Raw genomic sequence first — 58,101 nt, forward strand, 5'->3', positions numbered from 1 at the left:
ACAGTATCCCCTGGTATACCATTATATTAAAACACTACATTAAAGGTATTGGCAGTTTACATTACAATATGAAGATTTGCTCAGGGTATTCGTAAACAGCCCTTGAAGAAGCAAACAAGAATTATCAGGGGTGTGGTGTAACATTGGGATTAAGGTAGACCAGTTATGAACTCTATCATTAGGCCAACGTTGATGTGGTATTGGCAAGAGTACAAAGAAGACAGTGAGAGGGTATCAAGGGATTGTTTTTTTGTGCACAAACTTGGCAGTATTGGACAAACTGTCACATCATGGTTCAAGGAAGGCCACCAGAATATATTGTGTGGTAAAATGATGGATCTTTGTGTATGGGGATGTCCTGAGCTGAGTGTGGGTCCACAGTATAAGCTGGTCTCCCAAGGTCTATAGAAAATTGGAACTTAGATTTTGTCAGAGTGCATTCATGCAGTATGGAGTCATTGTTTTTTGCTTGGGAAATGACTAAATCTATGAACTACCAATGGATGTGAGCTACTATACTGACTCCATTTTGAGTCTGTTTCCTCTCCATTTGTCCATTAGGCCTTTCCCCATTCAGCTCTTTCTACTGGATCGGTTCCGGTGCTTCCTTTATATTGGAGCCAGTTAAGGTGCTAGTGACATCTGAAAAATTAGGTATGAACCTACTATAGTAGCCATCCAGCCCCACGACCTGGCCCTTTAGGTCTCTGGTCTCTCACAGCACCTACATTAATAGCCAGCCAGCCCCAAGGACTCTCTCATTTCCGTTTTGGTCTTTGGTCTCAAGTAAGCCACAATTCCTCTTTGCATGCCCACACCTGCCCATGGCCCAAGTGGAAGCCCAAATACAATTTTTTAGATTTTATAATGAAAGTAGTTGCATAGGTGGCAAAGTGATACAGTGGGTAACACTGGGCTCCCCATGTTCCCTGTGACTGACATTCCATCCAGGGTGTATCCCTGCTTCATTCCGACTGTTCCCAGGATGGGCTCTGGATGCATAGTGAAGTTGTCCATGATCAAGTTAAATGAACTAATTAGTGAATTTAGCCTTTTTTTTTTTTTTTGAGGAACTGCAGGCAGGATCTAAATAAAGAAACAGTTATTTTTTAAATGCAGAACTAAATAGTGTAATGCGTTAGCCCTGCATACATATTAGACACCTTTACATAACATTTAACACATCAAATCATGTTCTGTTTTTTTCTCTCTAAAGATATTTCTGGAAAACTGTAATAACCAACAAACTTATGGAGAAGAAACATCTATTGACATAATTGACAGATAAAAGTATGAAATACACACTAGAATATTGGAGTATTAAATGTTCATTAAAATATTTGTGTGTTTGTTTTTGATTAATTACATATGGTACTATACTTTGCTTTGATTAATATAACTTTGCAACTGCAAACTTCCAACTAACTGTGTTGAATTAAACTTGTTTCCTTTAGTAAAAGACTGTGGCTCAGGATCAGCACAGATGGAGTTAAGGCAGGTCAAAGGTGAGTAAATAATAATGCATGCAAGGGGGGAAAAAAGAAAGTTCTACAGTTTGTAAACTAATGTAACTAAACTAATTTACAGTTTGTAAACTAATGGATTATAATGTACATTGATGAAAAGAAATAAAATAGTTGAAAACATTAATCTAATTATTATAGCATTATATTGCATTTGCATTAATTCATAATGGTGTCACGAAGTAATACTTTCTCTTAATAAGTTATTTATTGGTTCATGGAATTCTAGTTATTTGCAGCCCTTGAACTTGGACAATTATTTTGTTTTTGTTATACACTGAAGAAGTATGTTTGTCATGTCCTTGGTAGAATATTCAAATGACCTTGACAAATTACCTTAGAAGATCTGAGGACAGTATATTTTCTGAAATAATAATGATATTACTATTGATTTAAAAATTCTCAACTTTCAGATTATTTTCTTGCATTTTTGAAAACACTGGGACTTGAACAGTATTACCCAAACAAGCTGACTCTGAGGTCTTTGTTGGAGATCAACAAAGCCAGTGTATCTGATGAAGAGGTTCACTCACTGCAACCAATACCATTGGCTTTCCTACCCAAGTTACTGATGGTTAATTCAAATTCAAGATCTTTAATATGTGTACCTGGTGAAAAAAATTAAACAGATGACTTGTTTGCTGAGCAGAGCTGTGATGCTACTGCTGGCTCAAATTTAGCCTATTACCCGAAGACACTTAAATTCAACATAGAAGCAAATACTCACATCTGCAAACTCAGTTGGAGATAGAAAAATAAGACACCAGCCGTGAGTGAGAAGAAGCAAGGTTCCAGATTTATTGGTTCCATTCCACCACACGAGATCCACACCGATGAGAATTCTCAGAAGTGATCTGACACCTGGAGCTGAGGCTCCTTTATTTATACAGTGTTCTGCACAAATAATACCATTATTTTTTTAGAAAGAGCTTATCAAAAATACCATTCTGTTTTAGAAAGGGCTTATCAAAATTACCAGTATGTTTTGGAAAGAGCCTTTCCCGAACACCATTAGGTTTAGAAGTGGTACAAGACAACACATTTCGGAGAGACCTTGGTCTCACGGTTATCTCGCGGGTGCAACGTGACTCAACTATCCTTATAAATGGCCTCTTGATTTTCTCTTAAAACTTAAGGCCTTTGTCTGTATTACTCCTGACTTTTCCTCGTGAGACAAGACTCTTCCCCACCTCCAAGTATATTATGAGTAAGTTTCTTTCACATTTTTCTATATTTCTGGTTTATAATTTATTTGTTCTACATTTCTGTTTCATATATGGTTATACTGCTTGCAAGTGTTTTACTGTACTCATACTTCATAATATCATTATATTATCCTTATAATATCTTAATACTCCTTTTATTATTCTTATAAAGTTAGTGTTCTTTTCTTTTATTTCTTTTATTAATGTTCTTATATATCCTTTTATTATTCTTATAAAGTTATAATGTTCTGCTTTCCTTCTGGCGGCACTCTGGCTGCACTCCTCAGCTCTTATATTTCACTGTGACTAATAAACCATAGTGTGTTAATCTTAAAGTGTGAATCCAACTCATCAATATCTGCCTAATACCGCTTTTGTGTGTCTAGGTGCCCGTCGTCATTTTTCCTTCTCTCCTTTACTGGAGGGGCTGGATTTGGATCTGAACACTTGCTATCAGCTCGCGCATCTCACTGCTGACATCACGGTGCTACTTGACGTTCTTTGCACCCCCTCTGGAAATGGAAATGTGGGGTCCCCCCCACTCAGATTCAGAATCCACCCCGCGAATGTGTGTATTGACGCCTCTACACAAACAGACACTCTGCCTGACCCTCCCTCCAGCTTTCAGTCTGAGGATGATGTCACCTTCTCTGATCTGGGCTCTGACCATTCTTCCCTCTTCTCACCTGCCAGTCCCGAGTACTCTCCTCATTACACCTCGGTCGGCTATCCCACGTTCCCAGGACCCCCCGTTTGTCACCCGTTTTCTCCCTACCGCTCCCCTCAGGATTATACTCCCACCAGTCCTGTGAATTTTCAATAAAATTACATGCTGTTCATACTTATTTTGTGAACCTCAATAAACTTACATGTTAATCATACTTGGTCTCCCTCGTGTTTATTTCATGCCATTTTTATCCACACCAATTCCCCCATCTGAGGCTATAAAGCCTCATAAATTACCTCAATTAAGCGGGTATCTGTGGAGAAACTGGTTCTACCGCACCCCATGGCCGTCCCCCGCTAGCTTGTTGGAGGATTACTCTAACGAAGCCATAATTCCTTCGATCATCCTCGTCATCAAATGGGTCCCTTACAGTAACCACTTCTACGCTACACTGATCAGGATAGGAGCTGAGGAGGGTTTGTAGACCCGGTGGGAGACGTGCTAGCGTTGTGCGCCCCGGGGCTTCATAGTAGATTGGCAGCTGGAGAATGGGCCTTAGGGCCCCCTACTTCTACTTTGTGCCGGACCCATGTAGATTTACCTAGCCATAACCCTTAACTTCTCCTGAGTTTCCCTAATTATTTATTACTACTACTGCCATCGCTAGTCTAAGTATGAGTGGCCACTACAGTAACTACTTGATTGGATCTACACGTCCCTATCTTTCTCAACTGGGCCTGTCAGCCCACAGTTTTGTATTTGTCGGGACCTGCAGAGTCTTGCTTCCCCCCAAAAAAACAAACCCCAACCCTTCGCAGTCAGGGGTGGACGAAAAAACCTCCTATGAGGAAAAATTCCCACCCTGCCAGCACTATATGCTCGACAGCACCATTATACTTTTCTCGTGCCTGATTGTGTCACACTTTGTTGCACATCACATGTCATATCCCATCACATATCACAAACATTTTATAACAATCGACTTGACAGTCTCTGTTGGCAGTACCTCTCTGTATGCTGGTTGTCTTCGGCTCAAGCACTTTACGTACTGTAGAGAACCACCATTTGGGGTGAGATTAGCCTAGCACTTACACCCAGGGTATGGATCATCACATCTTCTTCTCACCCCTCAGAGTTCAGTAGATCTGCAATACAGATGAACACATACAAAACACCAATAGGTCCTGTTTTTCTCGGATAGGCCCAGTTGACCACTACCTTATACAAACAGGTCCTTGTGCTCCCTTGCGCTGTCCTCATCAGTCCCGGCTCATGTCCTCGTAGACCCCCCCGGTCTCGCTGGTGTCACTGCTCATTGTCTCCCGTCGCATGGTCTCGATCACCACCCCCCGTTGAGGCAGTAACGCCTCACCCTTAACAATGTACTGGCCAGAAAAGGAGGCGGAGGACATCACCATCCGTCATGCGCAGGGGATCACACAGCAGGCCACCAGACCCAAAAGGAGAAGGAGGGCGAGCAGAGACACTCCCAAGTGGGTCAGGGCAGCAGTCCAATCTCCAGAAAGAAACCAGGAGAGCCACGGCGGGACGCAGAGGCTAGACCCAAAGCCGGAGTTAGCCGCTTGCTCCGCTTGGAGGGCCTGTAGTTGACCCAGGACCTTGGAGAGGGCTCCCTCGCTACCAGTGTGCAAAGGGATCGCAGCACAGCACTCGGGACCAATCATTGCACAGACACCCTCCTCAGGGGCACGCATCTGGTCCAGGACAAAACGGTTCTGAGCAGCCATAAGTGAGGTGGCATGGAGCTGACCACGGACCAGTCCGAAAGCACTCACCGAGTAGTTAATGAAGCGTTGCTCATTGTACCACATGTAATTAATCCAAGCCACGTTGCGGTTGATCTGCACGGCCGGGAGCAAAATAGACGCCACACCGCTGCCAACGGCCTCCATGGCTCTGTAGCAAGCTGGAACGCCAACGGGGGTGCCCCCAAAGTCAAGATGGATGGTCTCATCAGCGGCCCAGTCAGAATAGCTCGCTGCACCAGCGTCACGGACATACTGAGTCCACAGGACTGGCCGGATGACGGTTGGTCAGCCACCAGCAAAACACGGGTCTTACCGTCCAACCTAACCGGGGCGCAGCACCCCTCCCATTCCGGAGGCAAAGTCTGGTGTACACGTTGGCCCCCACAAAACCAGAAAACATTTGCAAGGGGAACAGTACCAGCACTAAGATCAGGTAGGGGAATCGTCACACTCTCAGAGCCGGCGGTGCATGGGGATGAATCACAGACGGAGAGGGTCTCAATTTGCAAATTGTTAGCGAACAGGGAGACATTACATCGGGCAGACACGTTCCCCACAGGATACACGCCAACAGAGGAGCAGAGGCAAATGGGAAAGAATAAGGGCAGAGACGGTTGAACGAGGACAAAAGTCGACACTTGAGTGGAAACAGGGCGAAACAGGCATGAGGAGCTTGCATTGTACATCCACGATGGGCCAAAGTCAACAGAAAGGGCCCCAAGAAGGGGCACACAGTAGGACACACAGTAGGACACAAAAAATCAACAGTATAGGGGGTGGTGAGGCATTCCGTGAGGTTCCCCATAGGCAGCATAAAATGGGGGGTGGGGCTACGATCATGACATACGAGACACGAGCGATCCGTCACAGATCGCGCAGTGTGGAACATGCATGCCAGATACATGTTACTCTGCTCCTCCGCAAGCGAGGTGTTATCGGTGGAGATTGAATAGCGTTGTAATTTCATTAAATTATGTGCAATAGGAGTTGACATTGGGGCAATAAGGAGGGGGTGGAGAGCCCGGGATGCGAAAGGTGAACCTGTACTATCATGGTAAGAACACGCCGTAGCCGAGCAAAGGAACGGTAGCCACAGGGGGCCAATAGTGGGCAGCTCAAAGGAGCACCTACTCGTCTGTGCCACACCAGTAATCCTAAGATGTCCCACGCGAATCTCCGCTGATCGAGCTCGGGAGAAAGTGAATGAGGCCAAATGGGGACTTCTGCCAATCAGGGACTCTTCATGGGCGAGTCTAAGGAGAGCTAACGCGCACATCGAGCTACGTGAACCCACATTTAAGCCAGGGGCAGTCCAGGACTGAACATGCCTAATACGGGGATAGGGGGCTGTGTGGGAAGTAGCAACCAACCGTGGGTGAAGCGTGCTATAGGAATCCAGGGTATTATTGAAGGTATGAATAGTCCTTCTGAACATCGGGTCGTAGAAAAAGAAAAAGAATGCTATTAGCCCTGCTGCAAAAATCACCCTACCCCCATATGCACAACTATTCTGCGGAGCCCGTGCCACCGGTCCCCTCCGGAACCATTGGTAGGGGAGTGTGCAAGGATTCATGCAGAGACTGAAGCTCAGGAGTAAGCTCAGGTAAGCTCAACTGTGCTTCAAGGGACTGCAGCGTATCCAAGTCAATTATGCTCAGAGGCAAAGCGGGGTCGTCAAGGTCCTGAGAGAGAGTAGCAAGCGTAGACAGAAAAGCCTCCTCCGATGGGGTTACAAATTCCTGTGGGCCGGTAGCTACGACACCCATCACTTCTACTCGGGGCGAGAGAACAAGGTCCATATCATAGTATGGAGTGGAGAGAAGCAGAGAGTCGGTTGGGCTACTGACATCAGACTGAGACAGTTTATCTAGTTTTTCAACAGCCCGCCGCTTAGTCTGGGCTCGAGTGCCGTAGGCAGGGCTCAGGGATGCATCCGAATCACTGTCACTATCAGTGAACACCACTGCCTCAGTGGGCTGCCTTGTACTGACTAGGCCTGAGGTCGAAGGTTGTTCATCGGTAGTGTCTTGCAGTAGCGGTCCCTTACCTGGTTCGGCTCAGCTGCAGTGGTTCAAGTGATACCAGTAATTCCTCCCCTCAACTTTCACAGCCGTGGGGGTTGCAGTGACCACGGTGAAGGGTCCTTCCCGTGGTCCCACGAGGGGGCTCTTCCTCTTGAAGATACGAATGTATACCTGGTCCCCGGGTGCCACTAGACGCACGTCCTCCCGTACCTCGTTCTCTCCATGGACTGCCTCACGAACCTGTGAATACAAATGTCTATGGATTTGGGTGAGGGTTCGCACATACTCCTGCATTTCGTCCTCCAATTGTGCCAAAGACGGCCCTGTGTATGGACCTTGGGTGAACGCCATGGGCATTGGGCGCCCAGTAAGCATTTCATGAAGAGTCAAGTGCGTCATAAGATTGGTCTGTGAACGCATCTTCATCAATGCCAGTGGTAAGGCTTGCACCCAGTTTAGGCGAGAGCTCTCGCATATTTTTGCCAGTTTACTTAGTAGGGTACCGTTCACACGTTCCACCATGCCTTGGGATTGAGGATGATATACACAACCTAGCTTATGATCTACCCCCAAGGCAGACGCAACATTGTTAATGATGTTATTCACAAAGTGGGTGCCGTTGTCCGAACTCAGAAAATCTGGACTACCGAACTGGGGAATGACCTCGCGACATAAAAATTTAGCCGCGGACATCGCGTCCTTCTTGGAAGTCGCAGTTGCCTCCACCCACCTGCTGAAGCGGTCTACTATTACTAGAATGTAGCGCTTCCCTTCTTTCCTGTTGTCTGCTCCCATGTCTACATAATCCATCGTTATGTGCCGGAAAGGTCCCATCGGCGGGGGAATAAGGGGGCAGTAAAGGGGGCAGGGATCCTAAGGGGGCAGTAAAGTTCTTTCGCACATTGTTCTTGATGCACACATCACATCTTTTCAACGCATAGTCCACCATACTGGCCAGAAATGGGGACCACCATTCCTGACGGATTTTTCAGATACTTTCGGCCCTATGGGCATGATCCAAGCCATGGGCTTCTTTGATCAAGAGTGGGAGGTAGCAGGCTGGGGCTATACACAACCCTTCTATGCTGCGCCACAACCCAGTACCCGCCTCTTTTTTCGCCCCCCGTTTTATCCACGCCGATATTTCGGCCACCCCTGCGGTGTTTTGCAGCTCCACTAAATGGGCCACATTGTCTTCCTGTGGATGCCGCAGCTGACTCTCCCCGGGCTGAGTTAGGGCCATCATCTGCACAGGCCCTATGGCAGCTTTCTTTGCTGCCTCATCTGCCAGTGTGTTTCCTTTAGTGATAAAGGAATCATCAGTCTTATGTGCCCTGGATTTCACTACAGCTAGTTTTGTGGGCAATGTCATAGCATATAGTAAATCTGAAATCGCTTCCCCGTGGGTCACGGCGGACCCATCTGCCTGCTGGAATCCCCTTTGAGCCCAGATTGGTCCAAACACATGGCAGACTCCATGAGCATAGGCCGAGTCCGTATACACAGTGCAACTATCATTACGGCCCAACTTACATGCAGCTGTCAAGGCCGTAGTTCAGCTAGCTGGGCCGAGCAGGGCTGGGGAAGGGGAACACTCATCACCACCTCAAACGTCACCGGGTTTCGTCGTGCTTCTACTACTGCCAACCCAGCCTTATTGCCCGTATCGGTACGATAACAGGAACCGTCCACAAAATACGTATGCTTAGCATTATCAGTAGGGCAGTTCTCCAAATCCGAACGTGCTTTCAAAAATTTCTCTGATTCCGCTACGCACTCATGGGGTACACCATCTATCGGGGTTACCAGCTTATCGGCCGGATTCACCGTGGGGCACCGTTCTATAGTGAGCTCCGGGGCTGACAGAATGGAGTCATACCCCGTTCGATGGGAGTTTGTTATCACAAAGGTCTGACTCGTTAGGAGTGCATGCAGTGCATGGGTCGTATATAATGTAACTGAGTGCCCCATGGTGATTGAGGACGCTTTCTGATATGCAAATGCGGCCGCTGCCAAAGATCGATAACAGGGTGGCATCCCCTTTTCTACGTTATCGAGAGCCGTGCTGTAATAGGCAATGGCCTGTTTCCCCATGCCTTGTTGCTGTTCAGTTAAGACGGCCGACGCGTACCCCTTTCTTTCAGATACATAGAGGTGAAACGGTTTGCTATAGTCTGGGTTAGCCAATGCGGGAGCGGTCATTAAGGCCGTTTTAATATCTGCGAGTGCGGCTAGAGCTTCAGGAGTCCAGACAAGGGGGGCATTTGGCTGTGATTGGTCTGCTGCCTTAATCATGTCCCATAACGGTTGAACCCTTAGTGCGAACTCACATATCCAAGGGCGACTGAACCCCGCCATTCCTAGAAACGCCAACATCTGCCGCACGGTGGTTGGCTGTGGGGCCTCGCGTATGGCCTCTACATGCTTTGGCGCTATAGTACGGCTTTCTCCCTCTAACACACGACCTAGGTATTCCACTTTTTGTCTACAAAATTGCAACTTTTCTTTACTTACTTTGTGGCCATTTTCGGCCAACATTCTTAGGACCTTTAGCAAGTCGTGCTGGCATTGTTCTTTGGACGCACTACAAATCAAAAGGTCATCGACATACTGCAAGATTGTGCTACGGCACTCCAGGGCTGAGAGGTCTTGAGCCAGTACCTGATTAAATATGGAAGGGCTTTCACAGTATCCTTGCGGAAGTCTAGTGTATGTGTACTGCCGTCCTTCATACGTGAAAGCAAACAAATGCTGTGAGTCTGGGTGCAGTGGCACGCTAAAAAATGCTGAGCATGACAGTATACCATTTGGTCCCTTCTGGAATGTTCGACAATAGGGTGTGTGGGTCTGGCACTACTGGTGTTTCAGGTATCACGACTTGGTTAATAGCACGCAAATCATGTACTAGCCTCCACTTCTCTGAGTCAGGTTTTCTAACTGGAAAAATGGGGGTATTGCACTGACTTCGAGTGGGGATTAGTACTCCGGCCTCTACCAATCCGTGTATTGTGGGCCTTATGCCTTCTCTAGCTTGCACTGACAACGGATACAGTTTCTGGTAGGGCAACCTTGCCTTCTCTTTTACCTTAATCTGAGCTAGGTCGGCAGATTTAACAAGCCCTACGTCGGTCGAATGTTTCGTCCATAGCTGTTCTGGAACAGTTTTCAGTTTTCCTCATTGTCCTGATCTTTTGCTGCCTTAACTGCCATTTGCGAACCACCTCGGTCCGTGCTCGTGCATATGCAGACATTAGTGGCCAAGGCAGTGTCAACTGCCGTTGTTGAGATTCGCACAAACTTTCCATCAGGCGACTTGTGCAAAGACGGATTGGTAGTTGGTTTCCACTCTTTTACTTCTTTCGTCTGCCTTATCATTGGCCCTACATCTTCCGGTTCAAGGCCTTTGGTGACAATGAGAGTGACATGGGGCGCCGTCCCTTCCAGCTGATACCAGTTTGTGATTATCTCTGGAAGCTTGGTCATAACCGCCACTCCCTGTGGGCTGCTTATTATATCCATGGTTTTAATGTCCATTACTTGTCCCTGTTCCATGTCTTCCCAAAGCTGAGCGTATTCCTGGTCTTGTCCACCATCATCATATTTAATAGTGCAATGTAAAGGTGCCTCCACCTCTGTGCAATCGGGCCACATGTACTGTAACCATGGTTTCCATTTCCAACCTCAACTCTGGCTGGGTCCCGGCTCCCCATAGGGGCCATACATGGGGCCACCTGGGGGTACTGGGGGTAGCGGTTGCCACTGAGGTGGCATTCCATAGCTCTCCGGTGCTCTCGGTCCAAGCACCTGGCCTCTTCTTTCGGCCCTATCCACGCGGTCTCCCCAAGTTGGTCGTGGGACGCGTGGACAATTTCTCCTGAAGTGGCTAGGGTCACCGCATCCCCAGCACCCTTCAACTGCCATATTTGGTCTTTGCAGAACTCGACCCTGTCCATATCCTTGTCCCCTCCCCCAGGCGGGTGGCGTCCCCGGGTACATGGGGGCCCTCATTTGATATATGTAATCCATCTGGGCGGGGAGCAACATAGTAGTTGTGTGTGGGACTTGCAGTTGCGGGTGGGCCTGGTATCCACTGGCCAGCAGCAAAGGGTCAGCCTGTGCTGAGGTTGCCGTTTGTGGATGGGGCACAATTAATGCCGCTTGTTTGATGTGTTCTTTCCTCCGTTCCTTCTCTTCCTGTTTAGTCCTGGTCAGTTCGACAAGCTGTGTTTTACAGAGTTGGCTCATTAGGGTTTCAGTGGCATCTTTAGCTTCTTTTTTCAGCTTTCTGTGTTGCTCCACATGATGGGTCACATGTGCCAGAAATGAAGCCCATTCCATTGCATTGAGCCCCACCACTTCCTTTAACTTCTGCTGCACCTCCCCAGGGAGAGCCTTCTTCAGCAGCAGTTTGAACAGTCCCACACTTGCCACCGAATCGTCCCATTTGGCACCCGTTTCATCCCTCCATTTGTCTTGAAACTCTTGTATGAAGGTTATCACGTTCTCTTCGTCTTTCAGTTTTATATTTTCGAGCTTCCCAGGGTCCATTTTAGCCGGAAACATGCTCCTCACTGCGTCCCATATTTCTTGTCGGTACAGGCCAAACGGGATGGCGTCGGCCTTGGGGTCGTCTATGAAATCCCTGTGTTCTGCCATATCGAAAATCTCTTCAGCCCGTCCCTTGCCCACTGTTTGGCAGAAAATGGCTTTGATATCGCCAATCGCCAGGTGCTGTCCTGATGTTTTTTCCTTGAACTGTGTAATCCATTTCTGCCCCCCTTCACACATGTTGGGTAGTCATTGGATCAGGCCAGTTAGGTCCATGAAACTCCAGGGTGCATAATGTAGGGCTTTTCCTTTAACCATGAGAGGCATCTGACCTGGGAGTGGCCCAACCTGATTAAGGCTGGGCTCCGACTGGGAGCGGGAATGCGCTAAGTACAGAGCCGCTGTGATACCAGGTTGGAATCTCACTAGGGGCCTCGGGGTTGCCCTGCTCCGTAGTGCTCTAGCTTCACTAGGCTCCGTTTTCATCGGGTGGGTGGCCCCTGGGTCCTCCTCCTCACTGACGTCCTGTTCAACTTTTCCTTCGTCGTCTGTTTCAGTCCCCTCGCTCTCAGTCCCCCCTTGTTCGTCCAGATCCATGTCTGAACTCACTTGCTTCTTCTTCTGCTATTGGTATATTAGGACCTTTGAGGCCTTACTCAGGCTCTTTACATGTTTTCCTACTGACTGGTTCAGTGCTCTTCTCAACCTCTGTGATTTTGATTCTCCCAAACGGGGCTTGTGCGCATAATTATTTTTCACAGCCATCGCCATTTGGAATGCTTGACCTGCAAGATTTTTCAATTCATCCATTTTACCCACGCTGTATGGTATCCCGTCCTCCAGCCGTCTAATCCTGCCCTCCAATTCCTTATCCTCCTTGATAGCATATGGGGAGAGCACCACACCCCCCTCTATATGGACCACCCGCCCCTCATTGTCTCTCGGCTCCCCTTTTTCTCCTCCTCTAGTGCGTGGAGCCCCTTGTGCTCTGTTTTCACCCTCGTGCCCTCTCTCACTCCTACGACCTTCTTGATTTTCACTGGTCCTATGCTCCTCTTGGTCCTGTATTTCCTCCAGTTTCTTGTCTCTTTGCTTGAGCACCATCGGCTGTGACCCTGGCCTCGGGGTGCTAGTGCTGGTGGGAAACTCCCCGTGCTCCGGCCACCCCGGAGTGTGGGTCCAGTTTTTCATGTACTCCTGTAGTTCCCTGTCTCTTTCTTTGTTGCCTACATGTGGGAGGTCCAGCCGTGGGCTTTCGCTCTCGAACGGGGTTCTATCCTCGTATCCGGCAGCTCCTTCTTCCATTTTGGTAGGTTCTCCATCCTCCCGAACGAACGCCTTAATTGTTTATTGTGGACTGGGTTAAGGTTGAATGACTGAAGGTCAAATGCGATCACAGACAGTACTGCCACCTTCCTTACCTCTCACACAGGTTTAAGGTGTGTTTGTTGTTTGGAAATTCAAAAATGTCTTGGTAATTTTCAGAAAGTGCAAAAGTAAAAAAACTAAAATTATGTTTTACTCAGGTTTCACTCAGTTGTTCATGGCCCTTTGGAGGAACACCTAAAGTTCCTTTGTACAATCATACAGGTAAGGCTTTATTCTTAGTAGAAATCTTGAATAAATCTAGAACCATTAACTCTTTAGAAAGCCTATCTTTTTTGATTGCAGTGTTTGTTCTTTAACCCTTGTGCGTCAATTAAAAAAAGTTACACATATAGGTCCATAGAAGACAAAAATGTCCATGTCCAAAAACTGTCATAAAAATATTATATATTAATCTTTTTAACACTTTCATTGATGTTGATTTTTATTTATTTATTTAGTTATTTATTTAGTTATTTACCAGCAGCAGTTCTAATCATAATTACCAAACTTTCATATATTTTCCGAATTGTAACCCATTAAATGCTATTTTCTTTACATAATGCCACAGATGCCATTATTACATGTCATTATTTTCCATATATTAAATGCTAAGAAGATTTTTTTTCTTTGATTATTACAGTCTTTGATATGTCAATGATTAACAACAACATTAATTTTGATGCATTCATATTTTTCATGCAGTGTCAGATTTAAAACAAACAACAACCTACCACTCAGGTCCATAAAGGACAAAAAGGTACATGTCAAAAAACTGTCATAGATATATTATAATATTTTTTTTCCACTTGCAGTGATTTCCATTTTTTTACCAGCATTAGTTCTTATCATAATTACCAAACATTCATTAGTTTTCAGAATTTTAACCCTTTAAATGGCAGTTTCTTTACATAATGCAAAAATTTTCAAAGGAACCTTCTTTGACTCATATACATGGGTGGGATTTGTGATTTCCAGTACAATATAATTTCTTTCTTTCAAAATGTTCACACACAACAAATATTCAGTACACACATACAAACCACAATTCTGATATCCACACACGCACACCAACACAATTATATCTGCATCATTTATTCGGTTTCTCTGTGGCACTCTATAAGACAGCAGAATAAGAAAAAAGGAAAAGCATGGATTTTCCCCAGAGGCTACACCTGAGAAAATACTACACATTTCAAAATGTTTTTATTTTTTATTTTTATTTTTATATATATATTTTACAAAATTCATTGTTTTGAAATCTGATCAACAAAATAAAAGCCTATCAACACAGAATGCATGGTTTTATGCTTAAAAGTGATGAAGATTAAATATTGCAGTTTGAACGGGTTTCAATGGGGAGATTTTTGCCCTTAAGGTCCTGAGGGTAACTATTTTGTGTACCTAGTTTACAATAGATTTATGAAAAAAATAAGGGTGAGATATTATAATTCCAATAAAAATATACACCTTTTGCAAAATTTATGCTGTTTGACTAACAGCATAGTTAATTTAACTAAAATTAATAGTTTAGTTTAGCCCAGAATAATTCTCCACTTTTGTTGATTGTCATTACGTAACTGAACATCAGTAAAAGAAAACAGCGGTGTTGTAATTTTATTTCTTCAATGAACGGAGGTGAGACCAGTCAGAGAGAGTTTACAGGAAAATACGTGGAAACACTCGTGTCTTATTGGATGAGAGTCTCTCAATTCTGCCAAACGCTAGCTCACAGTCAGTGTGAGGAAAAGTATGCCAATGTTTTTTAAACCAGGAAAGGGGTTGAAACTGAAATGGTAACATCCTCTGATGCTGACCAGGAAAACAAGTTGTGTAAAAGTCTATATTAGTTCCAGTTTAAGGGAACATGATATGAGCAGAGCATAAGGAAAGATCATGTACTTTGCATTGCACTGTAGCAGCTAAACCCATACAATCATAGCTTAGCTGTGCCTCCCCTTGTCTAGCGACATCAAACTAGCCTAGTTAGAAAAGTTTTATATTTTATCAGTCTGGAAGTCCTACAAACAGTGAAACAGGGAAACAGTGGGAAATAGACATATGAGTGCTGCCAGCATTGCTGCAGAGGTTGAAGAGGTGGGGCGGTCAGCCTGTCAGTGCTCAGACCATACGCCACACACTGCATCAAATTGGTCTCCATGGCTGTCATCCCAGAAGGAAGCCTCTTCTAAAGATGATGCTCAAGAAAGCCTGCAAACAGTTTGCTGAAGACAAGCAAAGGACATGGATTGCTGGAACCATGTCCTGTGGTCTGATGAGACAGATAAACTTATTTGGTTCAGATGGTGTCAAGCGTGTGTGGCGGCAACCAGGTGAGGAGTACAAAGACAAGTGTGTCTTGCCTACAGTCAAGCATGGTGGTGGGAGTGTCATGGTCTGGGGCTGCATGAGTGCTGCTGGCACTGGGGAGCTACAGTTCATTGAGGGAACCATGAATGCCAACATGTACTGTGACATACTGAAGCAGAGCATGGCCTCAGGGCAGTATTCCAGCATGATAACGACCCCAAACACACCTCCAAGATGACCACTGACTTGCTAAAGAAGCTGAGGGTGAAGGTGATGGACTGGCCAAGCATGTCTCCAGACCTAAACCCTATTGAGCATCTGTGGGGCATCCTCAAACGGAAGGTGGAGGAGCACAAGGTCTCTAACATCCACCAGCTCCGTGATGTCGTCATGGAGGAGTGGAAGAGGACTCCAGTGGCAACCTGTGAAGCTCTGATGAACTCCAATCCCAAGAGGGTTAAGGCAGTGCTGGAAAATAATGGTGGCCACACAAAATATTGACACTTTGGGCCCAATTTGGACATTTTCACTTAGGGGTGTACTCACTGTTGTTGCCATTGAGTAAATTACCTGCCGTTGATGGAGAGAGGTGGCTCACATGTGCCTCCTCCACCTTCGGCATCGCTAAATAGCCATGCTGCTCACTCCCCATGACGGCTGAGTAATCAGACGTCACGGGGTTATAAACACAGCTAGTGTATGGTTTTCTCCAGAAGCATGATATCTCATCATGCACTTCTGGAAAAAGGGGAATTTTCTGTGGTGTGAGGGAGATTTATATTTCTTTTCACTGGAGAGGAAGTGCTCATCCAGCCTGCTACCAGCCACTTCCTCTTCCCTGGGCCAGTCTATATTCAACTTTTCAACTGCCTTAGTAATCACCTCAAGCAGTTATTTATAAGCTTGAGAGCTGCTGTCGGTTTTTGGTGCAATGGCACCCTCTACCAACTCCTTTGAGTCAGTGTTGGTGTTTTGGCTTTCCATAGGGGAAGGAGGAGTCGCGACGCGAGCGCTAAAGTCAGGCAGAGAGCCGGACCCGGAAAACAAAGCAAGAGATAGAGGTGCGCTCATCTCCGTCTCCTCTTCCAAATCCATACGAGAACCCCACGACCTTAGCCGGCTGGCTGTCTCGTCAGCGGCCAGCCCAGATCTGCGAGGCTCTGAAACCCAACTCCCTTTGGATGAGAAGAGAGTGGAGCTGCCTAATTGTGAAATGTTCACAATGCTGACAGACAGACCCCTCAAGGGCTGCTGTTGCATGCTCCACGGCCAAACACTTCACACAGAAAGCGTGTCTGTCTCCTCCTGTGATGAACCGTCATTCTTTCTTTCTCTTTTCTTTTCTTTTTTTTAAAAAAGGGATAGAAAAGTTTAGAGATTTTGAGAAAATAAGAGTAGAATTGAAGCATCTTTTGTCACACAAACAACAGACATGCAGTCTCACTGAAGGTAATAAGGCTGGCGGCGTGATTCACAGGTGCCATATATATATATCATGCGATGCGCTTAATTGCCACGTCACCTGATCATGGCAGGCCTATAACTAGAGGCATGATTTTACACAAGCTTCAGATACCGGTCATGCGCGCAAGGGTGCTCCCCATACTGTTATGCTAAACGCAACGTCGAAGTTCCCTTTGAAAGGGAACATATCTGTTTGCTCAGTATTATTTGTCCTAATGTGTTGCTATGCATTTTCTCTCAGTGACTGTGTTTTTCATTTTCTGTTTCTGATTGTTCATTGTTTTTCACATTTTGTGTTTGTCCATGATTGTTCATTGTTTATGTTTATTGTATTGATATTATAAAGCATCCTTGAGCTCTGGAAAGTCAATATATAAATTAAACACCCATCCATCCATTTTCTGTACTGCTTATCCTTACTGGGTCATGGGGAACATGGAGCCTATCTCAGGGGGCATGGGGCACAAGGACAGGGCACAGTCACACACACATTCACACACTACAGACACTTTTTGGACATGCCAATCAACTATAATGCATGTCTTTGGGCTGGGAGAGGAAACCAGAGTACCCAGAGCAAGGGGAGAACATGCAAACTCCGCACACATAGAACTGCAGTGGGAATTGAAACCTCAACCCTGGAGATGAGGCACACATGCTAACCACTAAGCCACTGTGCCCCCAAAATTAAACATATTATTATTATTATTATTATTATTATTATTATTATTGTTGTTGTTGTTATTATATCTCAAATGGTCCATTATAGGATCCTCAACCATTTTTAATTTTCCTCATGACTTGTCTAACTCAAAACAGACTAGATAACTGCCCCTTAAACACACTGCCTAAAATGCTGCAGCAACAAATACCTGTAACTAGTTGCAGTTTGCATTCTTTACACTGCCACATTCATAATCCTAAAAATAAAAATAAAATAGTATTATTAGACACCATATTTAACAAATGACAAAATAAATTGTCATTTGCCTAATTTCTCCATCTGGGAATTAATAAAGTATTATCTTATCTTATCTTAAATCAGATTATTTGAGTAAATATGACTTACTATCAGTGGGAGGTTGCCACATTCATTGGTGACGTTCATCAGACTGTGAAAGAGAAGATTTATATTAGAACTGGGAACAAGTATTTGAAAGTTCGTAGACCTCTAAAGTGCACTTGAATACTCATAGGAAAACAGATGCTTTTGTTTACATGGTTCTATTTTCCCCAACTCTTCACATAATGTGACACACCTTGCACTTATCACAAGTAATTAATTGGTGGAGGAAGTTGAATCAGTGCAAGCTAGTTGAGCTAATTGTGGTGGCTTAGTTCTGACAGTAAATCACTGAAAATTTTAGTGTAAATGTTTTACAGTGTATAGTCAAGTTATTTTGTTCTGTTTGATATCCAAGAAAAATATGTGAATTGTTTCAAGTGTATGTACACATCATTGTCTGTGTCTTCTGTCAGTCATGGCTTCCTCTAGTAGTGTCCTATCTGAAGATGAGCTCCAGTGCTCCATCTGTCTGGATGTGTTCATTGATCCCGTCTCTACTCCATGTGGACACAACTTCTGTAAGGTCTGTCTTATAAAGTGCTGGGACACCTGTCCACAATGCCAATGTCCAGTTTGTAAAGAGGCCTTCCCCAAAAGACTTGAGCTTCGTGTGAATACATTTATCTCTGCACTGGCTACTCAATTTAAGAAGTCAGTTCAGGTGAAATCCAGCAGCGCTGCAGATCCGCTTCTCTCCATGACTAAAAAGGTTCTGTGTGACTCTTGCACTGAGGAAAAGCTGGAAGCTCTAAAGTCCTGTCTGCACTGTGTGCACTCATCTACTGTTATATAAAACTACAGGAAAATTCAAAAGGCACAAACTGATCGACCCTGTGGAGAACCTGGAGGACTACATCTGTCAGAAACATGACAGACCCCTGGAGCTGTTCTGTAGAGATGACCAGACATGTGTGTGTGTCAGTTCTGCATTGAGGGAGACCACAAAACTCACAACACAGTTCCCATAGAGGTAAGTCATGACTTGACTTACAAAAAAAAAAATAAAATGGAAATTAACCATGTCTGCAAAATGTGGTGAAGATATACAGTGGCCTCCATGTTGGCTGCTAGTGACACTCCCCTTGGTGCCTCCTAGAAAGTAGTCAAAGTGTTCAATGACATTTACTAGAAGAAGGCACTTCTTGACCTGCAGTTGGCAGTCACTTCTACAAAGCGCTTGTGATCCCTCATTGGACATGGAGCTGGCCTAAGCACATAGTCATCTGCAAGAGTAGATAGACTGATAAGTTGTTGATACTGTTGTGTTAATATATTTGGTAAGAATGCTGGTTTCATCCACAGCATGAAATGTTTGAATTCCACATCCCAAGGCAGACACTGCAATTCACAGACTAGCAATTGACATTAAAAAATGTCTTCAGTGAAAGCGACTTTGGTCTTGTCTCAGAGAAAAGTTGCCAATCATTTAATACCCCCTGTGCCTGTGCGGCAAAGACTTGTTCATGCACCATCCTTTAAACAGGGATACCACGGAATCATGCACTCAATTGGCCGCGTGCAATGAACATAGCAGGAGAGATACCATAAGTGTTTGAGAGACACTTTCTTGAAAAATAAATGTCGTAAACTAAATATAGCTGTATCTGAAGCATAAATTTCCTGCACAGTTCATCAAAATGAAATGTTTATGGTGAATTGATTAAGATGAAGTTTACATATTGTCTTGAGGTCACTTTAAGTCTTGAGTGTGAATGAAGCAAGCTGATAAATACTGTTAATTAAAATAGCATTCAACTCTGAATTTGAATTTAGTCTCAAAATGACTAACATATCCATTGACATTTATCCGTGAAGTTGATAAATGTTGCAAATGCATCTTACTATCCACAAACAATTGCTTTTAATTTGTGTCTGCAAAATTCAGAATTAAATCCATCCAGAGCAGGACAACGCCAAACCACATTCTGCCCAGATTACAAGCGCATGGTTCTGTAAACAGAGTGCAGGTGCTAGCATGGCCTGCCTGCAGTCCTGACCTGTCTCTGATTGAGAATGTGTGGCACGTTATGAAGCGAAAAAAAAGCAACGAAGCCCCGTACAGTTGAGTAGCTCAAGAACTGCACAATGGATGACTGGGGGAAGAATTCTGCTTGCTAAAGTTAACCAACTGGTGTCTTCACTCAGCGCCCACATGCTTAATAAGTGTTATTATAAGAAAGGGGGATGTTACACAGCGGTAAACAATCGACTGTTCCAATTCTTTTGGAGTGTGTTGCAGTCTTCAGATTTGAAATGAGTGTATATTTTCAAAAATAAACAAAATTCACAAAGTAAAACATCAAATAATGTCTTTTCAATATAGTACAGGGTGAATTGTTCTTTTTTTAAAAATTTTCCATACCGTCCCAGCTATTTCGCCAGTGGATGCATGTGTGTCACGTTATCCACAAATGCACATTTTACTTGTTGCATGCAAAAATTATGATACATTAATACAAAATAGAACGTTTGCATTCACAAATATTTCTCTATTTGTACAAATTGTTGCACATTCATTTAATTCTGAATTTCACAGACACAAATTATAAGACATTTGTTTGTGGATCGTGAGCTGCATTTGCAACATTTATCAAGCTCATGGATAGATGTGCATGCATTTGTTAATCATTTTGAGACTCATTTCATCCCATAGTCTCTCCTGTCCTTATTCGTGCCGCCACTCACTGAACATAGCATGTTCATTTGCCAAATTCTGCACTTACCACTCATTTTCTCTGACCACACCCTTCATTCACAATGAACACACTGCAGCACCATGCCCCTGCTTGCACAGCATGTTACTTTTATCAGCACTTTAATAAAAAAAATCTTTGATCAGGAACACATAAAGCAACACTACCATGATATGGTAGTGTTTTTTTCTTATCCTCTTATTTGTGTTAATGTTTTAAAGCGTAATTTATCAGATGGTACTCCAGAAAAATTCAGCATATTCCATTACACTCATATTTATTATGTCAGTAGTCACAGAAATAGTTTTAGTAATATAAGGTAGTTATAATATTAGTGTCCAAGAATGGACAGATCCCCACTGTGTACCTGGTCAGAACCACCCATGCCCATATAAACTGAAAATCATTGAGACTTAATTGGTGTTTCGCATGTGGCTTTACTAAATGTATTCAAATGTATATTGAATATGTTATTTTAAAAATATTTATTTTAACTAAGTGTGCTACGAATACATTTAGGACCGTGTACTCAAAGACTACATTCTACATAACACTGGTTAAAGCACGCACATTTGGTTGGTGATAAGACTGTACTTAAAATCAGAGGTGTAACTTCACTGATATTATGAAATAGCTTCAAATTTAATATTAAACATTATACACATCACTGTTGAAGTCTATCTCATTGGTCAGAATGTGTGGATTCATTTTCTATAACATCGATAAAGGTTTTTATAGGTTTTATAATAACATGCTTGTTCTATTTAATGTGCTATTGATTCTATAGTAACAGCTAAATCTCAGGGACTTGACAGCCACATGAACATCTTCATGACAGAGGTGTTCACACTTTCAGGTTTCTTAGTTTCATGACATTTGTTCTTATAAACTTTCAAAAACAATATAAAAAATGATTCTGATAACAATTTGGGAAAAACAATATTGGGATGTGTCACGTAAAGCAGGCTGAGACGGAAGCAATTGCAGGTGTGGCAGTTTAATAAAATAACAAGTCCAAAAGATCAGGCAGAAATCAAGGTACATTGGCAAGCAAGAGTCAAATGATCAGGCAAACAGGCATAAACTAGGCAAGGCAGAATATCGAGGTCAAGAGATTAAAGAAAGTCCAAAACCAGAAAAGCAAACACGATATAAGGCTTGGGATAACAACAGAGACTAAGCAACTGAGTGTATACTTCACAAAGACTAAGTGTATGAACAGTCTCTTATATAGCATGGAGTGAGTGAGTATGAGATTGGCAACAGGTGTGTGTGATTAGAATTCTGGAGAAGGTGAACGTGTGTGTAGGGAATTGTAGTCCTCTTTGGCCATGTTTGGAGTTGGTGGTGCATCCTGGGAAATGGAGTTGCTGGTTTGCTTTGATATGACAAGGTGTTTGTATGTCATTATGTGAAAATTTCCAATGGAAAAAAAAATGTGAAATTTCATGAGATAGAAATGAAAAAATGCTTAAAAATAAAAAAGAAAAAATGCTACAAATGTTTAGAGCAATTGTAAGAAGTATTGTAATTGTCACAGGGGTTCTGTAAAAATATGCACGAGTGCACCAGGTAGTGTAGTCACCTCAACGCTCCAGGTTCCCTGGTTTGATCCAGGGTGTATTCTTGCCTGCCTTCCAGGATAAGCTCTGGATCCACTTTAACCCTGATGAGGATCAAGTGCTTACTGAAGATGCATGAATGAATGTGCATTTTGTCTTTGATTTGCACATTTGCAATTGTAAAATCATTATATTTCTTTGTGTAAAGCAGGTTTTGTCTGTAAAAAAAAAAAAATCTGTAAAATTCCATGAGGTGGAACCTGGTCAGGTAACCTCTGGCAGCATTCTTTTGCAATTTTAAAAAACAATGAAATGTTGTTTTTAAGGGTTAGGAGACGAGATAATATGCTCTGTTCAGTAGATGAAAATTTACCTGTACGGTTGGACATGAATTCCACCAATGAACTGCATGAGCATTTTCATGCACAGAACCGTCTTACAGATTACAGCAGCAGTTCTAATGTACAAATCTACAGCATGCAGGTGAGATTATCCACTGAAATACAGTGAGACTTGGCCAGATTTTTATTGGGAATTGTAATCTGTATCCTTGTGGATTAACTACATCCTCAGAATGTGAATTATTGATCAGTTTTCTAATTACATTTATGATAAAATGTGCAGAAAGCATACATCTTAAAATTGAGTACATGGTTAGCAGGGTTCGACAATATCATTATATTATACACTATGCAGTCATTTGTGTTGGCGGTGGTTAATTATTCTGACATATAAACAAGTTGGAGATTTTTTTAGAGGTCAGTATTTAGAAGAAATAGAAAATCTAGCTAAATATTAGTGCCATGAAAATATTACTGTAAGTAAATAAAAACAATTTAAGATATAGGTCTAATTTTGATATTGCGTACCTGTGATTGGATTTGTTGAACAAAAAGATACTGCTTTCACCTTTTGTGTAGTGCTGTTGCTTTGTGTAACTATGCTGTTAATGTTTCTTCTTTTTATGGAACTATAAAACTACATGATGATTACTACTTGAGTGCATTTCAATAACAAAACTAAGGTATTTACAAAGGCCGAGTACACATACTGTATGTATACATGTACAGTGTTTTGTACTGGGCATCACTGGAACAGTTCCAGTGTTCCCAGTTCTGCACGGTGTGGAATACTATCTCTCAGACAGATCCTTCAAGGTATCGTGGATGGAAGGTATTTCTGAAACTCAGCAATTCACAACTGGCGTTCCACAGGGGTCAGTTCTGGGTCCACTGCTCTTTTCTATCTACACTACATCTCTGGCAGGTGATTTAGTCTCATGACTTCTCATACCACTGCTATGCTGACGACACCCAGCTCTATTTGTCCTTCCAGCCTGACAATACATCCGTCTCTGCATGTATCTCTGCTTGCCTGTCGGACATCTCGGTCTGTATGAGGGAACACCACCTTAAGCTCAACCTGGCAAAATCTGAGCTTCTTGTCATCCCTGCCTGTCCCTCAATCAACCACAACCTCCCTGTACAGCTCGACTCAACCACACTCAAGCCAACCAGGACAGCCAGGAACCTTGGGGTGATTCTCGATGACAGCTTGACCTTTACTGACCACATCTCAACAAATGCACGGTCCTGTAGGTTAATCCTGTACAACATCAAGAAAATCAGACCCTACCTCGCCGAACAGGCTACACAGATACTAGTTCCGGCTCTTGTTATCTCAAAAATGGACTATTGCATCTCACTAGTCTTGGGCCTCCCGGCCAGCTCCATCAAACCCCTTCAAATGATTCAGAATGCAGAAGCACGCCTTGTCTTCAACCAGCCCAAGAGAACCCATGTCATACCCCTCTTCATCTCCCTCCACTGGCTTTCTGTAGCTGCCCGCATCAGATTCAGGCCTTGATGCTCACCTACAAGACCTTGTCTGGAACAGCACTCTCCTACCTCAACTCTCTCCTGAAGGCTTACATTCCCTCACGCAATCGGCAATCAATCAATGACCGACGCTTAGTAGTACCTACTCAGCATGGCTCAAGGTCCCTTTCAAGAACATTCAAACTAACTGCTCCTCAGTGGTGGAATGAACTTCCAACCTCAGTCTGGACCGCAGAATCTCTCACCATCTTCAAAAAACAGCTAAAGACCCACCTCTTCCGTGAACACCTAACCAACCCATAAAAAAAGCCTCTGTAATTTACACCTCTACTCTGCGCACTTTGCTTCTTCGGGAACTAAATTAATGGATCTTGTATGGTAGCACTACTTGTATTGTTCTCTGCTTGATATATCGCTTTGTTTGTATTTTCTCATTTGTAAGTCGCTTTGGATAAAAGCGTCTGATAAATGAATAAATGTAAATGTAATGAGTACTGCGAGCGCAATACACTGAAATATTACAGAAATTATTAGTAGTAATACTTGTATATTAGGAGTACATGGTTTGATATACAACCCCAATTCTGAAAAATTTGGGACAGTATGGAATATGCAAAAAAACCCAACAAAATTGTCATTTGAAAATCCAATTCACCCTGTACTATATTGAAAATGTTGGGGTTACGCATGTAACCTTGTTCCCTGAGAAGGGAACGAGACGTTGCATTTAGCATAACAGTATGGGAATGACTAGCGCGCGTGAGTGGTATCTGAAGCTTGTGTAAAATGATGCTTCTACTTATAGGCCTGCCATGATCAGGTGACCTGGCAATTAAGCACGTCGCATAATATATATTTGGCACCTGTAAACCACGCTGCCAGCCCCTATTATCTGAAGCAAAGACGCAATTCACAGGCCTGCCCCGGTATGACAGTGCTACACAACGTCTCGTTCCCTTCTCAGGGAACAGGGTTAGATGCGTAACCCCGACGTCCCCTTTCAAAGGGAACTTTGACGTTGCATTTAGCATAACAGTATGGGAACGGGAATACCCACTCCGTCATACCGAGGGTACGGCCTGTTCAAAAATACCCAAGCCCGAGGGTCACTGCAGGACACTCGAGCCCGGGGTGGAATGAATATCCAGGCTGTAATAACGAATGACTGTGTGTGGCGTAGACCACCCTGCATCCGCACACACATTCTGCAAGGATATCCCTTTGGACAAAGCCTTCGAGGAGGCGACCGCCCACGTGGAATGAGCTCTTATGCCCAGAGGCGTGGCAAGACCGCGTGTCGTAAGCCCTAGAGATTGCTTCCACTATCCAAGTAGAGATGCGCTGCTTTGACACAGCATCACCTTTACTGTCGCTGCCAAAGCAGACTAGTTGCTGCTCCGACTTACGCCACTGGCCGGAGCGGTGGACGTAAGTACAGAGAGCCCTTACTGGACACAGCAGGTGCATCCTCTCTTGTTCCGGTGTGAGGAACAGAGGAGGACAGAAAGCCTGTAACACCACAGGGTGGGCAGCCGACGTAGGCACTTTAGGAATATAATTCGACCTAGGATACAGGAAGGCCTTGGCTAATCCAGGGGTAAAGTCAAGGCAGGAAGAGGCAACAGAGAGAGCTTGTAGACCTCCCACTCGCTTGAGAGATGTCAGGGCCAGTAAAAGAGCTAACTTTAGAGTCAGAAGCTTCTCAGAGGCTGACTCTAAGGGCTCAAATGGGGCCTGTATGCATGGCCTGCAGATGGGCCTCAGCCGTCTGACACCACGCATGAACCTCGAAGTTAGAGGATGTTGCCCCACAGAGGCTCCATCAACAGGGGCATGGCTGGCCGAAACGGCGGCCACGTAACCCTGATTGTAGAAGGAGCCACCCTGCTGAGAAACATTCTTGTAAGACCTCCAGGACTGTAGCTATTGCGCAGTTCACTGGGTCTAGCTGATGTTCCTCACACCACAAGACAAAAAGCCGCCACTTGAGCGCATACAATTTCCTTGTGGATGGTGCTCTAGCATTTAACCTGGTCTCTACCACCTTAGTTGTGTGACCAGATGAGCTGGTGCCCCTCAGTGGCCAGACCCACAGTTTCCATTGTTCTGGCCGAGGGTGATAAATCAGCCCTCCGGCTTTTGAGACAGTAGGTCCACTCTAGGGGCTCGAATGGGGCACCCGACAGACCTTCCAGGACCACAGAAGGTCCCAGGAAGGTATGCACGGCCTGCAGATGGGCCTCAGCCATCTGACACCACACATGAACCTCGAAGTTAGAGGATGTAGCTATGGCGCAGTTTACTGGGTCTACAGTGGATCCCTGTGGACGGGAATCTCCCAAGGAGTGCCATCTCGCAGGGATATTATCTTTCAGAACCATGTTCAAGCTGGCCAAAAAGGTGCTACTAGCAGACTGTCTTGGCGAACTCTCGCTAGAGCTTGTGGGAGCAGAGCGATGGGGGGAGCAGCATACAGATGTGACCTTGGCCACATGTGTGGACTCCAACCCAAAAGTCTCCGAAGATCCAGCTTTATCTTGCTCAGTGTTGATAGGATTGACACTATGCATGTTGGGGATAGATACGCCCTCATCGTAGTAGAATCCTATAACCCCTAGAAAAGGGGGTTATTTCCACTGCACCGGGGAAAACATACTTTTCTGAGATTCAACCTGAGTCCCAAGTATGCTTCATGTGGGTGAGAACAACATCTCGATGTTGAACCACCAGCTCCCTGGATCGTGCTAGAATTAACCAGTCGTCAAGGTAGTTTGGTACACAGATGCCCTGGAGTTCCAACGGAGCCAGAGTGACATCCATGCATGTTGTGAAGGTGCAAGGGGATAAAGCTAGCGATATTCCTATGTGGAAATATGCACCTTTTAGATCTATCGCCACAAACCAGTTCTCGAACTGAATCTGTGGCACGATAAGTTTGCGCGTCAGCCTCTGAACCTGTATGTCTGAAGAGTATGGTTCAGATGACGCAGATCTAAAATTGGCCGCATACTCCCACTTTTTTGCGGAACAGGAAATAATGGCTGTAAACCTTCAGGAACGGGGTACATATTCTATGGCCCCATTGTCCAAAAGGGAGCTTACTTCCTGTGCTAACGTTGGGCTCTGGTCTGTGCTGACTGCTGTGGTGAGCACACCTGTGAACGGGGGGGTCGAGCTATAACTGGACCTGGTAACCCTTTCTACGGTAGACAGAACCCATGGAGACACATTTGGCAGTAGTTTGCACGCTGCCTGATGGTCTTTTAGTGACGTTAACTATTCCACATTCTATTGGAGGGAAGCATCAGATTTTCGTTGCCCTATGACAGCTCGCTGACCAGAGAACACTGAAAACTTGGGAACCGCCTTGGCTAGGGGAGGCCCTACAGTAGCACTGGGGGCTACCTGCCCTAACAACCTCATGTCCCCAGATACATCCCTCCACGGCCCCTCAGGACCACTTTTCTTTGCCTGCTTGGCCTTTATGACCATTCTCAGATCAGGCCTAGTAGCAGACCGTGACTGTGGCCGCCCGGTTGCCCTGGCTGTCTGCGGGGGTTGGCGGGCTGCCATACTCGCAAACCTGTCACTGTCTGCAGTGACCCACAAGCAAGACTACTACTGCATAGACTTGCCCACCAATGCCACGGTGGCCTTTCATGGCTTGGACATAAGCCGGCCCCCGTAATTACCTGCCGTTGGTGGAGAGAGGTAGCTCGCAAGCGCCTCCTCCACCTTGAGTATAGCTAAATAGCCATGCCGTTCATTCCCACAATGGCCGAATAATCCAACATCGTGTGGTTATGAATATGGCTTATGCGTGGTTTTCCCCCAGAAGCCTGAGATTTTGTCATAAACTTCTGGAAGACAGGGGAGTTTCTGAAGTGTGAGGGATTTACTTTCACTAGGTAATACTTCAAGCAGCTCTTTATATGCTGCTCTCAGTTTTTAACACATCCTTCTAACTCCTCGGAGTCAGAGAGGAATTCTTACCTTTTGGCTTTCCATAGCGGAAGGAGGAGTCGCGACGCGGGTTCCAAAATCCAGCGGAGAGCCGAACACGGAAGACAGAGTAAGCGATAGAGCAGCGCTCGTCTCCGGCTCCTCTTCCGGATCTATAAGAGATCCCCCGAACCTGAGACGGCTGGCTGCCTCGGCAGTGGCTGGCCCAGATCCGCGAGGCTCTGAAACCCAACTCGCTTCGGCTTCCGTTTTTTTTTCGAGAAGAGCACGAGTCGCGAGCCGAGCTGCTTAATGTAGGCGTTACCATGCACAGCCTCTCGAGGCCGCCATCACATACGACACCGCTAACACTTCACCCAGGATTGTGCACTTTTCCCCGTGATGAAACGGGAGTACGTTACACACTTCTTGAACTCTTTCTCACTCATTACTTACCTCTCTTTTCCTCTAAAAAAAGGATAGAAAAGTTAAGAGATTTTGAGAAAATATCGAGTAGAAATAAAGCATTTTTTTTTTGTCACACAAACAACAGACATGCAGTCTCGCTGAAGGTAATAAGGCTGGCGGCGTGGTTCACAGGTGTCATATATATATCATGCATCACGCTTAATTGCCAAGTCACCTGATCATGGCAGGCCTATAAGTAGAGGCATGATTTTACACAAGCTTCAGATACCGGTCACGCGCACAAGGCGTTCCCATACTGTATTGCTAAATGCAACGTCGAAGTTCCCTTTGAAAGGGAACATATTATTAATACATTAATTGATGTTTTACTTTGTGAATTTTATTTATTTTTGAAAATATACACTAATTTCGAATGTGATGACTGCAACGCACTCCAAAAAAAATTGGGACAGTCGACTGTTTGCCACTGTGTAACATCACCTTTTCTTTTAATAACACTTATAAAGTGTTTGGGCTCTGAGTGAAGACACTAGTTGGTTAAGTTTAGCAAGCGGAATTTTCCCCCATCTTTCTGCAGTAATGGTTTATTAGTTTCTGCATTACCCATGCCATGGGCACTGACACACCCCAATACCATGACAAATACTGGCTTTTGGACCTGACACTTATAACAGCTTGGATGGTCCATTTCCTCTGTTTTGTCCAAAAACTATTTGAAATGTCGACTCGTCGGACCACAAAACACAATTCCACTGTGCTACTGTCCATCTCAGATGAGACCGAGCCCAGAGAAGTCGGCGGTACTTCTGGACAGTGTTGATGTATGGCTTCTGCTTTGCGTAGTAAAGCCTTAACTGGAATCTGTGGATGCAGTGGCAAATGGTGTTGACTGACAAAGGTTTTCCAAAGTATTCCAGAGTCCATGTCAGGATATCCATTACAGACTCATTATGGTTTTTAAGATAGTGACGTCTGAGTGATCGGAGATCACACGCATTCAGAAATGGTTTTTGGCCTCGCCCTTTACGCACCGAGATTTTACCGGATTCCTTGAATCTTTTAATTATATTGTGTACTGTAGAAGGTGAAATGGCCAAAATCCTATCGATATGTCTTTGGGGAATGTTGTTCTCAAAGTCTTGGATTATTTGCTGATGCATCTGTTGGCAGATCGGCGAGCCTCGACCCATCCTTGCACTTGAAGGACTAGGCCTTTTTTGGAGGCTCCTTATTTACCATGATTAGACGATTGCCTCACCTGTTTCAACTTGTCACATTGCTGTTTGTCTTGAATAGCCCTTGCCCCAACTTTTTTGGAACGTGTTGCCTGCATCAATATCAAAATAAATGTTAATATTAAAAAAACTATGCAGCTGATTATGTAAAACATTAAATACCTTGTCTTTATATGTTTTTTGTTTAAATACAAGTCAAAGTTCATTTACAAATCACTCCTCTTTGTTTTTATTAGCATTTTCCATACTGTAACAACTTTTTTGGAATTGGGGCTGTACTAAGTATGTATTTGCATTGTACATTTGTTATATCTATACAGAATCTGTATTGCAAATGATTTAATACTTATAGTCACTGACAAAATACAGTTCTTGTAAAAGTAGTAATTAGCAGTGGTACAGAAGTAACGTAAGTATATGCTTTTATTTTGTCCAAGACTTTTACACTGAATAAAATCATTAATGGATCAATGCATTTAAAGTAATGGCAGAATTTCCTCTTAAGTAAAATATATAAGTTGCAAAAAAGAAATGGGTAAATAAAAGCAGGTTTATGTTAATCTCATTAAATAGAAATATGCACACTTACAAACTTTAATTTATTGTAGTAACATGGTCATTATATCAATATGTAAACGCTACATATTTTACTTAAGTGCAAATTCTGCCCTTAATTTAAATTTGTTCATGACTACATTCCGCTATTACATTACAGCATTACATAATCAGAATAATCAGAATCAAAAACATGTGTTAGTATGCTTAGTATATGCAAAGTGTGGCTGCAATGCATCTAAAACACAAATGATAAAATTATAATAATAAAAAAAAAACAACCCCATCTAATTAAAACTAATGGAAAAATAATGTGTGGAAGTATATCAGCACCATGTAGATAAAGATAAAATTGGTTTTATTCTGATGGATGTGCTATTTTGGTTGCATGCCAAAATCTGTGAGGATTATTCATTAACCAATCTATTCTTACAAGAATGTGTTGGATAAGATTTTTGATAGAAATAAAACACAAGGTAATAAAATATGGAGAATGAAAATTTAGTGAGAATATAGGAAAGAACAGAGTTGCGCTCTCATCCTTATAGACAGTGTCTCTTAAAAGATAATTATAGCAAGGCCTAGGGCCTGACCAAAAAGAGGAAGTGCAACACACAGCACACACACCCAAGAGCATGAACTCACTCATACACAGGCCCAGAGTAATCAGAATAACAAAGTAATGGCTAATGATAATTTTACTAAATCATACAGTACATATGCTAATAACAATGCAGAAAAAGCATACAGTTACCATGATAAAGGAGAAAAAGCACACAGGTGATAAATATCCGCACTCAAAAACAGTTCAGACATGCCATAAAAAAAGCAGAAGTTGGTCTTAAAAAACAAAGCACTTAAAAGTGCTAACGCAACAGGTCTCGAGATGTCTGGGGCAAAAAAAAAAAAAAAAAACCCAGACAGGACATCACCCAGATATCACATTTAAGGGTATTTTGGGCAAACCAGGAGTGTTTCAACTGTATAAAAAGGGAGCGCCATTTCAGGGGACTTTGAGATCACTCTGGGACGTCCCTCTGTGCGGATCTCGTAATAAACCCTTGCTTTTCCTATTCATGGCTCTCTGTGATTTTTTCATCCTCAAACTGATGTAAGTACTTGATGATATAACTTAGCTGTGTTTAGCTTTTTGGAAAATTAGAGACAACAAATGAACACCTATAACTCTATTAAAGGTATCAGTTCAAGTGACTCTTGGCAGCGTTCCGTTGAAGAAAACCTCTACAAGTAGGTTTCATTCATTCATCTTGAATAACTGCTTTATCTGGTTCACAGTTGTGATAGATTTTCATGGATCAGGTTGAATTTAATGGGCATTAACATATTTATATTTTCTAAGAAATTCTATTAAATTAGTTTTTTCTATTTTTATTTTTGTAAAATCAGTTTTACATATTTGCAATCATCATTTTATAACTACAAGTTACAATTACAAAACCTGCTCTTCTTTGTGCTTTTCAGTTTCCTTTATATCTCCTCAGATGTTCATTTAAAAAAAAAACCCAAAAACTCTTACATTTGAGCTTTGAGTAGGCTGGGCTTTATCATGTTTTAATCCACACATGAACTTTCTCCAGTTCCAGGTAGTCCTGAGCATTTTCTAAGAAATCATACTGTTTGATAGTAAATAGACTGTTTCCATGAATTTCTTTCTTGCATGTGAGGGCTAATTGCTTAAAAAAAGTGAAAATTGGACAAAAAGTTGGATTTATCATAAAACTTGCCTCGGGTGTTATCACTGTTTGTAAGACTACCAGAGCGATAAAATGTACACTTTTTTGGCTATTTAACTCAAGATTATGCTAGTTTGGTCTCGCTAGCCAAACTCATTTCTGCTCATATCATGCCAAGGGGAGGCACAACTAAGCTATCATTATATGGGTTTAGCTGCTACAGTGCCATGCAAGGTACATTAGCTGTCCTTATGCTCTACTCATATCATGTTCACGTAACTTGGAACTCGTATAGACTTTTATACACCTTGTATTCCTTCTCAGTGTCAGAGGATGTTACTGTGTATATCCATTTTTCTTCACACTGACTGTGTGAACTACCGTTTGGCAGAACTGAGAGACTGTCAGCCAATAAGACACAAGTATTTCCATGTAATTTCCTGTAAACCCTGTCTAACTGGTCTCACCTCTGTTCCCTGAAGTTTTAAAATTACAGGCTGTCCTCTTTTGCTGACGTTCAGTTAAGTAGTGTTATGAATCGCCAGAAGGAATTCAGGACTCCAGTTCACAGCAGCCACAGCGCCTCTGCCTCACAGTCACATGACCACCGGCACCTGACACTCATTCGGTTAACTAACTCCTGTGGGACTAAAGCTGGACATGCAATCACGCAAACACATGTCACACCTATGGCATACATATATATATATATATATATATATATATATATATATATATATATATATATATATATATATATATATATATATATATATACAGTATCTCACAAAAGTGAGTACACCCCTCAAATTTTTGTAAATATTTGATTATATCTTTTCATGTGACAACACTGAAGAAATGACACTTTGCTACAATGTAAAGTAGTGAGTGTACTGCTTGTGAAACAGTGTAAATTTGCTGTCCCCTCAAAATAACTCAACACACAGCCATTAATGTCTAAACCGCTTGCAACAAAAGTGAGTACACCCCTAAGTGAAAATGTCCAAATTGGGCCCAAAGTGTCAATATTTTGTGTGGCCACCATTATTTTCCAGCATTGCCTTAACCCTCTTGGGCATGGAGTTCACCAGAGCTTCACAGGTTGCCACTGGAGTCCTCTTCCACTCCTCCATGACAACATCACGGAGCTGGTGGATGTTAGAGACCTTGTGCTCCTCCACCTTCCATTTGAGGATGCCCCACAGATGCTCAATAGGGTTAGGTCTGGAGGCATGCTTTGCCAGTCCATCACCTTCACCCTCAGCTTCTTTAGCAAGGCAGTGGTCGTCTTGGAGGTGTGTTTGGGGTCGTTATCATGCTGGAACACATGCTGGGATCATGCTCTGCTTCAGTATGTCACAGTACATGTTGGCATTCATGGTTCCCTCAATGAACTGTAGCTCCCCAGTGCCGGCAGCACTCATGCAGCCCCAGACGATGACACTCCCACCACCATGCTTGACTGTAGGCAAGACACACTTGTCTTTGTACTCCTCACCTGGTTGCCGCCACACACGCTTGACACCATCTGAACCAAATAAGTTTATCTTGGTCTCATCAGTCCACAGGACATGGTTCCATTAATCCATGTCCTCAGTCTCCTTGTCTTCAGCAAACTGTTTGCGGGCTTTCTTGTGCATTATCTTTAGAAGAGGCTTCCTTCTGGGACGACAGCCATGCAGACCAATTTGTTGCAGTGTGCGGCGTATGGTCTGAGCACTGACAGGCTGACCCCCCCACCCTTTCAACCTCTGCAGCAATGCTTGCAGCACTTATACGTCTATTTCCCAAAGACAACCTCTGGATATGACGCTGAGCACGTGCACTCAACTTCTTTTGTCGACCATGGCAAGGCCTGTTCTAAGTGGAACCTGTCCTGTTAAACCGCTGTATGGTCTTGGCCACCATGCTGCAGCTCAGTGTCAGGGTCTTGGCAATCTTCTTATAGCCTAGGCCATCTTTATGTAGAGCAACAATTCTTTTTTTCAGATCCTCAGAGAGTTCTTTGCCATGAGGTGCCATGTTGAACTTCCAGTGACCAGTATGAGGGAGTGTTGGAGCGATGACACCAAATTTAACACATCTGCTCCCCATTCACACCTGAGACCTTGTAACACTAACAAGTCACATGACACCGGGGAGGGAAAATGGCTAATTGGGCCCAATTTGGATATTTTCACTTAGAGGTGTACTCACTTTTGTTGCCAGCGGTTTAGACATTAATGGCGGTGTGTTGAGTTATTTTGAGGGGAGAGCAAATTTACACTGTTATACAAGCTGTACACTCACTACTTTACACTGTAGCAAAGTGTCATTTCTTCAGTGGTGTCACATGAAAAGATATAATCAAATATTTACAAAAATGTGAGGGGTGTACTCACTTTTGTGAGATACTGTATATATATACATGTGATATTTCTGGTATTTATTAATAAACCTCCTGCATATGGATCCTGAGTCTTGTGCATTACACAGAAGAGCCAGCTATGTATTCAGGTTCATGGAAATGAAACACTAAAGCACCTAATGAAACACCTAAACCAGTCATATTCAAAGAAAAGGCTCTCATTAGTCTACTATATACCTTCAATTTTACATGAGACGATATTGGAAAAATATCACAGCTTATGCTACATAAAAAAAACAATAACACACAAAGGAACTTCAGTTACAGAAAGTTCTGAGCAATTTCCAAGAGATCATACTCCACCCAGCGCAAGTTGTTATTCACCTGCTATTTACTGTAAGAGGAAGTTAATCTGCTTTCACTTTGGGGTTATAAATTCTGATTATAAACAGCTGAACAGACATCACCATGAGCACTCGTCCCAACTAGGAGTACATTTGGTAAGCAAATATAACACCTCATAATTTTCTACACTACACTTTTATTTTTGTCCTTATTTTGTTGTCAGCTATAAACATTTGATTTTACAGTTCCATCTGCAAGGTTTAATGGGTGTTTTACAGAACTGGTAAGAAAATTACACTGAATGACTGAATGAAAATACATGTCTGTGTTGTTAGCAAGAAAAGAGAGGAAATAAAAAAATATGAGATTTTGTGTTGGAGTCATTGGAGGCTATTAGCCTACATATTTTAAAATATATATATTTTTTAGCTTGTTCAGCAACCTGGTGTGATAATGAAATTATATTATGGTAGTTGCTAGAGGGGAGGGGAAGATCCTATCTCCCACATTGGCCAGTTCCCAAAACTGTGCAATCTGTCTCCGATGGGGTGTACGATGGGGTCTGTTTTCAGTGGAAGTTCATGATTAGAAAAAGGTGTAGTATTTCCTCAGCAGTGATCCAGGTGCATTCCTCCGTATGGTACCCCTCCCAGTGTATGACGTACAGCATGCATGAACATTGTTCTCTGGGTGTCTGCCCCTGTAATATATAACAAATTATATATGATGAAGGCTGATTTAGTCTCTAGGCTACTGGGTTAACTTGTTTTAAACTTTTGATAGGACCAATGAATCCAGTCTCAATTTTAGGTCTCATTTGAATAGCTACACCATTTGTCTGGGGCATAAGAGAGGCAATAAAGAGGTTTATCTTATTTGTAGGTGAGGTCTGTGGCACTGCTTTGCTCAGATTATAATGGTTTATAGCTATTTGTGAGTCCAATGGGTACGAAGGTGAGGGAGTTTTGGGCATATTCTGCCATGGGCAGAATGGCTCTAGTCATGTTGATTGTTAGAGCAGTAAGATCTTAGGGTCATTCCATCTGAAGTGGTCTATTATAGGTTGCTAGACCATTTTTAATTTTCTGAATTTTTATGCTTACCTCTATGTAATGGCATTCCACAACCACCAGTTTTTAACTTCATCTTACTTGATTTAACCAAGACGGCCTTTGTGTCATGGCACACAACAAATTTTGGTCATACAGCTGTTTACGGAAACCTCAATATCTCGGCTCTGCATATTTAAAGCTCCTTGGAACAAAAACTGATCTCTAAATTATGATTATATTGACATTAATTATGATTGACATACAATAGCTTATGCTTATCATTGAGGTCTAAAATATTACTATATATATATATATATATATATATATATATATATATATATATATATATATATAATACTGGTGTAGCATGTGGCTCGTTTGTAACGACTACGCCACCCCGAGGAAACGAGGAAAACAACCCAAACAAAGGCACACAACTAGGACCCGCTTAGAACAGGCAAGAGGCATGGGTTTCCATACAAAATAAATTTTATTTGAAGTTATACAGACTGGCCAAAAAAATTTTTCTTAAAAAAAAAAAAAAAAAACAGCAACCAACACAGTCAGGCATTGGTCAAATAAAACAGTCACAAGAAGAAATTAACAATAATCATAGGAGGACTGAGGCCTCCTGTATGAAGGGCAGGCTAGTACAACAGCACCAGCTGTACAAAAGGGAAAAGAACCACTCCAATCAGAATCATACCCACAAAATTCACTGCAAATAAACACAGCAATAATGACAACCCTTAGTGAAGTAAAGCCTAAGGTGCAGCGAAGAACTCCGCCCAGCCTCAGGAAGTACTCAGCTCCTACAAGGAGAATACAAAACAAAGAAGTCACATTAAGAAAGAACACAATCAAAGTTACGAAACAGAAAAAAACTTAAATAATAATGAAAAACACATTCCAGATCAATTTACTAAAACAAAACAAAACCCAAGAAAAATCAATTACAATATACTCAAAGCAGACAAACAAAAGAATAATAATAATTTTAAAAAAAAAGACACAACAAAAACAAACTTACTGTCACAAAAACACAGAGATAACCCTGAGCTCAAACTGATTACAGGTAGCAAGTTTACCAAGATTGACCAAAACCACTACTACCACATAGCGGTATCAGCATAATTGATAAAGACTGTTAAAACACAGTTGAGTTCAAGAAAACTGATCTTAGTGACAGTAACTAACACAAATAAAGCAAAAGAACAAAAAAACATTAATACAACAACAAAAAAAAGAAGAAAGAAGGAACCTTCCTTCCCACTTGGGTATTAGACGGAGGCCTGACTGGACACCAAAAACGAAAGCGAAGCAGAGCAACACAAAACCAAACAGAACAAAGCAGCAATTTGGCTCTGCGAGTGAGGGGGAGGGGCTATACTGAAATGACCGCACTCACTCAGCCTGCCTTAACGCATGCAAATTCAAGGACCCGTGATCCGATGACATAATACTCACGATGGCACATACAAAAATCATATGATAGCTTCTTTAATAGTTGTGACAGAAACAGCTGGCGCTCCGACCGGGGCTACATTAAACTGCCATGCTACACAGATGGGAGCCCTGACAGCACAGCGCACTGAGAGTGAGCAGCACACCACGCATGCACACAGTTTCGGTAGCCCAACCAAGTTGAGAGGGGATTTAAAGGTATTTATTAAATTGCTGTAGTGTTCCTCTCTCTGTCTAACTCTGTGAAACTACCCAATATGTCTCAAAAAAGCCGACTGTCATATCACAGCAAACCAGCGAGTCCATTTCCCAGAATGCACCATGTACTACAAACATGGCCGACGAAGACTAAAACTCCCAAAAACGCACACACAAACACGTTCACCATTGCCTGAATTCTAATTAGAGACACCTGCTGCCAATTGCACCTTCACCCACACCACTCCTTTATAGAGACAATGTCTTTGTGAAGTAAACGCTCTGTTGACTTGCTCTCTGTCTATACTAAGCCTTGATATCGTGTTTGTTTTTCTGGTTTTGACTTTGCTCTCTGCTTAACCTTGTTTTGATAGTTTGCCTGATCACCTGACCTCTGCCTGTTTAAGTTTGTGCATTTTGCATTACCCTTTGGACTTGTTGTTTTTGGTATTAAACTACATAACCTGCACTTGCTTCTGTCACAGACCCACAATGGTCATTAATATTTATTACTTATCTTATGTATGTTCTGAAATATGACTGTGTGCAAATATAATTCTCAATATAAAAATAGCTCAAAATACAAAAAGACACTTTTCACAATAACACCAATTTAAATATATATATATATATATATATATATATATATATATATATATATATATATATATATATATTTTACAAGGTTAAACACAAATAGAACTCGATGCCTTGATATGTTAATGGGGATGCCTCTGCCACCAGGTTTAGTCCTTTTTCATTAATAACTGGTATGCTAGAAATACCCTTACAATATTCTTCAAACAGGAAGGAAATTGTTGAAGAAAAACTATTTTAGATAGTTACCTCTAATCAGTTCATCTGCTGGTTACAATGATAATTCCATATAAACTCTACAAACATTTAACCACTTCTTCTTGAGATATTGCGCTAAAGAAAACCTTGGATGGACAGACATACCGAATCATGTTCTTTTTTTCCTCCCTGACAGGTGTTTCTGAAAATCTGTATGGGCAGCTTGAAGAAAAAAAAAAACCTAATGCTGAAGAACGATGGCTTCTAACAGAAAGGTCATTAAAGGTAGGAACTATGTATTATTATTATTTACATTATATATTCATTCAGATATTTATTGAATGTATTGATGTGTGTATGTGTTGCAACATTTGCAGTTTCAACTTAATTATACTATTAACAGTCTGAAAATCTGCGATGTGTTTTTAATTAAGCATGACTTTATTTTATGTATAATAATAGACTGTGGATCAGGATCGGGACAGAGGGACTCAAGCCAGCTTAGAGGTGAGTTGAAGTTAACAACACAATGGCATAACAGAGGGAAATCAGAATTCATTTCAGTTTAAATTTGGTGAATGATGATTAGGACATTGGGGTTGGTTGGGGATGTGGGTAGGGTGTGGGTAGTATGGCGTGATAGGTGTGTGTATTTGTGGGGGGGTTGGGAGGTGCGGGAGGGGTCGGTGTTACCTGATCTACCTCCAAATATTTTTTTATTCACATTTGTGACTATTTATATACTTAGTATTCAAATAAAACATGTCTTTATTTTCAGATGCACTTCTTTCATTTTTGAAAACACTGGGACTTGAAAAGTACTACCCAAACAAGCTGAACCTCAGGTCTTTACTGGAAATCAACAGTGGGACAGTGTCCAATGAAGAGATTGACTCAATGCAAGCAATACCGTGGGCCTTTCTAAGAAAGTTACTGATGGTTAATTCAAAATCAAGATCTTTACTATCTGCACTTTGTGAAAAAGATGAAGCAGATGACTTGTTTAGTGATGAAGACAATGATAGTAGCTTTAACCTTCTAGATCTTCACACTGCCCTCTTTTTCTGTGCAGATAGTTTTCTTCAGCAAGAAATGGCACTGAAAATGTCAATGTGCCAGTTCGCAGCACCATTTTTGTTGCCTCAAGGAGTATATAATCAGTGCACTCTTATGTTATGGGCTCTTAGATGTATCTTAAAAGAATGGCGTCCCCATTCAATGTCAGAATCTAAAGGGTTTGTTGAAAGCAGTGTTGTTCATGCAGAAATTCCCTTGATATCATTTGTGAGGTTAAGTAACTGCAGCTTCTCCAAGTCGCAGGTTTTGAACCAAGTGCTCAACAATTCAGAGCAGCACCATGACTTCTTTTCTCATCGAGAAATGATCGGAGGATCTGCTCCCAGGGTAATCGCTAATGGCATGGTTGAAATATGCTGGAATCTGCCATGTGGAAATGATAACATTGATGTCTTTCCTGAGGCAGTGGCTATTGCTAATTTAAGAGGAGATGCTGGTTCTTTTGAAACACAATTCCGTTTCCTTACTCAGGTGTCCACAGCTGTCTTTGTGTTCCTGGACAGTGTTGATGAAAATGAGCAAAGGTTGTTTGCCTCTTTACAAGAAATGAAGTCCAAAATCTTTCTTGTGGTCAACTCTCAGAGAAATATGAACCAGAATGTGAAGTCATCTATTGAGGCAGTAATTGATACTCTGCAACTGGGAAGGGACCACATAATTAAGAAAAGCCAAAAAGTGAATTTGGCTACTTTCGCAAAAATGATCAATTCTTCCATTAAGACTGTTCTAAGTGAATCTCACGAATCATTTAGTATTGATTCTATGAAGAAGACTGCTCAGGAATTAGGTCTTGCCATTGATGAGATTCAAATGAAAGCCTGTGTATCAGCAGAAGCAAGTGCAGAGAAAGTCATGAAAGCTATTGGAGTTCGTGAAATAACGGACTATAAAAAGACACAGCTGCCACTGCAAGGTGAAAATTGGAAAAGACTGGCTAAAATAGAAAAAGAGCAATGCAGATTACACAATTCAGGAGAATTGAGCTTGGAGAAATATAAGGTTCAACTTCTAAAAGAAAAGGAGGAAATTTGGAACAAACAAAGTCAGTACAAAATGACAAAAACAATGGAGATCTTCATAGAGTCTTTGTTAAGATCTGATAACACTGAGCGAGCCTTCTTCCTGAAATGGATGGGACTAAAGATGGACATGCGATCACGCAAACACATGTCAAGCCTTCGACGCAAATACAGAGAGTGTGAACAAAAGAAAGACAGACACAGCATTGTCAAATTAGACCAGGAGCTTCTTGATTGTTCTCTTGGCATAGAGCACTACATGAGAGAAATGGGACAAATCTATGAGACTGCTTCATTTGGTACAAACAAAATATCTGACAGAATAAGCAGTCTCCCTACTCTGGCTGCCAAACTGCTTCTAGCTGGGTTTCCTCTTGAACTACTTGATGGAGATGCATCAAATATCCCAGAGAAATGGGTGAGTGATGTTCTCATGGAGCTTCACAGGATGGTTGGCCAGAAGAGCCGTTTGCTGGTTCTGACCGTGTTAGGGGTTCAGAGTACGGGTAAATCAACACTACTCAACACTATGTTTGGAGTTCAGTTTGCAGTGAGCAGTGGACGATGCACACGTGGAGCATTCATGATTTTCCTTCCTGTGGGTAATGACTTGAAGGAAGAGATACTTTGTGACTTTGTCCTTCTGATTGATACAGAGGGCTTGAAATCACCAGCACTGGCACAACTGGAAGACAGTTATGAACATGACAATGAGTTGGCCACATTTGTGATTGGTCTGAGTGATGTAACCATCATCAATATAGCAATGGAGAATTCCACAGAGATGAAGGACATCTTACAAATAGCAGTTCATGCTTTTTTACGGATGAAGGAAGTTGGTAAAAAAACAGTTTGTCATTTTGTTCACCAAAATGTTGCTGGTGTATCTGCATATAATAAAAACCTGACTGAACGAAAACAGCTCTTGGACCAACTCAATGAGATGACAACGATTGCAGCTGAAATGGAAAAGAAACCTAATGTAAAAAAATTCACAGATGTCTTGGATTATGATGTGGAAAAGAACAACTGGTATATACCAGGCCTATGGCATGGAACACCACCAATGGCACCAGTTAATACAGGCTACAGTGTGGCTGTACTTGGGTTTAAGAAAACCCTCTTGGGGATCCTTAAAGCAAGAAAGGATGAAGAGCCCTCTCAGATCCCAGAGTTCCTGCAGTGGATGAGTAGTTTGTGGAGGGCAGTGAAGTTTGAGAACTTCATCTTTAGTTTCAGAAACACTCTTGTGGCCCATGCCTATGATAACCTTTGCAAAGAGTTTTTAGAATGGGAGTGGTCTTTCAGAAGACATATTAATTCTTGGCTTTCAATTGAAATAGTTCAAATATCTAACACTGAAACAAGTGTTAACAATGAGGTTGTTGAGCAACTCAAACAGAAAGCTCATAAAGAAATAAAAAAGGAAACAAATGAAATGACTGAAAAACTAAAAAACTACTACAAAAAGAAAGACCGCCATGTGTACTTGGTGGAAAAGTACAAAACAGATTTCGTTAATAACATCAAAGCTCTAGAGAATGAACTGAGGGATGAAGTGAGACAAACAATAGATGCTGCTCTTGAGATGAGAAGTACCAAGAAGAAATTAGACGACATTCACAGAAAGCAAACTGCAATGATTGAGTGCCAAGTCCTTAAACTCCTGCTAAATTACAAACATTGTAAGGATGAGGTGTCTGACAAAGAGCTCACAGATGAGTTTGAGAGAATGTGGAAAAAAGAGGTGGCAAACATCACTGGCCTAAAAGAAAGGGATGTTCCTGCAGATATTTTGAAGCAACTGCGAGCAAGTTTAGTCAATCGCAATGTCATGGAGGATTTGCACAAAGTTCATAATTTGACACAGTATGGGCGAGGAGCATTCCAGGTCAAAGACAAGCATGTAAAATGGGAAAAGAAAATACAACGCTTCTTTACACAGCGTAGCGCAAAGCAAGATTTAGAGATTATTGCAAATGCTGTAATTAAGTACTGCGATAAAATCATTCAGCAGCATGCACAAGAAAAATGTGACTACCAAAACACATTTACAAAAGACGTGCTAGTGGAAATTGATGAACAGCTCCAACAGGCAGGTTCAAAAATCAATACACAATTTGAACTTGACCTTAAATTGCACATTTGTGGCATTGCCTCTCGGAAATTCCTTGAGATGCACAGGAAATTCCTCACTGAGCAAGATCCCGTTAAACATTTGCAGAAATTTAAGAGTCAGTATCTCTCTGATTTCATTGATTTGTACAGAGAGAGGGACCAGTGCCACAGGAAAGCAAGAGACTTCACTCAGCTCTGTCTCAAGCCAGCAGTGACCGAGTACATCGACCAGTCCCTCGGACCTGACATTGTTGATGCAGTTCTGCTAAACAACTCAACTGAGTACAGCTCTCGAGTGCTATTTCAGTACACAATTCAAAAGGAGCTATTGGAAAAATCTAACTGTGATGATTTTAAAAAGTACATCTTGCAATATAAAGCTTATGTCAAAGATTGGATATACAATCATATTGTTAAATGCCTTTCCAAAGACAAATCTCTGCAAAATTATAAAATGAAGAAGCTGGACATCATAATGAAGAAGATCATGAAAGCAATGGAAGCCTCTAAGCTTGAAGACAATGGCTCTCCTTTGCCCGATAATGCAGGAGGTACAACACGGTTGATCCAGAACTTTTGCAAATCTATGAACTGTGTCATCTCAATATCCATGAACACAGTGGAAGCGGTCCTCTTTCAGAATACCAGCTGTTGTGCTCCATTCACCAAAAGTCTCTATGAATGTATAGATGACATGAAACTACAGCTAACAAATGAAATCTCCAGGTCAACTGATATAAAAGAGACACTAAACAATGTGTCTGTGAAGCCCCAAAATGTGCTCTTTAAGAGGGTGTTTGGATGTGGGAGAAAGTGTCCCTTTTGCAAAACACCATGTGAGGCAGGAGGAAAAAAACATCAGCAACACCATGCAGGTCTACATAGACCAAAAGGACTTGGTGGTTTTGTGTATGCACAAAATAATACTCTCTGTGAAGAGATCTGTACATCTAGTGTACATGGGAATGGAACATTTCGAAGTTATGAAACAAATTTCCAACCTCATCCCTTCAAAGACTACAAGAAGTACTACCCAGACTGGCATATTGCACCTGACATGTCTATGAAGGCCTCCGATTACTGGAAGTATGTGATGGTGACATTTAATGACAAATTTGCTAAAGATTTTGAAGCAGAACCAGCTGTGTATCCAGATGAATGGAAGAAAATCACTAAAGAGCAGGCTCTTCTCAGTCTGAAGCATAACTTCAATATTAAATGAGACAGAAATTCCAAAATATCACAGCAAAATACTGCCATTTGTGATGAGAACATAGTCACACTAAACAATACGATTAATAAAACATTCACTGTTCCATCACTCGTTTTATTGCTCAGGTGTGCTAGTTATCTTTTTGTTATACTGAAAATTCGGCTCATCCTTACTTACTTTATCTAAATTATGTGGTATCACATTACATTTACATTTATATTCATTCATTTAGCAGATTCTTTTATCCAAAGCGACTTACAAATAAGAAAATACAAGCAAAGTGATATAGCAAGCAAAGAACAGTACAAGTTTTGCTACCATACAAGATCCATTAATTGAGTTCCAGAAGAAGCAAAGTGCGCAGAGTAAAGGTGTAAATGCAATTTTTAATTTTTTTTATTTATTTATTTTTTTTAATGGGTTGGTTAGGTGTTGACGGAAGAGTTGGGTCTTTAGCTGTCTTTTGAAGATAGTGAGAGATTCTGTGGTCCGGATTGAGGTTGGAAGTTCATTCCACCACTCAGGAACAGTTAGTTTTAATGTTCATGAAAGGGACCTCGAGCCACGCTGAGTAGGTACTACTAAGCATCGGTCGCTTATCGATTGCAGATTGCATGAGGGAACGTAAGGCTTCAGGAGAGAGTTGAGGTAAGAGGGTGCTGCTCCAGACAAGGTCTTGTAGGTGAGCATCAAGGCCTTGAATTTGATGTGGAATTTGAATTTGAACTTGTATCAGTCTTACTAAAAGTTTTGTTGTGGATTGCTCTGAGAGTTAAATGGTTTCTAATAAACATTATATCTGTATGTCTATGATTATTATACATGAAAAATAAAATTAAGATTCTACATTAAGGTTGAAAATTAAAATGAAATATTTTTATGTTTTCTGTATTACATATTTCTGTATTCGTGATGTTAATTCAAATGATCAAATGATCACCTTTAATCACTTTGCTACAGCTTTTTTACAAATGTTACAATCATGCTTATTAACTACTTTCCGAAATTCAAATCAATGTATTATTTAGAATAAATTGTATTATGTAGTATGAGTATATTCATGAAGTAACTACGTAAATATACACAAATATATGAATCTACAAAGCAAAATGGCTTGGAATGTCGAGTGTGATTACAGTTGCTTTAAACAAATAAAAATGGAATAAAGTAATAGTCTGTCATATTTCTCAGATTTCTATGATATTTCTATTATATTGATTTCATACATAATTCAATATAAGTGCATTTAGAATGTAATCTTCTAAGCTTAATATCTTATAAAGAATGCCATTAATTTACATAAACTCTTAATAGATGAAAAGGAACAGTTTATAAAGTAGAAGTATTTGGAGAACTAAAACTAGTGATACATAACATATGTTTAAAACAAAAGGGATGCCTTGCTCTGCCTCCCTATAATGCAACTCACCTGGTCTATTTCATCAGTTTGTGTGTACAGTATATTCCATGTGTTCCTTATTGACACATGCCAGTAGATTGGTTTCATGAAACCAAATCATGAGTGTCATGTCACAGCAAACCAGTGACTACATTTCCCATGCTGCACTGCAGCCTACAAACATGGCCACCATGGACTACACTTCCCACACGCACACGTTCACCTTCTCCATTAACCGTCTCACTATTCTAATCACACACACCTGTTGCCAATCTCATACTCACTCACTCCATGCTATAAAAGAGACTTTTTTGTTATAAAAGAGACTTTTTTCTTTGAGTAGTATCGAGTGTATTCTTGTTATCAAGCGGTTGTTCCTTGTTTCTGGTTTGATTCATGTTTATTGACTTTGTTTCTTGTTTTGAATTCTAGCCTTGCCCAGTTTATGCCTGTTTGTAGATCGCTTGACCAATTGCCTGTATTGACCAGGCTCTTGATCTTGATTTGGATTTGTCTGCCTATATCTCCTATAATAAAACTCTTACATGGATGCAGCAGGAGATCGAGGAGAGCATCACAGCAGTGTACATGGTCTGCATGTCTGGCCACCCTTCATGTCAGTCCAGTTTCCACAGTGGACTGCCATAGACCTCCCGGAGACGAATTTTGGATTGTGTGACAACACGAGGCAGTTCTTGTTCCACAGCCAGATGTACTCATCGAGCCTGGTGAACCCCAAGCTGGACAAGAGACAGTGGCTTGGGTTCATTGTGTCCCGGTTTTATGGACCGGCCCATGAATGGAAGGAGCATCTGGTATGAATGGAAGGAGCATCTGGCACAAAGTCCAGTGCGCTTAATAATTTAACAGTTTGCGGAATTATTCTTGAAGGAGTTTGGGCATCCAGGGCAGAGCAACAACCTGGATCAGCTTTTGAGGCGAGTCAGTGTGACGAACAAGCCTGACCTGCCATTCAACACCTACTGTGAGTGGATAGACAGGGCAGCCTTCACAGCTCAGCTTCAGCCCCTGGCTGACAGGGCAGTGGTGGAGGTGACACCGACCTGAATGACTGAGGGCTGTGGTAAAGAGGCCCAGCTACAGTGTCCCACATGCAGGAAACTTGGGATCCATGGATCATATTTCTGCTCTTGTGGATGTTTCAAGAGCAGCTGGTATACTCACAAACGGCTCCACAAGAGAGCACCTGCTAAGCTCCAGCCGGTGGTCAACATGGCGACCTCATCACCAGAGCTCCAACCTGAGACCCACGAGGTGGTCTCACCTGCTGAGCTCCAGCCGGGGGTCAATGTAGCAACCTCATCTCCAGAGCTTCAACCTGAGACCCACAAGGTGGTCTCACCTTCCGAGCTCCAGCCAGAGGTCAACATGGCAACCTCATCTGCAGAGCTACAGCTTGAGATCCACAAGGTAGTCTCACCTGTAGAGCTCCAGCATGAGATGCACAAGGTGGTCTCATCTGCAGAGTTCTTGCCAGAGGTCAACATGGGCACCTCATCTCCAGAGTTACAACATGAGATCCATGAGGTGGTTTCATCCCCAGAGCTCCAGCATAAAGTCAAGTTCCTGCTAGAGGTCTACGAGATGACCTCCCAAGCCAAGTTCCTGTGAGAGGTCAAAGAGGTGACCTCTCAAGCCGAGTTCCTGTCCGAGGTTGAAGAGATGACCTCCCACGCCAAGTTCCTGTCCGAGGTCGAAAAGATGACCTCTTGAACCGAGTTCCTGTCCGAGGTTGAAGAGATGACCTCCCACGCCAAGTTCCTGTCCGAGGTCGAAGCGACGGCCTCTCACGGCAAGTTCCTGTCCAAGGTCGAAGAGACGGCCTCTCACACCAAGTTCCTGTCTGAGGTTGAAGAGACGGCCATTCATGCCACATTCACAGAGCGAGAAAAACTGGTCAAACAACTATCTCTAGGGATGTGTATGAACATAAAACACACATATATGATAGTTTAATGTAAAGGTGAGAGAGGATATAACACTGGAAAATGTATGGCCTGAACATAATAGAGAAGGGCACTACATTAATTCATACACACATACACACACAAGGATCAAAAAGGACAGAGATAGGAATAAGAGGTCAGTGCTCAGTGTATAAATTAAAAACTCACCCATAATGAAGAAAATGCCAAGAGCAGTGCGACCCAGGTCTTCTCTCAGTGAAAGTCAGGATTGGGGATAGGGAACTGTCTAAAATGCAAACATAAGGGTTGTTGAAAGTAACTAAAATGATGACATAATGGTTTTTGGAAGGGAAACATAACCAAACATATTGTCATTGGGGAAGATAACCAGGGGTGGAGACTCAGAAAACAAATGTATAAAAAGGGGAGCCCCGCTCCTGGGTCTTTTAGATCGCTTTTTGGGACATCTCAAATTGTGTGGATCTCGTGTGGTGGAACAATAAACGTGGACCTTTGCTTTTTCTCACTCCCTGGTTCTGTGTCTTACTTTATTCATCAAGAGGCTATCAGATGTAAGTACTTTTAACGTTCAATAGATTTTTTATTGTAATTAAGTAGTGGGCTGAAATTGCACCCACAACACCTGGGTCTGCTGAAACAACCAACCAAGTTCTGTTCATGCTCAAGACTGCTGATACAATCAGCCAAGTTCTGCTCACGCCCAAGTCTGCCGACACGGACGATCGAGTTCAGCTCACGCCCGTGTCGGCTAACATGGACGACCGAGTTCTGCTCACGCCCGTGTCAGCTGACACGGCCGACCAAGTTCTACTCACGCCTGAGTCTGCTGACACGGACGACCAAGCTCTGCTCATGACCGAGTCTGTTGACACGGACGACCAAGCTCTGCTCATGCCCAAGTCTGCTGACACAACCAACCACATTGTGCTCAGACCTGAGCCTGCTGACACAGACAATCAAGTTCTGTACACTCCCGGGTCTGCTGACACAACCAACCCAGTTCTGCTCACGCCTGAGTCTGCTGACAAGGATGAGCAAGTTCTGCTCACACCCGAGTCTGCTGACAAGGACGAGCAAGTTCTGCTCACACCCGAGTCTGCTGACATAGAAAATCAAGTTCTGTACACTCCCATGTCTCCTGACACAACCAACCCAGTTCTGCTCACGCCTGAGTCTGCTGACACGGACAACCCAGTTCTGCTCACGCCTGAGTCTGCTGACACAACCAACCAAGTTTTGCTCACGCCTGAGTCTGCTGACACGGCCAACCAAGTTCTGCTCATGCCCAAGTCTGTAGACCCAACCAACCAAGTTCTGCTCACGCCCGAGTCTGTTGACACAGACAAACAAGTTCTGCTCATGCCTGAGTCTGTTAACACAGCCTGCAGAGATCTTTGATCAGGAACACATAAAGGGACACTACCATCATATGGTAGTGTTATTTTCTTATCCTCTTATTTGTGTTAAAGTTTTGAAGCGTAATTTATCAGATGGAACTCCAGAGAAATTCAGCATGTTCCATTCCACTCATATTTATTATGTCAGTTGTCACAAAAATAGTTTTAGTAATATAAGGTAGTTATAATATTAGTGTCCAAGATTGGACAGATCCCCACTGTGTACCTGGTCCAGAGCCACCCATGTTGTCATGGTTTCCCCTTTAAGCAGCGCGTGGGAGAGCATGTGAGCGCGCATGGACAAGCAAGGTGCGTGAGCACCTGCTTTTCCATTGTTGACAATCGTGACATTTCTACACATGCATTTGTTATGTTTGTTATGTGTCCTCCCTGTTCTGTCATTGGCTATTGTTTCACGTGGGTCTGAATTACCCTTAGCTGTCAGCTATTAGGACACTGATTATGTTTGTATATATACCGCGCGCCTCCCAGCACACGGCACGGAATATTAGAATAGATAGAATAAAATAGAGAAGTTTAGTTTAGTTTAGTTTAGTCTCGATTCGTTACCATAGTTAAGCAGAGTCCTAGTTTATGTCCATGTTAGGTTCCTTGTTAAAGTTAGTTAGGTTAAACATTAGATTTAGTCCACGCTGGTTTCTCCGCTACCAGTCCCTCGCTGTTGTTTATGTTTCATGTTTGGTATATCAACCCTGTATCCCGTGACCGCGACTTTGATCCCTGCCTTGCCTAGTTTATGCCTGTTTGCCGATCGTCTGACCTTTGCATGTTTTGGATTACTTTTACAGATTACGATTTGGATTTTCCTGCCCTTGTCTCTCTTAAATAAAACTGTTCATACTGCACTTGCATCCGTCCCTATCTTCCTTACATCACGATTCGTGACACATGTCCATAAAACTGAAAATCAGGGAGACTTAATTGGTGTTTCTGTACACTTTCATGCATTTTCAAATTATGGCATTTTCAAAGTCATGAGAAAACTCTGCCAACATGTAGAACAGGTTTTCAAAACAAAGACTCGCATGAGATGGCATTTACTTTTGGTTTTGATCATAAGAAGAAAATACATTACATGTCCTCTTATTTGTGTTTAACAAATTAAAAGTAAAATTTTCATAGTCTATTGTGTGATTATTGTGATTATTGAGTATTGTGTATCAGATTGTGAATGTCATGTGCTCCATTCATTGAGAAAATCTGAGTATAATGCAGCTTGCTCCTTTACACACACATTAAATCAACAGTCACAGAAATGGATTCAGAAATATAACCTTATTTAGCAGTTTAAGATTGTCCCTTCCTTGGACCCAACCCAGAACCCCTTTTTTTCCAGTAAAATTGAAGAACTCTGTAACTTCACACGGGGGTTTTCTTAATGTATTAACGTTTATTCACATTTTAAATTTGTTTCTTTTTATTTATTAATAAATAAATGATTTAGTATATATATTTAGTAAGTTAATGAAGACATTTAGGACAGTGTATTCAGAATTCAGTCATCTATGTAAACTACCGAACCATGATGAAAACATGCAACATTATATATTAACAAATATTCAGGTATGCCTTTATGCAGATGGTTTCAAAGGTCCAACTACAGGAAAAGTTCCCTCATTGAGCTCAAGCATCTAAAACTTGTATTAAAAGCAACTATTTGGGCAAAATACCTTTTTCATCATGTAGAAGTAGATGAAAGAGACTAGCCAAATCTTTTCCATGAATGAGAATATATGATCTATAAATTTCTTAATCTATGATTATGCATTGAGAGAATTTTGTAAAACAAACAAAAAAACCCATGTCAGACATACAGTATTTTGCAGGAACAAAGTAACATCATTTTGAAAAGAAAAGGGAAGAAAAATTTATAAGTTGATGTGGGGAATTGTTTATTGCATCATATTGTTTAGTATTTTACCTCATATTACTTGTTAAATATCTTGGACAGAGATATGGAGTACAATTGAAACAGCATAAAAACAAGTGTTTAATTTTAATATGGGACATTTTAATGAAATTCTCATTTGTAGTATTAGTTTTTTAAAATATAATGTTCAAAACTATTAAGGGAATTTATTCACTTTTTTGCACATCAGATGGAAACACATTGGAATGAAATTCCATTTCCATTTGCACATTGGAATGAAATTCCTGCTGAATTAAGAAGTTAAAAAAAAAAAACCCATTGGTTTATTTTAATAAAAACTGCTTGCTAGTAAATCAGGAGTGCCAGTGTGGTGTTTAGTTAGATATGCAAATAATGTTCAAACCAGTTAGTGTTGAGATTGTATCATAGGTTGTGCTGCGATTTATCGTGCTTGGTGTGTCAGTTTTATGTGTCATGTAACCATGTTCTTTAAAAAGGCTGCACATGTTTGCTAAACACATGTTTGCTAAACTCTTTTTTTTTTATCTGAAGGAAGAAATATGATGTATGTAAATGTTTGAAATTTCTCAAATGTTTGTTCATTTCTTATATCTATTTGATATTTTCTTGTTTTGAACAGCCTGGGCACATCATATTCTAACACACAAATGACCACACCTCAATTCCGTAAAGTGTATTTATAGGAAATCATAATACCTCAAAGCCAGGTGTTTTCTTCACCCTTTGTTTCCTGCAAGAGCAAGTTAATCCACTTTCAGTTTTGGAGTATAAATTATGTTCGTAACCAGCTGCAACAGAAAGAACACAGACATCACAATCAGAACTTATTCTCGGTGTCTTTAAGAGAGTACATTTGGTAAGCAATGATGACACATAATTTTCTATACTTCAAAATTATTTGTGTTGTTATTTTGTTGTCAGCTTCAAACTTTTAGGCTTCTATTTGTAAGGATTAATGGGTGTTTTACAGAACTGTAAAGAAAAGTGTACATTACATTGAATGGCCGCATAAAAATAGATGGGAGTTTTTTTTTTTTTTTTTTTTTTTTAAAAAGACTAGTTCATTAAAAGATGCATCAAATTAGATAAATTACATGGCTAAAACATCTTAACACTTTAATAAATTTTAGTGCCATTTGTGATGAGAACATAAAGTCACACTAAACAATATGATTAAAAAAACATTCTCATATCCATCACTTGTTTTATTGCTCAGGTGTGCTAGTTATCAGTTTGTTATTCTGAAAATTCAGCTCATCCTTACTTACTATCTAAATTATATGGTATCAGTCTTACTAATTCACTGAAACTCAGCATGTTCATTTGCCAAATTCTGCACATACCACTCACTTTCTCTGACCCCACCCTTCATTCACAATGAACACATTGCAGCACCATGCCCCTGCTTCCACAGCATGTTACTTTGATCAGGAACACATGATATGGTAGTGTTATTTTCTTATCCTCTTATTTGTGTTAAGTTTTGAAGCGTAATTAAATGAAACAGTGTAATGTGTGATTTATCAGATGGTGCATTGGCACTCCAGAGAAATTCAGCATGTTCCATTCCACTCATATTTATTATGTCAGTAGTAATAGAAATAGTTTTAGTTATATAAGGTAGTTATAATATTAATGTCCAAGACTGGACAGATCTCCACTCTGTACCTGGCCCAGAACCACCCATACCCATAAAACTGAAAATCAGTGAGACTTAAATGGTGTTTCATATGTGTATATTGTATATTGTGCATATTGAATATGTTATTTTATATATATATATATATATATATATATATATATATATATATATATATATATATATATATATATATATATATATTTACAAAGTATGCTATACAATACATTTAGGACAGTGTACTTAAAGACTACATTATACATAACCCTGAATTAAACATGCACATTTGGTTGGTGATAAGGCTGTACTTAAAATCAGAGTTTTGACTTCACTGATCAAATTTAATATTAAACATTATATACTACATGTCATGAATCGGGAATGGAGGCGGAAGCAATTGCAGTTAAGAGCTTTATTGAAGGAGGCAGGCAGACAAATCCAAAACGTGAAACAGATGTGTAGTCAAAAACAGGCAGCAAGTCGGGCAATTGGCAATAAGGCTTGTACAGGGCTAGGCAGGAATCAAAGTCGCGGTCACAGAAAACAGGCTCAAAACACAAAACAAGAAACATGAAACTATGACTGCGAACTGAGAGCGGAAAACACCAGCGTGGTTAAAACTTAACTAATCTAACTTTAAACTAACTAAATCTATCCAGGTATGTAACATTAACTATCAACAATTTAACTATAATACTCTGCGAGGTGTAATGGGAAGCAAGAGGTATTTATCACGAACATAATCAGCGTTAAGCGCTGACAGCAGAAAACAATGAAGAATCACCTTAAAACAACAACCAATGACAAAACAGGGAGGAGACAGAACAGAAACAATCAAACGCATGTGTCCACAGTAAACAATGTCACAGTTATCAACATATGAAGAGCGTGCCCTCCAGCACTCAAAGCGTGCGGCAGGCTGCAGCTTTGTCTAAAGGGGAGATCGTGACTCTACATCACTGTTAAAGTCTCTCATTGGTCAGAATGTGTGGATTCATTTTCTATAACATCAGTAAAGGTTTTTATAGGGTTTATAATTACATGCTTGTTCTATTTAATGTGCTATTGATTCTATAGTAATGGCTAAATCTCAGGGACTTGTATGGTCTAATTTAATCCAAGGCTATTAATAAAAGGTTTAAAAACATATTGTTACTTAACAAGCTAAAATGTGTAATTGGTGAAATGGTGATGGTTACGCCTACATATCTCATTATTTTGGAATTCTAATATGCTTTATTAACGTCTTTTTCTGATTCCCCTTAAATCCAACTTTCCTCAAAATAAAATACGGTTAGAACGAGTTTTTCTCATTCTGAATTCCCCTTAGAACACATTTTCAGTCATTGGATATCTTCTTATCTCCATGTTTTTTGTTCAAGTCCCCACTGCCATACCCACTTCTGGTAACCGTGCTGTGTGCATCTCATCGCTCATTGTCCTGAACAGTTAATTTGGATATTTTCATCACTTCTTCATTATGAATAAGATATATTTTTATTATTGCTTAATGTTACATGTATTTCTTCTCTAATTCTGTTTGTTTATGGTTTTTGGTGCTTTTTAGACATTCTGTGAGTATATGTGTGTGTGTGTGTGTGTGTGTGTGTGTGTGTTTCTTTTGACCATATTTGTAAGTGTGTGTGTGTTCCTCTTGAACATTTTTGACTGTGTGGGTGTGTGTTTATCAAAATATCGTATGACTGTGTTTTTCATGCTTTTATCCATGTCATGTATTGATACCTTTTTCTGTGCTTGTACATGTATTTATGTGAATGTATTTTAAGTGTTACCACTACTGTTTTATCTAATTTCCGTCCTTTCCCTCTGATCTCCATCCAGCTAATCAACGCCCTCCTGCAGCTATCTTTTCTCTCTCTCGGCTGCTCAATCTCACAGGCCTCGGTGGCCAGAGTGAATATATACGTCATCAGCTGGCTTATTTGGCCATCGATGTTACAGCTCTGCTGGAACGTCTCTGCTCCTTACCTGCACCTACCGGGCCTCCCTATTCTCCCGCCTATCGTATCAGTCCATCGGTGACCTATGTTCATGCTTCCACTCAAACTGAAGCTCAATTTCTTCCTGTAACTTCTGTGGAGGGCCCGTTTATTATTTCCTCTGATGATGATAGTAGCTTTGCTACAAACATATCATATGACCTCTCACCTACAAATTATTCACCAACAAGCACTATTCCCTCCCCAGAACATGTGTATGATAGTGATTCTCGATAAACTACATACTCTTTTACCCTCATGTTGTCCTGTGTCTTAAATTTATTCCCACACATTTGTAGTTGTAAAATCATTATATTTCATTATGTAAAGCAGGTTTTGAAAAAGAAAACAGAAATCTGTAAAATTACACGAGGTGGAATCTGTCAGGTAACTTCTGGCAGTGTTCTTTCGCAACTTTAAAAAACAATGAATAGTTGTAAAGCACTGTTGTTTCTAAGAGTGAGGAGATGAGATAGTATACTCTGGTTCAGTAGATGAAAATTTACCCGTACAGTTGGACATGAATTCCACTAATGAACTGCATGAATATTATCATGCACAAAACAGTCTTACAGATTACAGCAGCAGTTCTAATGTACAAATCTACTGTATGCAGGTGAGATTATCCACTGAATCAAGAGTGAGACTTGGGCAAATTTTTGTTGGGAAGTGTAATCTGTATACTTGTGGATTAATCACATCCACAGAATGTGAATTATTGATCAGTTGTCTAATTAAATTAATACTTCTTAAATGTGATTACATGGTTAACAGGTTTTGACAATATCATTATATTATACACTATGCAGTCATTTGTGTTGGTGGTGGTTATTAAAAATTATTCTGACATAAAAACAAGTTGGAGATTTTTTTTTTTAGATGTCAGGATTTAGAAGAAATTGAAAATCTAGCTAAATATCAGTGCCATGAAAATATTACTGTAGGTAAATAAAATTATGATATTGTGTACCTGTGATTGGATTTGTTGAACAAAGAGATACTGCTTTCACCTTTTGTGTAGTGCTGTTGCTTTGTGTAACTATGCTGTTAATGTTTCTTCTTTTTATGGCACTCTAAAACTACATGATGATAACTACTTAAGTTCATTCCAATAACAAAACTAAGGTATTTACACAGGCCTAGTACACATACTGTATGTATACATGTACAGTGTTGAGTACTGTGTGCGAAATACACTGAAATATTGCAGAATTTATTATTAATACTTGTATATTAGGAGTACATGGTTTGATATACAACCCCAATTCCGAAAAAGTTGGGACAGTATGTAAAAGGCAAAAAAACTAACAAAAAAAACATGTCATTTGAAAATTCAAATCACCCTGTACTATATTGAAAACATATTATTAATACATTATTTGATGTTTTACTTTGTGAATTTTATTTACTTTTGAAAATATACACTCATTTTGAATGTGATGACTTCAACGCACTCCAAAAAAGTTAGAACAGTCGACTGTTTACCGCTGTGTAACATCACCTTTTCTTTTAATAACACTTGTTAAGTGTTTGGGCGCTGAGTGAAGACACCAGTTGGTTAACTTTAGCAAGTGGAATTTTCCCCCATTCATCCATTAAGCATTTCTTCAACTGCGCAACTGTACGGGCCTTCATTGCCTTATTTTGCGTGTCATAATGCAGCACACATTCTCAATCAGAGACAGGTCAGGACTGCAGGCAGGCCATGCTAGCACCTGCACTCTCTGTTTACAGCTTGGAGAGCCGGAGTGCTCAGCAAGCGCAAGGTCTTCAAATGTTTATAACAGTGACATTGTTTACTGTGGACACGTGCGTTTGTTTAGTTTCTGTTCTGTCTCCTCCCTGTTTTGTCATTGCTTGTTGTTCGAGGGTGTGTCTTCATTGGTTTCAGCCGTCAGTACTTAATGCTGATTATGTTTGTTATATATACTCCTCTCAGTATACGGTGCGGAGTATTATGTTAGGTAAGTTACCTCGATAGATAGTTTGTTTAACATAGATTAGTTATCATTACCACGCTGTTGTTTCCTGCCTCTCATCTCCCTGTTTACGTTTCATGTTTTGTGTGACCTTGCTTTTGATTCCTGCCTTGCCCAGTTTATGCCTGTTTGCTTATTGCCTGACCCATTGCCTGTTTTCGACTTCGCCTCTGTTTCATGATTTGGATTTGTCTGCCTGCCTCCTTTAATAAAACGTCTTTACCTGCCCTTTTATTCTGTACTCAACTCCCCAACGTCTTGGGACGTGACAGAATAGTCCGCCTAACATGGATGAACCAGGAAGACGGAGGAGACGTCACACCAAGAAAACTCAGCAAACCATCCCAGCTGTGAATTCGAACCAGTTTCTGCAGTGGACTAGAACCGATCTCCTGGAACTGTTTGATGGTTTGTCAGGTGATGCTGAATATTTTCTTGGGGACTGCCAGATATATTTTTTCCAGCCTAACGGACCACAAGCCCGGCGAGAAGCAATGGCTAGGTTTCCTGTTGTCCTGTTTTTGCAGCCCAGCACGCCAGTGGGCACAGTGTTTAGCAGCCAGGGGATCCTGGGGACTGGAAAGTGTCAGTCTGTTTGTGGGACTGGTCACGAGGGTGTACGGCGGCCCAGAATCCTGGGCGATCTTTGAGGATCTTGTGTCGGAGCCATGCCTCAGAGATGAAGCTGACACCATTTACTATGTATTATCAGCAGACTCACATGGAAACCCCAGAGCTCCAGCTCAAGACCTAGGAGGTGGTCTTAGCTGCTGAGCTCCAGCCAGAGGTCAACGTGGTGACCTCGGCCCCAGAGTTTCAGCCTGAGACCCATGAGGAGGTCTCAGCTCCAGAGTTCCAGCATAAACTCAAGTTCCTGCTAGAGGTCAATGAGGTGACCTCACAAGCCATGTTCATGACCGAGGTAGAAGAAACGGCCTCTTAAGCCAAGTTCCTGTCCCAGGTCGAAGAGACGGCCAACCCAAGCTCTGCTCACACCAAGTTCCAGTCCCAGGTCGAAGAGATGGCCAACCCAAGCTCTGCTCATGCCAAGTTCCTGTTCCAGGTCGAAGAGACAGTGGTGAATGTTGTCGTCTGACAAAGGTTTACCAAAGTATTCCCGAGTCCATGTCAGGATCTCCATTACAGACTCACGACAGTTTTTAAGACAGTGATGTCTGAGGGGTCGGAGATCACGCGCATTCAGAAGTGGTTTTTTGCCTTGCCCTTTACACACCGAGATTTGACCAGATTCCTTGAATATTTTAATTATATTGTGCACTGAAGAAGGCGAAATGTCCAAATTCCTACCGATTTGTCTTTGGCAGACTGGTGAGCCTCAACCCATCCTTGCTCTTGAAGGACTAGGCCTTTTTTGGAGGCTCCTTATATACTATGATTAGACGATTGCCTCACCTGTTTCACATCACCTTCTTATTTCAACTTGTCACATCGCTATTAGTCCTGAATTGCCCCTGTCCCAACTTTTTTGGAATGTGTAGCATGCATCAATTTCAAAATAAACATTTATGTTTAAAAAAAAACTATGCAGTTGATTAGGTAAAACATCAAATACCTCGTCTTTATGTGTTTTTTGTTTAAAAACAAGTCAAAGTACATTTTCAAATCACTCCTCTTCATTTTTATGAGCATTTTCCATACTGTCCCAACTTTTTCGTAAGTATATGCTTTTATTTTGTCCTAGACTTACAAACTGAATAAATTAATTCATGGATCAATGCATTTAAATTAAGGGCAGAATTTCATCTTAAGTAAAATATATAAGTTGCAAAAAAGAAATAGGTAAATAATAGCAGGTTTATGTTAAACTCATTAAATAGAAATATGCACACTTACGAACTTTAATTTATTGTAGTAACATGGTCATTATATCAATATGTAAACGCTACATATTTTACTCAACTGCAAATTCTGCCCTTAATTTAAATATGTTCATGACTACATTCCACTATTATATTACAGCATGACATAATCAGAATAATCAGAATCAAAAACATGTCTTAGTATGCTTAGTATATGCAAAGTGTGGCTGCAATGCATCTAAAACACAAATGATAAAATTATAATAATAATTAAAAAAACCCATCTAATTAAAACTAATGGAAAAATAATGTGTGGAAGTATTTCAGTACCACCTCGATAAAGATAAAATTGGTTTTATGCTGATGGGTGCAGGCCAAAATCTGTAAGAGGATTATTCATTAACCAATTTATTGTTACGGGAATGAACAATAACTCTATCAGTTCAGGTGACTCTTGGCAGCGTTCCCTTGAAGAAAACCTCTACAAAT

At 41.5% G+C, this 58,101-nt stretch overlaps 1 protein-coding gene across 1 annotated transcript; it reads left to right on the top strand.

Moving 5' to 3' along the window:
* The first annotated feature begins 34,679 nt into the window (after nt 1–34,679).
* Nucleotides 34,680–46,005, top strand: LOC128612202 (up-regulator of cell proliferation). The gene is made up of 4 exons (XM_053632126.1): nt 34,680–34,736; nt 38,287–38,375; nt 38,553–38,597; nt 38,869–46,005. The coding sequence occupies exons 2-4, from the start codon at nt 38,348–38,350 to the stop codon at nt 43,524–43,526; spliced, it is 4,731 nt and encodes a 1,576-aa protein (XP_053488101.1). The 5' UTR covers nt 34,680–34,736; nt 38,287–38,347; the 3' UTR covers nt 43,527–46,005.
* Nucleotides 46,006–58,101: the final 12,096 nt, after the last annotated feature.

This window comes from Ictalurus furcatus, chromosome 9 (genome assembly GCF_023375685.1).
Source record: "Ictalurus furcatus strain D&B chromosome 9, Billie_1.0, whole genome shotgun sequence".
Classification (NCBI taxonomy): Eukaryota; Metazoa; Chordata; class Actinopteri; order Siluriformes; family Ictaluridae; genus Ictalurus; species Ictalurus furcatus.

Bases quoted from the DNA above. Each gene is read 5' to 3' on its own strand.
- LOC128612202 (XM_053632126.1), top strand. From the start codon at position 38,348: ATGGCTTCTAACAGAAAGGTCATTAAAG. The intron at 38,376-38,552 runs GTAGGAACTATG...GTATAATAATAG, and splicing joins TAACAGAAAGGTCATTAAAG to ACTGTGGATCAGGATCGGGA. The intron at 38,598-38,868 runs GTGAGTTGAAGT...CTTTATTTTCAG, and splicing joins GGACTCAAGCCAGCTTAGAG to ATGCACTTCTTTCATTTTTG.